Source organism: Chenopodium album, chromosome 2 (genome assembly GCF_948465745.1).
Source record: "Chenopodium album chromosome 2, dcCheAlbu1.1, whole genome shotgun sequence".
NCBI lineage: Eukaryota > Viridiplantae > Streptophyta > Magnoliopsida > Caryophyllales > Amaranthaceae > Chenopodium > Chenopodium album.
The window spans coordinates 57,191,005-57,263,093 of record NC_137835.1 but is presented as its reverse complement, the minus strand read 5'-3'; the positions used below and the strand labels follow the sequence as shown (position 1 = coordinate 57,263,093).

General features: G+C 36.9%; 1 protein-coding gene, 1 long non-coding RNA gene and 1 other non-coding gene across 3 annotated transcripts; 1 reads left to right on the top strand and 2 right to left on the bottom strand.

Annotated features, from left to right (window-relative positions):
- The first annotated feature begins 4,303 nt into the window (after positions 1 to 4,303).
- LOC145607133 (small nucleolar RNA R71) lies at positions 4,304 to 4,410 on the top strand. The gene has a single exon (XR_014105508.1). It is a non-coding gene; the product is annotated as a small nucleolar RNA R71 (small nucleolar RNA).
- Positions 4,411 to 14,385: 9,975 nt separating this feature from the next.
- Positions 14,386 to 40,184, bottom strand: LOC145598736 (DENN domain and WD repeat-containing protein SCD1-like). Its single transcript, XM_081655125.1, has 24 exons — positions 39,840 to 40,184; positions 37,179 to 37,272; positions 36,708 to 36,909; positions 36,466 to 36,607; positions 36,252 to 36,352; positions 35,792 to 35,855; positions 35,208 to 35,321; positions 34,230 to 34,450; positions 30,292 to 30,346; positions 30,110 to 30,193; positions 28,864 to 29,050; positions 28,598 to 28,761; positions 28,094 to 28,138; positions 27,220 to 27,295; positions 27,058 to 27,131; positions 26,896 to 26,946; positions 25,466 to 25,623; positions 21,782 to 21,829; positions 21,263 to 21,320; positions 21,100 to 21,183; positions 20,278 to 20,524; positions 19,990 to 20,180; positions 19,115 to 19,179; positions 14,386 to 15,920 (listed from the first exon to the last, which is right to left on the bottom strand). Exons 1-24 carry the CDS (start codon positions 40,011 to 40,013, stop codon positions 15,035 to 15,037), a joined length of 3,585 nt encoding a protein of 1,194 aa, XP_081511251.1. The 5' UTR covers positions 40,014 to 40,184; the 3' UTR covers positions 14,386 to 15,034.
- A 23,852-nt stretch (positions 40,185 to 64,036) lies between these two features.
- LOC145586023 (uncharacterized) lies at positions 64,037 to 65,450 on the bottom strand. The gene is made up of 2 exons (XR_014100781.1): positions 65,327 to 65,450; positions 64,037 to 64,297 (listed from the first exon to the last, which is right to left on the bottom strand). It is a non-coding gene; the product is annotated as an uncharacterized LOC145586023 (long non-coding RNA).
- Between the last annotated feature and the right edge of the window lie 6,639 nt (positions 65,451 to 72,089).

Genomic DNA, 72,089 nt, shown 5'->3' with positions numbered 1-72,089 from the left:
AGAAATTATCATGCAATATCAATAATCAATAATAACAAACTATCCCTTCATATTAATTATGGATCCCCATAAACCCTAGAATGAAACTACTCACGCATCATCATAACTAAACTAATCAAATAATCAAATAAAGACATAATCAAAGAAGCAAGTAAAATAGCTGAAATTAAAAGGTAAGAAATTGTTACCAAAAAGAAATCTGGAATTAATGGAATAATTAAGAACAAAAGTTGAGAGAGAATTTTAAGAGAGAGAAAAATTCTAAGTAGAGAGAGAAAGTCTAAGAAAGAAGGTAATCTGAAAATCCGTACAAAATCGTACTTAAAACGTTTTCTAAAACAAAAATTAAGGCTAAACTAATCAGGTCTCTTAAAAACGCACGCCCGATCGGGCGAAGGGCCGCCCGATCGGGCGCGCCTTTTTTCTTCGCGTTCCTTCCCATCAGCGTCGCCCGATCGTGTTAGAGGCTCACACGATCGGGCGCGCTATAGCACGCTCAGCAACAAAGCCTTGCCGCGCCCGATCGTGCTAGAGGTTGCCCGATCGGGCGATTGCTTCACTTTAAGGCTTGGACTTCGATTGGGCTTGATTTCTCGGCCCAATCCGGATTTCCTCCTCGGGTCTTGAATACTTGGTCCAAATGCCTCGGGATCCCAATTCCTGAGCCCTTAATCACCGGCTCTCACCGATCCTGGGCTCCAAAAGATGGTCGTGCTCCTCTAATTTCCGAAGTCGCTCCATGAAAACCCGGGAAAATGCTCCAAGAGTGCAATTTCCTGTTAAATACTACTAAAACTACGAAAACACTAGAACACACAAATTAGTAATAAAAGTGGCCCGAAAGAGCCAAAAACACTACTAATAACGACCAAGGGACGGGGGTAAAACACTATATAAAATGGACATGTCAATAGTCACAAACCAATACTCAAATTCATTGACATACTAGGAACTAACACACATTCCTCACCAAATCAACTAGTCAAGCACTATATTCACAAGCAGTTGGGCAAAATTGACGCATGTTAAGGCATCCAAGCAATCAAATATCAAATCATGGCTAACTTATCCACAATACTCATCATCATATACCAAGAATCAAAAAACAATTTTTAAGTATGGGGCTAGAGAAGCATGATTTATCACTCATTGGGATAATAAAACCCTCCCCCACACTTAAAATTTGCAATGTCCACAGTGCAATAATATGTCATAAATAAATAAAATAGGGTAAAGAGTACTCACAAAGCATTATGGCGGAGGTAGATGAGGAGGGCTCGAGTAATTAATAAAAGAATGCATCGAAACAAATTCACGCCAAAATCTCAATTCAAAATTTACAACCATGTTTTTTCCAAAATATCACAAGTCTTCAAACCAAACCGCCTAAATCCCGGCCAAGGCCCTTCGAGAAGCAATAGAACAGTAGTCGTACGATAATATCTCAATTAAACCCCAAAAACCCACTCAATCATTTGCATCCTTCTCCAACCCGTATCAATGTAGCAATAAGCCACTAGTCCACTACCCACACAAATTCAGATATAATATTGCAGCCAAGAAAATTAGAGATCATGGTCACAAATACCCAGAAACTTCCAGCCAAAATACCAGCGTATTCAAGAAATAATGTTTGAATTTTATTCGATAAAAAACAGAGGATAGAATTCCTTGTACTTGTAGTGATTATCACCTCTAATTCGCGTCAAAATCGAACAAGAAAATCAGCACTGGCTCGCCTAGAATATGATATGAATGAGGAGGGCGAGTTGAATCGGGAAGTGCCACAATTTACAGCCAGAATCGCTAAAATTTTCGAACCCAGTAGTTCGATTTCCAATCAAGAACAGGGCAGAGGTCGAAGGGATTCGCTGACCTGTAAGTTTCCTTTCTTTGCCTTGCGATTATACTTCTTCTCCCTTTTCTTTTATCTGTTCTTTTTTTTTTAATAAAAAAAATATATAAGAATGCTGATTGTAGGGAGTGTCGCGGCCTAGGTGTGGCATTTGGGTTTTAGTCGCAACCGGGTTGCGGACTAAACTGATTTGCTCAAATTTATAATGCACAATAAGAGTGTCGCTGCAACTAGGCTGCGTAGGAAACGAATTTACCGCAACCTGCTTGCGGAGTATGCTGTAATGTTAAAATTTTTGCCTCCATTATGCATTCTTCCTCCTTCAATTACACACCATTAGAGAAGAAAACAAAGAAAACTAAGAAAAAGAAGTTAAAAGAATTAATTAAAAAAATAAAAATAAAAAGGTGAAAAGGCTAAACTAGGCTACTGACAAGAAAACAATAAGAAAAACACTACTCCGCTAATCTACTGCACAAAACGTGAGTAAATAAAAAAGTCATAAGCTCATAAAAATAAAATAAAATAAAATAATTATAATAGATAAAAAGAACTAACTAAGGAAAGAAAGCTAAATTAAGAGTAAATAAAATAATAATTGGGTTGCCTCCCAAGAAGCGCTTGTTTTTAAGGTCATAAGCTCGACCTCCTTTAGTAGCTCAACCTGGGTCACCACACGGAGAAGGTACTCCGTGGTATTTCTCATTAATATATCCACCTTCAAACGACTTCTTCAAATTAGATGTGATGTGCTTTGTAACCGAGCTTATTTTGCTGTAGCTAAACCCATCATGCGGTGGAATATTGTCATTTTTGCTCACAAGATATCTATTAAAAATACACTTATCAACCAAAGGGTTAGTAACATCAATTCTCAAACAAGTACCACCATCAAAAGTAAAATTATGGTCATTGAAAAGCTTAAACACAACTTGTTTATCCTGAGCTCTAATGGTCACTTGTCCTTTAGGAACATCTATTAAAGCTTGACTTGTAGCAAGAAAAGGGCGACCAAAGATAAGTGGGATCTTATGGTCTTCTTTCATATCCACTACAACAAAGTCAACAGGAAAAACAAGTTCACAAATCCCAACTAATACATCTTCAACTACACCCTTAGGGAGTCTAACAATTCTATCAGCCATATGAAGAGATATAGGAGAGGGTTTAAGATTTTTCAAACCTAATTTGTCATACACTGAAGAAGGCATTAAGTTAACACTAGCACCCAGATCACACAAGACCCTATCAAAATATGTTTTGTTTATCATACAAGGGATAGTAAAACTACCAAGATCATGCGATTTAGGTGGTAAGCTATCATGTAAAAGATCAAGACATTTCTCCTTTACTACCAAACTTTCTAATTTCTTATCATTATGATCGTGATCTAGAATTCCTTTCACGAAATTTGCAAATTGAGGCATTTGAATTACAAGATCGGAAAAAGGAATGAAAGCATATACCTTCTTAAGAGTCTCAGATTACTTCCCAAAATGCTTATCAAGCGCGACTTTTGATAACCTTTGCGGGAAGGGCATCGGTTCCTCATAGGCTTGTGGGGCAACATATTTGAGACCTTCATTCACATGTATTTCTGTTTTCAACTCCAGATTGCACACTTTCTCTTTTAATCCTCCCGTAGTCAATTCATCTCTCTTCACAAAAATTGCATTGCATTGTTTGGGTTGGACTTTCGCTTGATCTTGAAGAGTTGTTAGATGACTCACTTGTTGTGAAAGTTGAGAAAGATGAGTTTCTATCCTCTTATTTTGAGCAACAAGCAATTGAATCGAGTTTTCAAAATATTCATTTTGTTTTGCTTGTAGCTCAAATTGCTTTGATATAAGCTCTTGTTGTTGACATTGGGAGGTAGAAAAAGTCTCCATAATGGATTCAATATTTGAAGATTGAGGTAGTGGTTGGTGCATGGATTGATGATTAATAGGTGCCCTTGCTTGAAAAACGGGTGGTGGTGGAGGATTCACTTGAGCCTGATTGTTCATATATGAGAAACCTTGATGATTTTGCTACCCTTCATCAAATGGCCTTGTGGAGGTTGTGGTATAAAAAGCATTAGCTTGCTCAATCGTCATTCCATCATAATTGGGTTGACACTCTCACGCAGTATGGCCTTGCAATCCACACATCTGACATGTTTCCATCGAGGGTCGAGGGGACTCAGCTTGGAGTTGATTGACTTTATGAGTTAGTGCCTGCACATAACTAGTTAACATGGTTAGAGCATCAACATCATGTTTATTACCTATGTTGATAGCATTTCGTCCCCTTGGATGGTAATTATCATTAGCCGCCATCTTCTCAATCAGATCTTTCGCATCAGTTGGGTTCTTAGTCATGATAAAACCTCCGGACGCAGCATCAACGTATATGCAAAACTCATGGGTCAAACCATTATAGAACGTTTGGATCAACATCCACTCTGGAATGCCATGATGAGGGCATTGTCTCTGCAATCGCTTAAACCTTCTCCATTCCTCGTATAAAGACTCATCATCAGATTGATGAAAGGTGGATAGCTCGTTCCTTAATTTTGCGGTTTTCTCTTGCCCCAAGAATTTGACTAAGAAGGCCTTGGAAAGCTTTTCCCACGTATCAAAGGAACCGACACCTTCATCTCGTAACCACTCCCTTGCTCTATCACGTAGTGAAAAAGGGAAAAGGCGTAGTCTAATAGCATCATCAGTGACACCATTGAGCTTCATAGTGTCACACTTCTCCAAAAAACTATCAATGTGAGTCACAAGGCAATCATTCGGTGAACCCGCAAAAGAATCATTGGAGATGAACTGTATGAATTGAAGTTTCAACTCAAAACTCTAAGCAGTGAAAGGTGGTCTAACAATACTAGAGAGGAATCCGGTTGTTGTATCTGGAATACCATACTCTAAAAGAGATTTTGTTCCTGGGTCGACCATGTTTCTTGTATTTTGATTTTTCCTCCTTCTACCTCTTTATCTTCTTGCAGTAGCTTCGATCTCAGAATCAAAAGGTGTTAAATCATCTGAACCTGAACTTCGAGTTTTCATGCAACAAAGAAACTAAACGGGAGATCGAAGATACAAGGAACAATAGCCGAAGCAACAAAATTTATGCTTAGTAAAAACGAATCACGAATAACTAGAATGAAACCGTTAGTCCCCGGCAACGGCGCCAAAATTTGATAGGCGTGTCGCGTACCTAACAAAAATAACCGAACTAACTCTACTATGTAGTTGAGCAAGTAGGGGTCGAATCCCAAGAGACTAAGGACTACTAATTAAACAGACTCAAATCAATACTAAGCAAGTAACCAATCAATATCGAGAAATCTATTCTAGAAAAATTACGAACTATCAAGCAAAGAAAATTATAATAATGAATTAATCAAGAACTAAAGACATCTAAGATTAAGTATCCCCACTAATATGAATCAATGCAATAGAACAATCCCTTTCCCTCAATTAAATCAATAAATATTCCACATGACGGATGCTTCCTAAAACAATACTAAGAGTTTCTTTCGATCAACTAATAGCTTCCCTAACATGAAATCATACCTATTTTCATGGAATCATACATATTAAAGACATTGAGAACGAAATCCTATAAGCCCTAGCAAGAACAATTAGCTATTTTCATGCATAAAAGCTCTTACTTTTAATTAGGGTTCTAAATTCAATTAAGAATCAACTTTCGTTGTAAACCTAATCACATTCAATAATACTATTTCTAGTTTATCATTGATAATAAAACCAACCCTAACAAAGAGAAATTATGAATTAATTAAATTGGGAATTGGGAATCAAATAACACATCAATCCATATTAGGGTTCAACCTAACCCTAGATTATGAAACTACTCACACATAATAATAGAAATAACCAGACAATTAATCAAAGAAAACATAATAACAATAAAAATTAAAGAGAATAAGGAAGAGAAATCAATACTTGCAATTGGAATATGAAAACTTGAATCTTGAAAGTAATAATGAAGAACGTAATACCAAAAGCTCTAAAATAATGTATGTAAAAGTGATAGATAAAAGACTATATAAAACCTATTTATATGCTAGGAAAATAGTAGTAGTCTTTTCTTAGGATTAGGACTCCTAAAATCCCTAAAATAGGGATAATTTCGTTGGTAATGAAGAGGCCGCAACTGGGCTGCGGTACACGGTCGTGAGCTGCAGTGAGGCTGCGATGTAGGCTGCCAATCTTGAATTCTTGCTCCTTTGTGAAGTGCGCCGCATGTAAGCTGCGGTAGGTCATAGTAAACCGCAATCAAGCTGCGGACTAGGCTCCCATGATGCTTCGTGGATGCTAAAAACGCTCCATATGAAGAATATCTTGCGTACAAGTTGAATTCCACGCAAATCGATCCATATTCCTATAAAAACAAAAACAAACAAACCGAGAAGAGCAATATCGAAATAGGAAGAATAATAGCTCTAAAAGAGTAGGAAAATGAAGAAAACACAATAAAATATGACCAAATATCACATATAAATCATGTATAACATCGTGTTATCAGTTTGTGGGGATCCAAATATAATATAAAGGGGTAATTTATTATTGTTGAATGTCAATGCTTGATTAATTTCCTATTGATTGATTTAATGCTATGCATCTAGATTTGGCAAAATTTAATTTGTATGAGTTTAGCAATATTGATTCGAGATTCGAGAGATGAGAATTGATGTTTAGGCTTAATTTCAATAGGCAGACTAATTTATAAATGGTTAAGTTGAGATTCGAGAGATGAGATTTAATACTGGTAGTATAACTTTATGATTGTAATACGTAGCGAAAGCCCTTTATGATCTGATTTAGTGCATTGATGATTGATTATTATGTTTTACCCTGGAATATTATTTATTGGTCAACCTATGCCCTAGGCTTTTTATTAATTGATTTCTCCTTACTTTTATTCTTCCCTACTCTTATTCTTCCCAGCTTTTATTCTCCTTAGTTTAATTCCTTTTACAGTAATAAATTTGGTTACTTGATAATCTAGATTATATTAATTAATTAGGAATATAAAGACTCGTTTCCCTGTGGATTCGACCCTACTTCCCTATCTATTATTAGTTAGTGGTTTTAGGAATTACTTTTGATTAGGTGATACGACTTTAGCCTGTCAGCGTACGGTTTAAAATCTTTCTTCTTTTTCTGGGAAGGCTGATCAGATTCATTGACCTCCCATACCTATTTCCTCTTTTTGCTCTGTTCATCCTTGGGAGCCGGTTGAGCAGATCGACTCTCTTTGTTTTTGTCAGATTTCTTGGATTTAGACTGTTTGCTGGACGTGCAGAGGTCAATTTCTTGTATAAAGCTTTCCGACTCCATCAATACCTCTTGGAGGGTGAATACCCACTTTCTAATGAGGTCAACCTTAAAGGTTGACCCGTCCTTTAGACCCTTGAAGAAGTCTGTGTAGGAAACTTTGTCAGACAATTCTTGAATCTGGATTCTAACCAGATTGAACCGCATTACGTAGGAGCGGAGACCTTCTCTCTCCCCCTGTCGGATGGTGCTCAAGTCGAGACTTGTTTTCTTGGCAGGGATGTTCATCGAGAAGTTGGAAGCAAACAAGAAGGTAAGCCTCTTGAAGCTATCAATACATCTGGCTGGTAAATTGTCAAACCATGGTTGGGCAATGCCCTTCAAGGTAGCCAGGAAGCATGTGCACCACATGGCATCATCCAACCCCTACATGTGTATTAGGTTGGTGTAGGGCATGAGATGATCCTCAGGGTTGGTGGTACCATCGTAGGCACCAATCAAGACATTCTTAACCTTGGACGGTTGTGTCGCCTCGATTAATTCCCTGGTGAACCCAGAGGTTTGTTCACCAAGTTTAAGCAACCGGAGCTTCCAGTCCAGGAGGGGCTGGACATTGTATGTCGCCTGTCCTCCAAAGAGGGTCGGCTGCATGAACGGTGGGACATATTGCCCGTATGGCATCTGAGGCACATACAGGGCAGACCTGATCATTTGAGGGCTAGAGTGGACGGTATTGCCGCCTTTATGGCTTTCGTGCAAGGATTGAGAATTACTTGCGGAAGTGTTTTTAAAGTTATTTGGGAAGCTCGACGTAGATGACGACTCAGACAGCTGCTGGTTTCTCTTCTTGTCGATGATGTGTTGAGCGTTAGAGAATGATTTTTTGCAGCCATCCAGCTGAACCTGCCGGATGACCTTTCTTGTTCCCTTCTGGGGCAACAGAAGTTTTGACCAGTCAATTGCAGGCGTGGACTTCTCCTTTGGATGTGGAGTAGGCTGCCTATCCCTGCCCGGCTTCCTCCTTTGAGCCTGAGGAGTCTTCTTGGCCGATTGACCCTTGCTTGAGCCAGCCTTCCTTTTGTTGATCAGGTCCTTGATTTCACCCTTGAAAATTTTTATGAATTTCATAAGTTTGACTCGGGTGACTGGATCCTGACCCCTTGCCGTATGGGTTTCCCCAAGCGGTGGTCTAGTAGATTTAATGGGACCAGCTTCATTGTTGCCCCATTCTTGTTATCTCTAGAACGAATGTGCTTGGAGAGGAGTGACCCATCAGGGCCCACTCGGGTTTCGACTTCACAGTCGTTGTCCGTATCATGGTCTGAATAGACCACCCCATCGGCTTTAAGCCAGTTGGGTTCAGGCGGCGGTACAGACTCTTGAACCATCTTAGAGGTACTCTCCCCACATACGGCTGTAGACACCTAATTGTGTCTCCCCAAAAACCAAACCCAGTGATGAGTGATTTTCACGTCACTTGATTATCGAACGAGGTGAAAGTGTGAAAGGTCTTATGATGCGGTCGTTTTAATAAAAATATTTCTTTTTATTTTCAAAAATCTACATTATTTATGAAAATAGCCGGTCCAATTCATCTTGTTCCATGACAAGGGTCCAATAATAGTGTATTTTGGTCGGGCTCGCAAAGAGCTTTCCAACGATATATTATTGGACCACTTTCGATGAATCATGAAGAAGTTATGGCCAAAATACTAAATTGGGCCTGAAATGGTTTTATGGCCCGATGATCTAGTGGATGGCCCATTAATTATTATTCCTAAAATTATTAGGATTGATCCTAATCTTCTAGAATAATTTAGAAGGTTGTTTTGAATTCTAATGAAGTTATGATTGATAATTGTCTTTTTAGAGAATAAGAATTTGGTTTGAAATAAAACAAGTGTTTTATTATGATAAAATCTGATTTAAAATTGATAAACACAGGGTCTAATTACTTGATTATATTAGGAAAAGGATTCCATACAAAAGCGGGTTTTATATTTTAATTAGCGCCAAATGACAAGTCTGTTGCCATACGTGATGCTTGTCGTTTCGCGTTGGGTCATGTCGCTGGCAACAGGAGCTAGTTTTATTCCAATTCCAATTCTGATTCTTTTCTATCTTTTCCGGACTATTTTCTTTATAAATAGGGTCGTATTTCCCCTTTTTTATTCATCAACAATCATCATTAATACTCTCAAGTAATAGCTTATTATTCTCCCTTTTTCTAAACCTTTCCCTTTTACAAAATTCCGCATTCACAAGTTATAGACACACCTAGCCAAGTTCGAAGTTGTCTTCACCCTCGACGTGAAAGGTTAATAATTTCTGAGGGTTTGGTCCCAAATCTATGTTTCAATTATTTAAATTAATTGTTTGATTTAATATTTTCCTTGAAGTTACTAACGCGTGTATTTTGTTAATAGAAAGAGATACTAGGCATTGAAGTAAGTAATTTAATTATTCTTTTGATATAGAAAGCATGTTTAGATTATTTAAATTCCTAGTGTCATGTTAGGATGTTATATATTACTTTCGAGTATCATGTTTAGGTTGCTTTCTATGTTTTTCTATCATGTTAGTATCATGTTAGGAATAAAGCTTTGATCTTTATGCTTAGTGACATGCTAGGATTTGTTATTAATCTTGTTAGTATCATGCCTAGGATCTTGCTAATATTATTATGTTTTATTGAGGATGTTATTGTGATGATGATGATTGTCATTACGTTGCTTGATATGATATTATTGTTAATGCTTGATCACGCCCAATCTTGCAGGATTTAAGGGAATTTGTACTTGTAATCACGCTTAATACGATAATTAATAATCATGTTTAGGCTAATATGATTATAATTCAGGTGATCGCCAATAATAGATTTGTTTATGCATTAATATTCAACCAATATAGATTAAACAGGTTTAGGGTTAATATATTAATTGTATGTTAGTCAGAACGCGCACATGAATATGAGAAGAATAAAGTAGAGGTCTTTTTTAGGGCAGGTTCAATTTCTTTTAGGTTGGATTTGTACCTTCATCCCCGAATATCCAGTCATGGTTCAGGACCACTATGGAGTTAGCGATCTCATGGATCGTGAAGGGGTGTAACCTTCACCCTGTGAACGGTTTAGAAGTTCCTAAAACTTGTTAGCGACTCTTTTACTCTAGCTTCCTTCCCTTTGGACGCCACCATGCTTAAGTGTATGATCACAGTGGGGCTCAAGTGTGGGATGCTTGATATATTACCTACAACGGCGCCAAATATTTTTGGTGTTTTCTGGTCCCTAGGGAGAGTTACGTCACCAAGACTGGTCCCATGGGGCCTGTACCTGCAAAACACGAAGACTCCGGTTGGTAGGAGCCCCGCCTCCAACAATAAAGTTAGTATTGGTCGTAGAAAATGAAAAGGTGCGGAAAAGGTAAAAGTGAGATCTTCTTGGATTCCGAGATCAGGTGTTTTCTTTGATGTGAGAGTATGTAGGCTGTTGTAATAATTGAATGTGTCCTCAAAATGGGGGAAATCTCCCTATTTATAGGATCGTTGGAAAATGTGCCTTTCATTAGGTCATGATGACCTAATGGGCTGCGCCGTTTTGCGGCGTTCTTAGGAATTGGGCCTTGAAGGCCGTCATTTCCTGAGGTTATCTGAGGTGACACGTGTCAAATGGAGAGTTGTCCATGTTGGGCCTCTCCATGAATGACACGTGTCTCTCTCTGATTGGGCCACATCTTTAGGGTATTTTTACCCAAAACAATTATTATTAGTATTATTATTATTATTATTATTTCTCAAAAACAAAAGTCATACAACGTACAATAAATTAGTGGGTATTATTATTATTATTATTATTATTATTATTATTATTATTATTATTATTATTATTAGGGGTCGTTTGGTTCGCACGGGGTAATCGGAATGGAATGAATAAAGGGAAAGACAAGGAATGGAATGAAAATACCTAAAATTTGGGGTGTTGTTTGTTTAAAAATCAAAGGGAATGAGACCCACTAGTCCCACCACCACACCACCACCAATCAAACCACCACCAAACCACTCTCCATCGTTTCCACCACCAAACCACTTGCCGAACCTCCCTCAACATTCGCCTCCCTTCTCCGGCCATCCCCACCCCTCGCAATCAGCCTCGAAAAAACCCTAGATCGAATTGAACTTCATCGCTCAATCGAAACAGGGGCGGTGATGAATGTTTTCGAGGGATGGGGGAAGTGTGACAGCCTCCGACGAGGGTTAAGAGAGTTCCGACGAGGGTTGAGCTAGTTCCGACGAGTGGCGGAAGATGTTTTTGCGGCTAGGGGAATGTTTTTGCGGGGGAGGGGATAGGCGGCGAGGGTCGTGGAAGGTCCGACGAGAGTCGGGGAGGGGCGGCGAGGGTCAGGTGGTGATGTGGTGGTTGGGTTTTCCGGGGGTGTAGGTAGGTAGGAAGGTGGTGGTGTGGTGGTGGTAGGGAATGGGAATGGAAATACCTAGGGGGGTGGGGAATGAACTTAGAAGGATTTGGGGGAATGAAGGGGGTAAAGGGAATGAAAGAAAGTGCTTAACAAACAACAACTAAGGGAATCGGGACAATGGATTCCCATTCCCTTTCCTGATTACCCCCAACCAAACGGCCCCTTATTATTATTATTATTATTATTATTATTATTATTATTATTATTATTATTATTATTATTATTATTATTATTATTATTATTATTATTATTATTATTATTATTATTATTATTATTATTATTATTATTACTACTACTACTACTACTACTATTAATATTTTTATAAAAAAACCTACAAAGTCAATCAATTTACAAGAAATTGGTGGGGAGCCGAGATATAATCTAGGCCCCCACCCCTCTAGCTATAGCGAACCCGATCTTGCTGAATATGTGTGCAGCTGCACGAGCACCAGTATCCTGAGTCTTAGCGAACGCTTGAACCCGTTTCAGCAACGCAATATCATCCTTCTCTGATTCCCTCAATGAACAAAAGGAGAAAGGAAGAAAACTATAGCCAATAGCCCTGCAACGCATCCCATACTTGTCCCGCTTCCGCTGAGCCGCCGCAGACACAACACGACCAGGAACAAAGTCAGACAACCCCGAGTACAGCTGCACGAGCACTAATGTCCCGAGTCTTAGCGAACGCCTGAACCCGCTTCTGCAACGCAATAGCATCCTTCTCTAATTCCCCCAACGAAGAAAAGGAGAAAGGAAGAAAACCATAGCCAGTAGCCCTGCAACGCACCCCATACTTGTCCCGCTTCTGCTGAGCCGCCGCAGACACAACACGACCAGGAACAAAGTCAAACAACCCCGATTGTGTCAAAGGTGAAGACCCCATCAAGTCAACACATACATCAAGACCTCTATCCTAGGAATAAAGCAACACATCTGCTGGTCGTAGAGCCCCGTCGTTTCCTCCCGTCAACCCAACGTTAACTTCCTTTCGAGCAGAAATCTCATACCGAAAACAAATATCAACAAGGGTGTCACGAACAAAAACCCTGCATGATCCCCATAAATATCCCCAACAAAAACCCTTGAGCAAGCAGGACACGGTGTTATTATTATTATTATTATTAGTAGTAGTAGTAGTAGTAGTATTACTATTACTATTACTATTACTATTAATACTACTATTATTACAACTATTAATACACTATTACTATTAATATTACTATTATTACTAAGTAAGGGGCCCATTATTATTAAAGGATAGTTAAGGAAAGAAACCCGTTCAATGCATAATCTAAAGCTATTTATTAATAATTAATATTGCTACTTATAAGTCAAAGGTAATTAAGCTGACTTGTGAACCGTATGAAGTGCATGTTTTATTAATTATTGCTAGGACTATCATTTTAGTGTATGTGGTGCATATGTACTCGGCTTTTGTTGATTCGTACTTTTGTGTTTGTGTTTGGCTTTCCTTTGGATTGACCCTACTATGACCTATTTATATGGTGAGTAGAGGGGTTGAAATAAAGAGAAAGTGATGGGTACTTGAATCATGAAGGGAACGAGAGTGTAGAGAGTTATCTATTATGATTTCTTAGGGCTTGTTTGGCATTGTTTTTTGTTTTCAGTTTTCAATTTTTTTGAAAACAAAAAAACCAAAAACAGGAAACAAAAAAAAAGGTGTTTTCACTTTTCAGTTGTCAGTTTTCAAAATTAGCATGATTTTAATAAGTTTGACTAATTTTTAATTCATTATTTGACATATATCATACACTTTTGAAATGCAAAAAACCAAAAAACTGAAAACCGCAACAATGCCAAACGAACCCTTAGTTTTGTATTTTGATTTGTTTGATTATGATTTATGGACTAACTTTATTTTGCTTTATTTTAAATTGGTTTTTGGAAGGGCCATGTTTATATTGGTTTCAACTTGTGAAAATTTTAATTTACTTATGTTTTGAGGTTGTGAACTCTAGTTATTTATTTTTGAAAAATTGGTTTTTAGTTTTAGACTTTTGTTATGTGACATTGTACATGGCCTTAGCCGTTGTCACGGCGGCGGTAATATTTTGAGTATTTTCTAAAATTGTATGATTGAACAGTATGAACACCAAACTTAAATTTTTTTGCGAAGAACTGTATACTTAAATTTGAAAAAGAATTTTCTTTATTAAGTTATGACCCGAATACCTTGCATGATGTTTGAATTACCTAGTAGATTCACTGATATGGGCACTTTAGTGAAGAAAGACTATGAGAGTGTGTAGGATTATATTCAAATGATACGTTTTTACTGTTCTTATAGATATGATGTTTTTAGAGGGTATCATCTAGATCAAACTAGTTATGTTTCAGCTATGATTGTTCATTGCTTACCTAATTATCCACACTATGAAGCTATTAAGAGTCGCTTTCGTGATTTTCATTTGACTAATGGTGTATTGGTGTTGCTAATTACACCAAATATAAAGACTAATGGTTAGTGGGGAGCGGAGGAAATACTTTACCGTTACGTCTCTCATAAGAAGTTCATCTATCTTAATCCTTGATCAATATGCCGATTATCCTCCACCATACAATAATTTTGGCTATTACCAAGTTCCTCAGCAAAATGCTTCACAAGCTCCACAGCAAAATGCCTATCATTCTCCAAATAATCATGACCCTATGTCTAAGTTAGAACCTGAGCAAACCTATGAGAGTCAAGGGGATCCAATATAGCAAGACGTTGAGTTGGGAGACACCTCGTGCCGAGAAGTTCCTAATCCAAATCCTCCTCCAGTAACTATTGATGTGGAATCTAAAGAGTCTGAGGAATAACCTGAAGACGAAATAGATCATGAGGAAGATGATGATGATAATGATGGCAATGATGGGAGTGATCCTGAGTATAATCCAAAGAAGTAAAAGGAGATGAAAGACAAGATTGACAATGTTAACTTGCACAACCTGATAAGTTTAAAGAGTGGTCAGCACACAAGCACATATCTCATGTGTAGCCTAGCCAATCCGCTTAGCATTGTGAGCAAAAATGTGGCAAGCCTACACACGTCAAATGGTGTGGGTGGAGACGTGGATTGGATTTGGATTGAGGGTAAATCTTGAATTGGATTTGATTTGGATTTCCATATATTCGGATCCGATTGAACCATGAATGAAAGAGGAGGAGCCGAGAGGGTTAAAGGACATTGCACAACTTCTCAACAATAAGTCAGTCTATATAAAGTCATATTAGGAAAGTTTTAATTATCACTGTATTAAAATCATTTACTTCAGTCATTATACATTCTTTTGCTAAGTGACCCAAATTTGGGTTTTTCTATGAAAGCCAATGTACAACAAAAGGGATTTACAATAACCATAATGTGTTCATGTAAAACTGACAGAATAACTTGCCAAGCATAACAAGTAGAAGCTCAGATGTTTATAGTAACATCCCACAATCGAAGAAATCCATTACGGCCACCACTACATATTCTTTTCCTTTCTAGATCGGAAGCCACACATCTTACAACAGCAGCAGACTTTTGAGGTGTTCGGTAAAGCTGCCATCCGGATACTTTAGAGCCAGAGCTAGAGAAGCCACCAAGTCTTTCTTGAGGGCGATTAAAAAGAGACATAGAGTTATCTGCCGCACCGATCCCCAGCCAGTGTTCACCAGCATTGATGGATAATATAGGAGCAGAATGTACGGTGACATTCTTCACACATCTTATACCCCCATCAGCATTTTCCCAAAATCGAAGCATCCCATCTGTTGAGCCACTAATAATTCCTTTCTCCAACGGTGAATACTCAACACACTGGACAGGACCTGCATGACAAGCCAAGACAGCATCACATGTGCCTCGAGAAACTGACCACATCCTAGCTGTCCAATCATCACTACCAGTAATCAGAGTATCTCCCACCATTCTGATTGATCTGATCCATTTTGTGTGCCCCAAGAGCTTATGCATCTGTCTACCAGCACGTATGTCCCATAAGTACGCAACTGAATCTCTACCTGCAGCAGCCAAAACCCCAGTAGAATCATCATAATCCATACAGAGAACTGCACTGGAGCATCGCCCAACGGTTGCCACACAAGTATCAGTTCTCACATCCCACATCTTAAGTGTTCCATCAAGAGAAGAAGTAAGGACACGCTCTCCTGAAAGCATGCGCACAGTGCTGATCGGTGCAGTATGCCCTTTGAGCTCTTCTAGAACTTGGTGTGTTTGCTTATCCCATACCAAGAGAGATTGATCGTCTGATCCTGATACTATCTTTCCTCGGTCGGAGCTTATAGCACGCACAGCTCTGGAAGACAGCAATACTTAAGAATATACATCAATAAATGTGTAGAAGACAAAGAGGGAAAGGAAAATAAGAAATAAGTCAAGACAGTACAAGCCAAAAGGGCAAACCACACAATTCATTATTGGGGTCTAAATGAATGTCACAAGTACTGGACGAACAAAATATGCCCCAACATCAAGAGGATCACATGTCTTCGGGAAAATAAAAGCTAATAACTTTAGTCGCAGCACATTCTTTATTTGGTAAAAATGTCTACACAAGTGTTGGCCAAATAAATAGTTTTTGTGATACCGGATCAACTTTACTAGGAATCAGCTGAGGTCTCAAATTCTGGTTATTTATTTTTATATTTTCAGTAAGATGCCATCAATATAAATTCACTTCTTCATCAGACCAAATTCAGTTACCTCAATCAACAAATTTTCAGTAGGATCAAAATAGAATTTCCAGAACCCCAATTCCAATTACATGTATTGTTTCAAAGTTACATCTGTAAGATGATACCATAAAACATGCCAAGGGGAAAAAAGTTCTGAGGGAACCAAGTATATGGAGCATGAGCCAACTCAAATACTATAGAGCTGAACTAAGTGCGACCCAAATCGTCGCGATCCAAAGCAAATTGAAACTGATTACTGATGTAATACTCTAACATTTGATCAATACTCTATCTATATATTTATAAAAAAAAATTTGGTTTAGTTTTTACTTTCTCTTATATTTACAAGATATTTTTATTTTCTACTTTAAGTTTCGGGAAAGTTTCGGGACGAAACTTGTTTTAAGGAGGGTAGATTGTAATACCCTAAAATTTTCTAATTTAAGTTTCGGGGACGAAACTTGTTTTAAGGAGGGTAGATTGTAATACCCGAATATTTTATGATTTAATATATTATATTTTATAAAAAAAAAATAGTTATTTTTAGTTATTAAATAACTTTCCTAATTTCATGTTTATATTTTTTTTTAGAGTTCGAAAAGGTTTAAAACCCTATTGTATTTTAAATTTTAAAGATATTTTAAACCCTAAAACTATCTTTTGATATATATATATTTGCTGTGCAATTTCAAAATCTATAAAAACGTTGCCTTCGTTTTTATTTCGTTCATGAACTATGTGATGTTGTGAGGTTACCCTTGTTCCTTGATTTATGAGCCTTTAATTCTTCCTTATTATCACCAAGTTAATTAGTCATCTATAGCCTCATTCGAATTGATCAGCTTATACCAAATACTTTTGGATCATTTAACATCATAATCATCATTATCTTCCTTCCTTTTCTTTTTCAATTTTTACGAGTGGGTATTAATATAACTCCATCTATAAAATCCTCCTCCAATCAAAATTACCCAATGACATAGTATGTACATGCTCGTGATTGCACACCCTTCCGTTTATCTACCAAGTCTTGTTGTTTCCGAAAGGTAATCACACAAATTTAATCTTTGGAGTTGTATGTCTATAATTTATTATTTCGTAATCACACTATCAACCCTTAATTAGATCGTTTGTTTATAATTTGATTGTATTATTTATTTTATGTAATCACACTTTATCAATTTGGAGATGTTTGATTGTATTATTTATTATGTGTAATCACACGAACCTATTTGGAGATGTTTGTATTACTAGCATATGTAATCACACTACCTTAATTAATTTTTTTTTTGACTTGTTTGATTATAAATTGTTAGTATTAATTGTACTCCGTATTGTTATGTGTAAATTTTATAATTTGTGAATTATATATGATCATGATTTATATGTATATGATTAGTGTGTGGTATTATATGATTCTAATTGCCGTATTATTTTTGTGGTATTGATTGATTGTGTTATTTTTCTAGGGTTTTTAATGTTGTTTCTATAGGGAGTATTGTTTTATCAAGGTTTTAGGGTTGTTATTAATGCAGAGTATTATTTTTGGGTTGAGATATGATTATATTTGGGTTATTAGTACGTGTTTTAAGAGTTGAGATATTATGAATCGAATTGTCATGTTAATTGGGAACATGTGCCATTAGTGAGATACTATTTATTGTTTATGAATAATTATTTGATCGATGTATGAGATCAAAAGGTTTGAGGATTATTTATTTTGTTCTTGGTTTGAGGCTCGGCGTTATATACCTTAGTCCTTGGCATGTTGGTAAGGAGATGGTAATCATGAGTTAAGAATGAGGTACAATCTTTATTTATTTTTCTATGGTCCCCTACAGTGGGAACTGGCCCGTATGTGGTCTGGTTCAAGGTGTTTTCTAGTTATTGGGAGTATTCAAGTTTTTATACTTGTTGGTTTTATTTGAATTACCCATGTCCAAGGCTAGGTATAAAACAAAGAGCATGGCACACTTATTGGTTATGAGTTGAGTAAAGGTTCGTATTATTATTCGAGGTTGAGTTGTTAAAGGTTATTTTCAGAGTACAATGTGTAATGTAGTTTCGAACTACATTGTTTAATTGATCTAGTAATGTTAATTATTATATTATACTCTATATTCTGATATGTAGTGATTACTCAACTTTTGCTGACGTGTGTGTGTTGTTTTGTTGTGCTACTTGTGTTTGCGGCCATGTCTTTTTCTCATGGTGGCCCTGCGACGATCTATTTTGGATTTTGTCCTTAATGGTGAGCAGTCAAGTTTGTCTAAGCAGGTTGATCAAGTGGTCGTAGCTAAAGGAGCTCAAGTGTTTCGATTAGTTTGTTATAACAAGTTTGTAAAGTTGTATAAATAGCTCACTTAGATTTATTGGGTTGTAATTATTGGGATTTTTGTAAGCCTTAACACTTGACAGGTTGTTAAGTATGGCGGTAATACCTCCGATTTAGGTGTATGCTTCCGCAATTTTATTTAAATGTTGTCTATTTTTCATTTATTTATTGTTTATTATTAGCTAGTAAATCAGGGGTGTTACAATTGAGCATACCTGATTTGACCTGACACAAACAACTCATTTTCAGACAATGTAACATAGGCATGACAAATATATCTCTAGACTTCCTTTTAAATGAGTGTCAGTCACCAACTAGTACTCCTTTTAATACTATAATCCTTCATTACTTTTTCTCCTTAGTAACCAAGGATACAGAGGTACGACCAATAGAAGTGATCCTACACAAGTGTGGTCATATAATCCTTCAATACTTGTCCCCAAAAGAAAACAAGAAATAATGATTAGATATAAAAGTTACCCGGTATGGCCTTGCAAAGTGGCCCGAAGCTCAGAACCACGAAGACTTGGATCCCATATCTTAACCTGGAAGATTTTGAAGTGAATGAAAGGTTAAATCAGTTTCAAAATATTAACAATCATTAATATATCCTCGTTAAGATGTAAATGCACATAAATAAACGCTCCTAGACAATTAGTGCTTCCAAGAGCTCAACAGGCAACATTCAACATGTCTTTAACTTCAGTTGATAAGCTACACCTGAGCAACACAAACTTATATTTTGGTGGTGGGGCGGGGAGGAATTTTTGAAATGGCAAAACATTCATAACTAAATTCTGCTAAATTGTATATTTTTTAAAAAATGCTCCTTCATCTATTTTAGGCAGGTAATAGATTCTATTTTACACAACTTAACAACATACTTAAGATCAGAATAATTGAGAAAACTACACTCATATTGATTTAAGAATCTAGTAGATATAATTTTTAGATAAATTAGAGTACTAAGTTAATAATAACAATAAACACTCTTAGTTGTAAATCTTGTAATACATGTATAGGTGTAGGTGAAAAAAATAAACAAGGACATAAGAAAAACTATAACCAAAACTATGAAGTGTAAAATGCTTCTCTCTAAGTAAAAACTTAAAAAAGAAATAAAAATACAGTTTCACATAAGGTTTGATCCTGTGATCTTCGTATATATGTTTTGACACTGGATGCTTTTCAAGGAACAAGATTAACCAGCCCAGCTAAAGTTTTCTTTAGCATCAACCATTATAGCCAACATTTAAAAATTTCCCCCCACCCCCAAAATATTGCCCCTCATAACGCCCCCAATATAAGGTACCAGTACCAAATGTTGACATGATTAGGAAAAAAAGTTCACATACCAGGCAATCAGTGCTTCCACTAATAAAGAAGCCTGCATCCTCACGGTCACCAACAAGATCCCACACCTCCTTTCTTGTGACACAATGCAAAGCAGTGATTGCACCATTATGGCCCCTAAGTACACGCACATTTGTTTGAGGCTTCTTTTGACCCACAGCATTTGCCGGATCCAATTTACCCTCATTTGCATCTGAATCCAACAGAATATGCAATTAGTGATAAACAACCATATCAACCTGAACTTATAAATAAGGTATTGCAAGTCCTTACACACAATTAGGAACTACCTGATACTCCACTACGTACACGAGTAAAAGAATGTGCCCTTAATGATGTATCTCTGCTAAACATGCTTTGTACCCAGCTCCTCCCAACACTAGACGCCTCAACAAACTGTTGATTGTCATGTGCAGCATCTTGTGGACGTGGAGATTGAACTCCATAAGCGGACAATGATTGTACTTTTGTAGCAGCTATTCCCCAGTAAGCAAAGCGAAGTTGGTGGATATGTGACAGAAACCCTCTTAATTGAATCTGGGACCAAAAAAAATTAATGATTAAAAAAAATTGTTAACAATCAATAAAAGACATCATAAATCTATCAACTGCAACAAATAAAAAGAAATTCTGGGTGAAGAGACCCAAGTATGCATAGCACAAGGTGTACCCAGGAGGCCAGGATTCTGGGAACACCTAGAAACCCAAGTATGCATAGCACAAGGTGTACCCAGGATTCTGGGAACACCTAGAAAATTTATTTACCAGTATATTGCATGAGATAAAGACTAATTTAATAGTAAATAACTAATGTAGTTAACTGTCTCAAAGTGATTCTGCAAACACATAATGCCCACTTGCCCAGGCAGCCCAGCAATAGCAAAAAATACTTCTTAGAGACTCCTCACACTGACACCAACAAGAAATTCATTTTGGACTCTTAACATGGAATGGAAGGAGAACCGTTTCATTAAGGGGGAGATTTGGTCCTCTCATATCTGGACAGAGCAGGTAGTAGTATAGTACTATCATCTTCAATAAAACTTGACAGACAAAGGTTTAGGAAGAAGGAACATGGGTAAAATAAGTAAAGAAAGCTAATAAATACTCACAAATTGCTTAAACCCAATGTTGTTTTTCTCTGCTATGGTCTCAATAATGTTCCAAGCATCAGTATCGGGTAGTCCCAGTCCAGCCTTTATAAAGTAAATAATCAAAATTCAGTAAATCAGCAGCAGTGTATCATGTGGTTAAAAATAAGAGAGTAGAGTGTACCATATGTGAAGCTACTACAATAAGCTGTGTCAAAACCAGAGTGGCGTAATTGGATGACCTGAAGAGACCAAAAGAATCAGAAGTGATGCAAAACCTGATGAAATAACACTCAAAAAGTACATCACAGAATCCTCAGCTTATTACAAAAAGTTCTAGCGTAAGAATAAGTTCCAAATAGTTAAGTACATTACTTTTTGAGGACTGTGACAGGAAGAAAAGTTAAGTTCAACAAATAACTTATATATAAAGTGTTCCTTTATTCTATTGTGGCAAGTATAGGTAAAGCATAATAATCACACTTTTCTAAAACATCATATTATTATAATTTGTACGTGTTTACAACATTATTCAAAGCTATTTAAGAAAAATTGTCATTAATCTGAATTTAAGATGAGGGCCCTGGATAAATAATGTACCACACAATAACAATTGTCCCACTTGGCAGGAAAATTAGACAAACACAGATGCAATATTTCAGCATGCTTTAAAGTAAAAAAGAGACCAACTACAGATCCTTACTTGTTGGAAGCTTGATCCATCAGATACTCAAAATATCCTTCCCAAAACCTTGAGTAAAAACAAGAAAGAACAATGGAGTCACTTGAAGGTGAAAGAATAAAATTCAGATAACTAGAGAGTAATAACACAAATTAAATCTCAAAAAAGACGGATTGTCAACGAGAAGCATCCAACTAAATTCACTAGAATCACTACATAGGAAATTCACACTCTCTACATTTTCAGTTGTTATAGAATATGCAATAGTGGCTGTTTCATCTACATTAACAGATACTTTCACTTAAGTATTAATATATTTAAACTCCGTATTGTAGATGCCCAAAAAATGTTCTTTTGGTTTTAGTTGGCTACATAGTTTAAATTGATTCCTAATAATAAGATTAAGGAAACTATGCCTAGTAAAGGATTGAATGAGCAGTGATACTCTTACTACATTTGTTGCTTACTTTAACTTTATGCAAAATCTTTTCAGAGATAAATGTCAACTTTGAAACATCCCCCATCCAATCTCTCAATTGTTTTGCTTCAAACAAGATGGAATTAGCAATATTAATGCTAAAAAATGGCCATAAAAATAGGTAGACATAGGGTAAAACAACAGAAATCTCCAAAAAGATAAAAGATACCCATCCACCAAAGCACTCTCTCGTATCTCTCCCCCTCTGCTTCCATGCTATATAATAACTGAAATGTTCGTCCAGCCCCAAACACAATAGCACAAGCAAGTAAGCAGCAGAGGTGAAAAGAGACAATTCTCAGATAATAGAAATAAAATGTAGGTATTGAAGAGTGAGAGATTAACCACTAACCCAAATCAAACATTAAAGCATGCATATGTATGATAACCACCAAGGTAAAGCGACATCAAACTCCTTTTCCCACATAATATCTGGTTCCCTTCACATGTTTTCTCACACTAAAGTAATCCTTCTTTCATTTATCAAGGAAAAAGAAAAGGGGAAAAAAAAAAAAAAAAAAAAAAAAAAAAAGGAGTTCCATTGAGACCTTCAATTATGATAATTCAAATTCCCTCACTCCCAGTCCCATTCCATCTGAGACCACACTTGGTAATCATGGAGATAATCCGAAACCACCAATAAAAAGAATTTTACTCCACTTACTTAATAAATATATTCTAAATAATAAAATGGCCTATCCAAATCCAACCCATGTTAAGTGAATATCTTTGTTAGCTTTGGTCCCAATTAATTGATTGGAGATTCAACAAAAGTAAGATTACCCCAGGACAAATAAGCTCAATTTAGCACAAAAATAAATAAATAAATAAATAAAAATAACAATAGAAAAAGTTGACCTAAAACAAGTTCAGCAACACTTTCATAAGTTCATAACACTAATGTTTAAGAAAGGACCGACACAGTCCTTTGATTTCATAAAGTATAAGATCTCTTTTTCTTTTAAGTGGCAAAATACAGATAAATCCCCTTCATGTTTTCTTTTATTCTCACCCATCCCTCGGAATTCAGTAAGACTCAAGACTACAACAAAAATTTTGTTCAATTTTCATTTTCTTTTTACTTATTTATTTTACTTTTAGATAATTTTGTTAATTTCCTTATTTATACTTCCCTTGGTGATATAATCAAAAGAAAAATATGATTCTTTATTGCATTTTGTATAATATTACTATGTTAGGCATATTAATAATATCTATATTACTCACACTCTTCATTTCACCTTAAGTACTCGTGTCGGACACTCGGACATGGGTAAGACACTAGATACTTTAATTTAGTTCAAAATCATGGAAAGCTTTCAGAAAATAACCAAGTCGGACACTTAGACACATACCCATGTTGGACATACATACTAGAAAGTAACATAGAATAGTTTAGTCAATTATATTAAAGCACTGATGGTTTTAAGATGAGAATAGTGCAAACAAGTGCACCTTGTGCCTTTTAACAATAACATTTCTACTTCAAAGATATATGTTGTACTAGCACACGATTTCTTTAACACTTTCCGGCCAAGGAGCATAGCACAACATTATATTTGCATCTACAATGATGATACCCTACCAAGTTTCTTAATAAGTATCAAGCAACGCCATCAATGCTATTGCAAGACTCACCGGAATCAAACACATAATTGTTTTAGGTTAAAATATTATTTGTTTTACAAAATTTATTACTCTATAGGTTCCATTTTCTTAGAGTTCCAAAGATGTATTGTATTCATAGGATGCAAACTTAAACAAGCTGAAAATCAAGAGTTAAGAAAATGATAACACTACTCCCTCTGTTCCATAATGATGTTTCTATTTGGAATCTTTGACTTTTTTAAAAAATGAGAGAATCTTCTAAATTTCTCTTAATCTATAAGAACAAATATAGTCACGTGGGATCTAGTTTGATTCGTCTTGATGAGCAAATTATTAGTATCTAACTTTTATAATTTTTGCTAGTATGAGATTAAAGATATTTGCGGTCAAAGATGGGTAAAAACTTGCATCGATTTACGAAACAGGAACATCATTCTAAAACGGAGGGAGTACATTGGATGAGCCGATAGTCTGATACAATAGTTATAACGAAAAGAAAAAGTTAAAAGGTGGGAATGAGGCCCTTAGGGTTAAGTGGAGGTCATTAGAAAGGAAGGAAGGCTTTAAACCTAATTAAAAGTAGTGTATAATTATAGAATATCGAGACAGTATTAAATAGCGGAACTTGAATGTTTTAGAGTAGGCAAGGTTGAGAATTGCAAGATATTAATCTTGATTGATAAAAAAGAGGATCCACATCCCTTTTGGGGCACATGCAACCCATGTTACTGGACTCGTCCAACTCGGCTATTTTGTGAAAAAAATTCATGATTTTGAACTAAAAGTGAAGTGTCCGGGTGTCATACCCATGTCTTGAGTGTCGAGGGTCCGTTAGTCCGACACGGGTACGTGAGGTGAAATGAAGAGTCCAAGTAACATAGCATGCAACTCATTGATCTCAGTACCCTATATCACAGTACTAATGTGGGTTGGAGCATGTGAACACTTAGAGTGCATGTAACAGGTCATAAGCGGGTGGGACTTTGAGAAGAGTGTGACACTCTTGCCTATTGGCGATAAAGTGAAAACTTCACGTGGCCACGGGAATGACCAGGCAGTAGGTGCAAAAGGGACCAAGTCAGGAAACAACAATCTAAAAGAAAAAATTAAACTGCCACCAGAGACAACACGATTGTTAAGTTGGAATGCTCACAAGTTTTAAAGAGCAAGAGGCAAGTGGAAGACTCATTCACCAATGCTGCACAAATAGGCTTAAGTACAAGATGAAGACAGTAGATATTTATAATGAAAACTGGAACATCAGAAAAATAATAACCATAGAATCCAAACACAAGTCCTAGAAGTATACAATAAAGGTAGGATGGACCTGCACCCATAATCAAGGGCTGACAAAGATCTTTAATCATTAAAGGCTTAAGGCAACCTAAAGTCCTAAACCTACCTGAGATAAAACCATATTTAATAGCAAATAAAAGAAACAATCATGTCCTCAGACATTTGGGCCATCATATCAACATAAAAACATAGAAACATCAGGAAGGTAAGTCATACACTTGAAACCAAAAGAAATTACCATCAATGTTCAGCAGAAACCTTACATCCAAATCATAAGAGAAGTGGAGATATGTAATTCAATGTAAGAGGTGTTCGAAGCTTACCGAAGTTCTTCCCAAATTGACAGTGAAATCAGATGACGTTGAACACAATCAGAAACATTATTGGCATCCTTCTTATAGATTTCAGCAGACACTTCCAGTGCATCTCTAACTGTCAGCATGTCATTGCGAGAAGTTGCAAGAGTAATTGCAGTTTTCAGCTGAAGTTACAACAAATACGCATCAAAGAGAGGCAAAATCTCAGACGGCAAGGTGCAAATACAGACAGAGAAACAGTAGAGGAAACAAGAAAATATCTAAGGATAACATCTTAGGTGGTAAGACTGGTAACTAAAGTAATTTGTCTGTAACAACCATTCATGGGTAGGTTGTACAAAAATTTTATACTAAATTCATACTATTATTTGGTGCAAGAGGCAAGATTACATACTCATAGACTACTTCTGAATTTGAACATTAAGTGATTTAAAAGGTTATTGAAACATAATTAAAAGATATTGGCTGCATGAACTTTTTAAGCAGCTTCATCCACACCCTTAAGGTGAACAATCCTCTGTAAGTCTGTTTAGGTACTTAGTCTGTTTGTCCCATTTGAGCGGTAAAATTCATCCACTTTTCTTCTACCAAGGAAATTATGATTTTCCAAGAGTTTAACATTTTAGGCCTTCAACCAGAAAAATATAAAGCTACCATTTCACATCTATAAACTTTTATCTAGTACTCAGTGTTTGGACAGCTCAATGGAAACTAACACTTGGAAAGACTTATTATATGCATTGCAGATTCGTTTACCTTCCAACATACTTCCACAGTTCTAAATCAGATGACACGTTACTTTTATCATGTTTGCCAATGCATAAATTCAACTATAAATGTCTCTAATAATAAAGTTGATATTTAGAATATACACATTGAGAGGATTTCAACAAAATCTCATATGACTATTTTCTTGGCCTTGTTTGGCAAATGGCTGTTGGCGGTTGGCTGGTTCACTTGGCTTGTTTGACCAGCTGGAATGTTTGGCTGTTTATAATTGCTTTTGAAATTGGTTGTTTAAGCTGGCTGTTTATAAAAGTGTTTGGTAAATTAATTGTTGGTTGTTGGCTGTTTATTAAATAATTTGTGGGCCAACAAGCCAAAAGCCAACAAAAAAGCTACTCAAAGCAGCTTTTTCATTTTGGCTTAAAAGCCAGCTTTTTCGCTGACTAAAAAGCCAATTACCAAACACATTTTTTGGCTGTTTGACCACCTAAAAAAGCCAAAAGCCAAAAGCTAACCAAAAAGCCATTGAAAAGCCAATTACCAAACATGGCCCTTATCTATAAATCACAAAAGCTAGTCAAATTAGAGTTTGAAAATAGTGACAAAAGTCAAAATGTGTAATCTAATTTGGAATGGAGGAAGTAATAAACACTGAGTTTAAATAGCGGAAGCAGTACAACCATAACTTTTAAATTTAAAAACAGCTGTACCAGTTCTTTGACAGCAATAAATTGCTCTTCAGTCAATTGACAGCTCCACCCCTGCATGAAAATAACCAGATATAAAACACGGAATTCCAGATATAATTTTTATAAGTACATATAAAATAAAAATTAAAAAAATCCTCTTTCACAAGTCACAACTAAACATACAGTATGTATGTGTTCCCTTATACATTCAACAAACCCGCTTCCACCAATACCATCTGCATCAGATTCAATGAGAGCTGCAAAAGAAGTCAGCAAAAATTTAACTTCAATCAACAATCTAATTACCTACCTAAAAAGTAAAACAGAGTTTTCAAACAAATTTACCAACAATAGTTCCATATTCGAACGAGGACAAAGGATCATCAGTGGCCCCTAACTTCAGAAGACGTAGCCACAGCCCCTGCTCATTAAAAAATGTCATATAACTTCACACTTCAAATGCTTAGCATAAGATCATCTAAGATTACAATAACAAGGGACAAGGCGAGGTCATAAGTCCATCCATCCATTCACCTCAGTAAAGGTAATGTTCAATAACAACAAATCCACAAATTTCAAAGCTATAATCACCAGAGCATATCCTATCTCAATTGAAATAGCATACTTGAATCATAAACACTTAATTTGCATTATACAACCCAACAAAGACAAAATCTTAGAGGCCAGATAAGCTTCTGCAACTTACATCCGATCCTCAACCTAGGTCAAGTCTGACTACAGATACAAAATATACAATGCAAAATCAACGAACAGCAAACAATAAAGCTATATACTATTCTACATTTCTACATATAGACCAAATTCCAAACCAAATCAACCCTGTTTATCTTTTCCACCTACAGAAATTATCTTCAAAATCATTATTCTCATTTTCACAGTACTTTCATTTGGTCCTGCAGAAATTTTTTCTCTTACCTATTCACTGTGCTTATTTCTTTCCACTGTCCTATACTCTTTCCTTCATCAAAAGATAATTAAAAACAGAAAGCTACACCAAATGCTAATAAATAATTGCAATAATGATTTTAGTTGCCATAAACGATAAATTCATGATATGCTTTGCTGCAATGTTCTTACTTAATGCAAAAATAGATTTACAACACAGAAAATATGACAACCAATAGAAACAGCACCCTACTTGCAGATACCAAGATCGATTAATAAAAAATTCAAGGTGTATTTTAATTTGAATATTTACCTGCAACTTCACTTTTATGTCCAAGACCATGCGCTCCCGCTCAGCCTGTAAAAAGAAGAATACATCTAAGTGTTCCACAGCTTAATTCAGTTGAGGGCTTTTTGAAAAGACAAATCTTTATACCATTCCCACGATTTGGTTATCAGTCATTATAAGCAAAGTTAATACAAAAAAAAAGACAATGCATACTTCTAACTCCCTTCGCAAGAAGCATACTAATATTTTTCCTGTTATAATTTTCAAGAATTACAACAATCTATTAAACTTGAACTTTGCACAAGCTCCTAACAGGTAGTTAATCAACTAATACTTAATGGCCTCATAAGTAGCATAATATGTGCAAAGAGGGTGAACTAGGAGAAACCACCTTATCTGGATGATGACAACCATACCAAGACCTTAAGTGACTCTCAATAACTTAATAAGATAGCTAGTTAATGAATGAAATAGCAACCAATCATTAAAATAATTGTATCTACAAGGAAAACTGAAAAAAGGACCCACAGCTCTCTCCCTTGGACTGAGACTTTCAGCATGATCAAGATTATGTTTAGCATCAGTATCAAGTGATCCACCAACTGCAGCAAGAATCTGCTTCCTCTTTTCCTCCTGCTCTTCTGTTCTAATATTTGAGGGGAATCGGTCATACACATAGGGAGAACCACTAGCTGTGAATCAGGGAAACATCTTTGTAAGAAATTTAAACAAGTAAGCTTAATAAGGTATGAACTCATGAGAGCATATAATTGACAACTAAATAATAACTCTACCAGGTACACTGCCATCAAGATCAGATATTGTAATAATTTCAGGTTCTGACACAGGTGATGGCAATATTGACATAGGATCCTGTCCTCTCCCAATGGCATCTTGCAACTTGTGAAGAAGATTGTTATTAAAGCCTATGCCTCTTTCAAGGAAGTCCAAAAAACCTTGTGTCTCGAAAAATTGTATAATCTGTGAGCAAAAGCAGTGTATTGATATACTGTAAACAAACAACAAGAAAAATATAGAAGACAAACAGACAGCACAAAATAACAGTGCTTTCACAGATCTCATGAAGCTCGTGCAAAGAAAATTATGAAATCAGATTATGATTATTAGCAGAGGTGTTCAACTACGCTAATGATCTTGTCCCAAAGGGAGTGAGATAGTACTCATCATCTACCTTCAAGTAGTTGATATGAAAGCTAATGTTTTCCTAAATTTTTTTTTGGATATTAAATATCTCAGAGAAATGGAATCGTAAAATAACAACCATGAAACACCCATTGTTAATACACCCTACTAACATGTTTCAATGACACCTTGAATTGGGATGCATACAACCTCATCAAGCCATGATTATGGAAATGTAACAGACATTTTACAGAAATGGGAATATTCACCAAAATAGCAACCATGAACCACCCATTGTTAATCTATCTTTTTCTTTTTATTTTTATTTTTATTTGTGTGTGGTGCAAGTGTTCCCCTATGTTCCCTGATTACTTTGGTATTTGTGCTGCATTTGTGGCAGGAGCAAGTTTTTAGTGTGAAAGGTACAAACTACAAAGCCCCTTGACTCCACCTTCACAAGGAATCAAGTGAGCCAAGCATTTCCAATCATTTCTTAGACCTTTACAAAATAAATGTGTTAGTGTTCCCTTATTTCCAGTTTTCTGGTTTCCATTTTTGTTTCTGTGCAGCGTTGGTGGAAGAAGCAAGTTATTAGGACGAAAGGTACAAAACCCCTTTACCTCAACTCTACCTTCACAAAGAATCGAGAAAGGAAGTGAGCCAAGCATCTCAAACACAGTACAACTTCAGGTCTGTGTTAATAATAATATAATAAAATAAAATAAAAAAACCAGCTTGGTTCAGACTGCTTAGCAAACAAGCATGAGATCTTAGACTTGATTGTTCATGAACTTAAGAAAGAGTTCTTATTGATCCTTTTAAAATTCAATGTACATGAAATGATTATAACAGACCAAAAAGGCAATAAAAATAACCAAAAACCATACTGAAGCTCACCATGGGATCTAGGGGTTGATTAGTCAATCGAGAGCGCTTCTTCAAGAATGCTTGGGTATTGAAGACATTGGTTGCAGAATTTTCCTGGGTAATAAAAATAGTTTCTCATTGCAGTTTTGACATGATACAAGTATATGAATCAAACAAATTAATTAAATAGCCAAAAAGAAGTAGAGACATACAATAAAATTCCGGTAACCAGATAAAATTGATGCAAAGAACTTCAGAAATATCATCCTGCACAAACAGAATGGGACTGCTTAAAATGTTGCAGGTTACCTTACTTCAGAGACACGATACATTATCCAAATGAATCAAAATAAGCTTATGTGACATCTAAGAAAAGAAACATCAAATTTGAAAAGAGAGCCACGCAGGAACCATGGATAATTAAGGTAACCCTCAACACGAAAATACAACATGACAAAAGACAATCACACAAATTATTACTTCCTCCGTTACACATTATGTGCAACAAACCTTGCTGCACGTTTCCCAAGACAAAATTTGCTAATGGTTGATTAACAAAGTGAAGGGTGTGTGATTAAGGGTAGGAGAGAGAAAGGAGGATAATAAATTAATGGCCACCACTACCAACTGCCATGGCCTCCCTGACACCACCTACCAGCAGCAACATCCACCACCACCCACATTCAACCACTCCCCGCTACCCCGTAACCACCACCATGATTCGAAACCCCACCAGCCAAATCGCAGAACCCCACATCCCCACCAGCCAAATTGCGGAACCCCACCACCTAATGAGCGATATCCCGGAACCCCACCGCCAGCATAACACCGAAACCCCAACGACCACCACCTGAAACACCTTAAACTCCACCACTTGAAACTTTACCCTCTTAGCAGCAAATCGAAAGTCACCCCGCGAAAGGAACCCAAATCGACCAGACCTACAACCGCCCAAAACCGACCACACAACCACCCAAACTGACCGGACCCACAATCACCCAAAACCGACCACAACCATCCAAAACCGACCAGACCCACAACCACCAAGCCCAAAACCCGCAACCTCGGAAACCCACAACCACCGACCTCCCTCCCCTATCCCCGAAATCACCACCAACCACCCTAAAAATATGAAAGAAAAAAAAAAAAAAACCTTTAATTTGAAAAGTATTACCTCCTCATCACTAATTTGGGGTTAATTTGGTCAAATTTGACCATGAAAACTCTAGATCTAGAGTTTTCATGGTTAAATTTGACCATAAAACCTCAACTTTAAGCTTTAATGGAAGAGGAAGTGGCGGCGACGACTTTAATGAAGGAGGAAGTGGCGGCGACGACTATAATGGAGGAAGTGGTGGCAACCCGATCTTATGGTGGTGGTGGTGTGGTTGTTGTGAGAGAAGAGAGAGAAGATTGGTGGTGAGGGTGGCTTGTTAGAGAGGAGAGAGAAAATAGGGTGGTGGTTGTTAGAGAAAAGAGAGTGGAGATGAGGGTGGCGTAAGAGAGGAGAGAGAAAATATGGTGGCGTGGGTGGTGGAACTGTTTGTGAGGGAGGAGAGAGAATGTGTGTTAGTGTTATTATTGAGGGTTAATTAAGTTGGGTTAATAACTTAATAACATGTAGTTAATGTGTTAATTGGATTGAAGTAAGGGTCTTTTAGTAAATTTACTCAAAAAATTTTACCATATAAGGAAACTTTTTTTGTTGCACATAACTTGTAAAATCCCAAAATGGCAAATGTTGCACATAATACGTAACGGAGGAAGTTTTTTTTTTTTTTTTGGGGGGGGGGGGGGGGGGGGGAGAGGAGGGGTGAGGGAAGGATTAAAATATCATAATCTTCCACTGTATATATGATTGGAAAAGCTAGTCACATATCTACATTTCGAAATCATATCAACAAGAATACATACTGACAAAAAAAGGAACCAGATCAGAATGGAGGGCTGTTTACAGGTACTGATGTCTTGTGATTATAATGGTAATTAAAACAAACTGAAATAAATTTACAAACTGAAAAATGGGTATGAAGAAGGAAATTGAAGTAATTCAAACAGAGGTCAAATGACCTCATTACAAATTAGAGGCACAAGACAAAACTCTATCATTCAATAGACGTCCTGTGCACAATTGTCAGCTTGCTTGCTCCCAAACCAATCCAATGAAGTAGATATAGCCTCAGTGCACCTAATTTTGAATAGCACAACACTCCCACAATCTCACACATTGATCAATTGCATCTTGAGCTCATAGAACATAGATGAAAGACACAAGCATTTTTTGCTGATAAATGATCATTTGCAACATTACAAACAGCATGTGTGCTTAACTTAGTTGCATAAGATTACAGAGCTTTTGAAATTGTATTAAGCAAATTCTAATCCAAATTCATGCTATGTGGCTCAGATGATGGAGCACAACATGTGGCATGGGTCATATTTATGAAGTTCAACTCATTGGTGTCTTTAAAATAAATAGCATTGGTAAACCCTCATATCCATGATGTATTCACAAATAGATGGATTTGTTTTAATCACAAAGTTCTTTTAAAAATAGTCCCCTCACTTCATTTTCATGGATTGACATTCTGAAAGATATCACAAGATGGTGCAGAGAAACTCAGCTCACTCATATTAAGAGTCACAAGCTCTTCATGCCACACACTACATTTTCCTTACTACTCAAGAAATGACTGCTACATTCACAGTCAACATTCATCCACATTTTAACACATAAATATAATTCTTTTCACATATTTGTGTCCCTCCCTTCTCTCTTCTTCATTTTTGCCTTTTCTTGACTTTGATCTGCACACCTATAATCTTCTTTTTATCTCTAATTTCATATTTGCATCTATTTCAAATCTCTGCACCCTCTTTCCATCCCTCCCACGGTCCCACCCTCATTTCATCCCTCCAAGGCTCCTACCCTTCCCTCATTATATATTACTCTCATCAATATACCACAAAGACATTCAGTGTACACATGCCAATTACATATCAATAACTCCCGCATCAAAAGTTATAACTAATCACATTGGAACTACTATTGACAAGTAAAACTAATTTAGTAACCTGAAGTAACAAATGATGTGGAATAAGAAAAGGGGATTAAGCAGGTAAATAACAAGAAATAATGGAAGTGTATAGATCTCTGCTTAAGTTCACATACTTTCCATTGGGTGTAAAAACCAATAGCCAAACAATAATAAACAATCACATACAAAAAGCCAATTATGTGGATGAACTACATGAAAATAGCAAAGCACATTTTATAACTTTCTTCATGCCGTCCAAGTAATAGCCTGAATTAAATCACAAACGCCAAATGGTACTTCAGTCAAAGGTGCTACCATCTCCAACACTCTCCATCTCTCTTCAACACCTAAATTACCTCCCCACCACCCAATGCCGATGCAAGCCAAAACCAAAATTAAAGTCCCCTTCCAGGTTAGAGCCAAGTCTCCTCCCCTTCCATGCCCCCATCAATGCGGACAGGCCTAATCATGATATATGCACTTTCTATACCCACCGCTGAAAAGATAATTAAACAAAGGAGAAAGTTGAGTCTCATGATTAATTCCTTTCTATTACAGTCCTCCTTTATTCATAGTTTTTCTCTAACAGACATTATTTTTTCTGTTTTATTCAGCCAAGATAGAACCTAAAGAAATAGACACAGTGAGAGAGCAGATGTTGCATATTATGTAGATGATAGCATGTTACCAAATTTAGGCAACTACAATATGTAAAGATGTAGGTACAAAAGATCATAGTAGAATATCCATTAGAGAATGTCATTAATGTTGTTAAAGAGCACTTCTCATACATATTATTAGATAACATCTTAATGGTACATTTTTAATTATGCACTCCGCACAGTGCTACTTGAACTTTGCTTGTATCATCGCATGACAACTTGGTAGGAAGGGCTTAAGCCTTAAGATTATGTAATAGGAATACCGAGTCTAATAGAGTGAAACTGAGTCTAATACAGTTACACTGATGTTTTATAATAATGATTGTAAAACTTATTAATAGATTGGGGCTGGGAACAAGAAATTGAGCATGTATTCACTCACAAATTCAACTATGTATGCACCCATACATTATATAAGCGCAAAAACATTTCAAGAAGTGATAAATTTACCTTAGTTGAATATTATGCTCATCTGACCATGGTTTGTTAGCAACCCTATGATAAAGCTCACGTGATTCGCCAAGGCCAACCTTTATCAGATCTATATCCACCACATTAGGATATAGTAATTTCAATATCTCACCACGTAAAGAGCTTAATTCTGGCTCTGGTATAGGAGGTATTTCCTCTGAAGTAATGATACGGTTAGACTCAAGGTCCACAATTACTACCTACATCAGAAAATAAGGTAGAAATAGAAAGTCAAACTTAAACTCCAGCATAGAAAAGAAAAGGACAAGACAAAGGGGGGAAAAAGCAAAAAACATTAGGAAGATCCACAATATAGAACACTACCTACTTCGATAAACCCTAGAAAACTCAAAAAGAATTTTCTTTCCTTAATTCAGAATCCCAAAGCTAACATAGCTATAGGGAAAGTCCACTGCACCCTACAATCCCAATAGTTGATTCAACTAGGGCGAAGCTATCACACAATGAAGAAATTGGCTGGCCCCCAATCACTACTTTGAAGTTTTTTTCCCGAATAAGGCATGTATGTAGAAGAATTATATCTCACTCTAAAAATAAAGGTAATAAACTAAATTTCTCCTTCGCTACACACCAAAGTCAATAAAACTTAGTGTTTAAAAGACTAGAAATGAGATTAAAAAATAGTATGATACATTGAACGATTCCCTCCCCCTTTTTTTTTTTATATATATATATCCTATAATTCTATTTTCGTCAAGCTTGAAAAATGAAGAGAAATGATGAAGGATGACAAGATTATAAATTTAACAACTGCTAGATTCAGTCCAGACACAGAAGTTGAAATTGAACCAACTAGGATGCCACGAAAAAACAGAAATATAAACGGAAATGACGCCAAACAACATACAATGATAAGTAGTACAAAAAAAAGGATAAGATAAAATTAGTTTAATGCACAAGCAAGGCAACAAGACAGAAATTAGGGAGGTAGCTTACACCATCCATTGAAAGGCCAGTGGTATCAACTCCAGAATGAAGACCCATCATGTATGGTGTTGGAGCATCAATATAATCCACTCCGCTGAAAAATAGTAATGGAATGTAGACATGCTTCATCAGACAAAAAAGAAAAGGAAAAATCAGAGACAGAAAGAAAAGAAAATATTTGACAGAATTATAAAAATAAAATTAAAAAATTAAAAAATCAAAAATAGAGAAGGAAGAAAATTTTTACATTATAGAAATTATCAAAGCAATTACATTACAAAAATGTTAACAGTAAGGTCAGAACTTGAAAGAGTAAGGTGTAAACAACCAACATTGACATTGCCTCAATATATACTACCTCCGTTTCTACAAGTTTGACTCACTATTTAACCAACTATTATGATTTATACAAAAGAAAAAAATTACCATGGGAGTTCTTATTAGAATTGGCTTGGTTTATGTTATTCAAATATTAACTTTTTATTATTTTCAATGATACATAACCAAAGATATTAATCGTCAAAGATGCACATTGAATACTGCGCAAATGCAAAGTGAGTCGAACTTTCGGGAACGGAGGGAGTATGTATTACCTGCCATCGAAATGGGTAGATGAGATGACAAATTGCCTCAGAAACAAGAGTCAAAAGTGAATACCTGTCATTAAAAATAGTTAAATTTATACGATTCAAAAACAATTTACTCCCACATATACACTAAATTTATCAAATTTGTTCCAAATCAGTTTTTCATCAAAAATAAAATAAAAATTTACATCTAGTGGTACACATTCAGCATCATACACCCCGGAAGATATCCTAAAATGCTACACAAAAAGCAAAAAGGAAGGAGTAAAAACCTACTATAGCATATAAGCACCAATATGTCAAATTGAATACATCAAATCAAACATAGCATACAATAACGAAATCCTATAAGGTTGATCAATTATAAAAACAAATTGGAAGTCTGGAAACATAGCATTAGTTAGAAGACCTGGCTAGTTTCTTTCATTAAGGGATAAAATCAAAGTTTGTAAAAATGGATACTTGCTTGTTTGACCGAAGTAAGATTCTTCTTTCAAGCAATACAGCTGTGAAGAGTTTGAGCAAGTTGTCGACATCCAAACACTGTACCAATGGCTGAAAGGATACCTGCAATTCATCAAAGCAAAAAAGGTAAACCTACACTAACAACCTGCATTAACTTGTACAAGCAAGTCGAGAAAGACACAATCAGATAGACAATGATAACAAATTCAGCTTACATCAGCATGAGGTAAACCATCTTTTGGTGGAGCCTCGACAGACAATAGGCAATTCTCAATAGCAAACAACACCCGATCTTTCCCAGGCGTAGGCAAAGGTACATTGGACACCATACAGGCAATAATATCCCACAACGGCTTGCTAGAAAAAAGAAGTGTTATGAGTTGTGTTATATATTATAATAGAGACTTGATCAGAAAGCTCCAACAAGTGAAGCTAAATTAATGACATGACAGCTCACCGGCTTCCTTTTGGTGAAAAACAAAGAGCAAAGATCTCCTCCAGAGCGGTACGAAGTACATGAAAACTTGGCAAACGTGAAACAAGACAGATGCACTTGTCTGCAAATGAATTCACGGGGATACGATGTGCTTGAACAATATCTTCATCAACTAGGTCCCGAAAAGCAATACAAGTGACATAAATTTTGGAGCCATCACCCTCTGCAAATGACCAAATAAAAATAGAAAGTTACCATAAAGATATCATGGGTATAAAATAATAGCATTTAAGCTACAATCACTAATGTGATGTAAGAATTCAATGCCTACAGATATTAAAAATGATATTACATTTTTTTTTTTTTTTACATAGAAAAATGATATTACATATTAAAGCATAACTACCAAGAAAAAAGGGTTGCAAGACTTGCAGCAGCCATCAATTTTGTTTCAATAATTTCATCTAACTCAGCTTACAAATACAAACGTACCAGTTAAGACAATAGGATAAGTGCGAGGATACGTTGAGGGATCATTGCCATCAAGTCCTGAAGCATAGAACTCCACTCCAGCAGGCAAAACACACTACATTAACAAGGTACAATATAAAGATCAGGTCACCACCCAAAAATAGAAAAAAGAAAAGAAAAAGAAGTTAAACCACTTCACAAAGACCTCCACTATACAAAAGGAAAACTTGAAAAAAAATTGGGGAAAACCAAATGGATAAAAGAACAATCAATATGGTACACAATAAGGTACTATCTCCTTTTTTCACTTGCAATGTTTTGACTATTGCATTATTCACAAACTAAACTTTAACTATGTTCGGTAAATTATACTTTAAGAATGACAGAGTGAAGAGAGATCTTGTTAGGTTTGTCTAAATACAAAAATTCAAAACATCGACATTATTAAAATTTACTTATTGGTAAATATTAAAGATATTATTGGTCAAAATTATGCGTTGATAAGCAAAAATCAAGCAAAAAAAGATGAAGTAGCTGTAGGCACCAAAAAATCATTTATTAGTGGTGTCACTTTCATCTAAATAATATCATAACTTGTGTAACAATATTTAGGAGTTTAGGAGATATGATTATCTTATCTTGCTCTACAGGACAACTCAATATAATGACGATATCATAAGGTTTCAAGAGGCTCACATTGAACAAGGATATAATATCTTGATTATATACCTTGTACAGTTTAGTGATACACTAAATGTAGAAACAGTTATAAAACAAGAGGTGCACATGTTAAAGGTAGTACAAGACTAATAGGAGATTAGAAACACAAGAAAAAAAGACCAACTTAATCTCTCCACATATTTCCATCACAGCCCTTTGAAAATGTGTGAGCTAACATAATTGGCATTGAACGCTTAAAAAAAACAAGCTTCCATCTTTCACTATTGTGAATAGAAAATTATTAAAAACAACAGATAGATAAGGAGAAACTAGACACTGCAAACCAAAGGCTACCAAGAGCACCCACCTTATATGTATTTCTTTTGTCCCAATTAAAATGCAACACTTTCTTTTGCAATATTCTTATACTACTTGCAAATTTATTTATTTTAATCTATTTTTTGTTCTACTTGCTTTCTGTTCATTTCTTTTCTTTTCTTTTTTTTTTTCTTTTTTTTTTTTTTGTGTGTGTGTGTGTTCTACTCACTTTACATTATTACACCCACTCATCTTTTTCAAGGTTTTCTTAATTTACAAATCTACTGTAAATGAGCCAAACCAACAATTTTAAGAAAAATTAAAATAAAATATAAATAAAAACTGAAGTAATATTCTATTTGCCAACAAACTTTTACCAAATTTATATATAAACAAATGTTATTATGTAAAATGATGCTAGATTAATTTTAATGTATATTTTCAAAATACTACCTCTGTTACAGGTTATGTGCAACGATTTGACATAAAGCAGAGAGGAAAAATGTCTAATCGTTGCACATAACCTGTAACGGAGGTAGTACTAAATTTATACTTTTTTAATTTTTACTAATAGAAAATTATACTTCCTCCACTCCAATTTACCTACAACAAAGAGTCTCACGCTTGCCAACACACAATTTAAACTAGATTTTTTAATGTACAAATCAAGACAAATCCAACAAGATCCTACATTGCCAACGCACAATTTAAACTAGATTTTTTTAATGTACAAATCAAGACAAATCCAACAAGATCCTACATGACCATTTTTTTTCTTTCATATAAATCACAATATGAGTAATAAAAGATAGTATGAATGGAGTCAAAATCCTAATGTTGCAAGTAAAATGGAAGGAGGGGAAGTATATGCTAATGGTCAATATAATACATTAACAAGTGCGAATGTCAAGCTATGGCATTTAATTTTCAAGTAGTGGAAGCATATCAAATCCACGAACTACATACTGAAATCCGTTATCATCATCTTTTCAATCAACTACTCGTACATGCCTATCCATAAAAGTGCCTCCTATTATAAGACCATTGGACAATGAAGTGCTGCAAGAGGATAAATATTTGTAATTGCATTCACAAATTAAGAAAAGAGAAGCTATCAAGTTTCATTTGGAAAAAGTAAGTATAAATGCTTCACCGTTAGATGAGAACAAGACATCCGCTAAAAATATTCATCGCTTATACTTTACACTAATGAAATGCACCATAATGCTCTATGTAGCCTCAATTACTTTTGAAATAACTCAAAATATCCATATGCTCTATGTTCTAATCCGTAAAAATTTATCTCTTATTGTATATTATTAATGCATTCCTTGTTCCATTACATAATTGTGCATTTCTCAACCTCTTCCCTTAATCTTATCAAACACTCTACCCTAGAAAATTCCATTAATCTATTTTCCTCATTAGACTAAACAATGCTATTTCATGGCACTTCCATTCACACAAAACCCCTCAAAATTAAGTGTTTCAAGCACCCAAAATCCCCAACCTGTATATCATCATCATAAATCCGCATTTCCATCAAATATAAGCAAAACCCATCATCAATGTTACTACAATCATTCATTCAATCATAAACAAAACCCGCAAAGCTAGGCGAAAGTACAACATCATAGAAAACATACCCAGAAAATGGCAACACTTAAAAAGCAATAAAAGCACAAATTAGAAGAGAGAAAGTACCATGGGAAGCTGGGGAGGAGGAGGAGGGTAAAGGGTATGATTGAGAGGAGGATACTGATCAAGAAGCGAAGGCAAATATCTGTAATTGGTGCCATAAAATCCTTTATTCTCATCTAATGTTCGAATCTCAGGTCCAATTCCACACACTATGAAATACTCGAAGATCGGCGCCATTTTCGAACCTCGAGTTTTGACACACTCTTGGTAAAGTATTGAATTGAGGAATGAGAATTTTGTGAAATGAGAATCAGATCTGTTTGAAAGCTTGCTGCAATTTCAGATGAATTTTCATGGCGGTTCCACCTTTTTTTGTTTGTTTTCTTTAGAGTGCCGCGTTTGGTTGTAGAGGAGGAGAATGGAGTGGTGAATAGGAGAAAGTATTGTCCACTACCAGGTAGGGACTAGGAAGATCCATACCACCGTTGAAAAAAAAAATTTCGCTAAGTGTGGAAAAAAAGTTATTTCCTATTTTAATACTATTATTTTAAGTTCTAGCCTGTTAAAATAAAATTTAATACTGTTATATGTTTCTACAATATTATTTTCGAGGTGTTATTTTGATCTTTTCATTAGTACTTATATATTAAAAGGATAAGTATTTGTGTTAAAAATTAAGTATTATGTTTGACTACAGTTATTATACAAGTGAAATCTGTTATTAAGGAAGACAATACAGTTATTATAAATGAGATTCTGTTAAGTTGCGTGATTTGGTATCAGAGTCATACGGTTAAAAGATTAATTAAGTTGATTTAATAATTAGGTAAAACTGGAGAACACTAGACCTTCTAATAAGTGTAAGAAACCTGATTTTAAGCATTATTATCATATTCCTGAAAATACTAGTAATTTTGGCCCAGTCCTTAATTATATCGTAGATCAAATTGGTGAGTTAAGATCGGAAATTGATAACATACATGCTCGTTGTATTAATATCGAGAATAAAATATCAATAACCACAACCGATATTAATAAAAAGGTAAGCGATCTAAACGAACAGGTTAAACAAGTTCAACTTGCTTTAACAAACGAAGTTATGCATCAATTTGGAAAAGAAGTATCGTCTAATAAAGAGAAAATTGTCCCATATAAATATAAATGTCCTTTTCAAAATCTAGATAAAAATAAAAAGTTTACTGTAACACTCCCTAAAAGACCAACTAGTAACCAAGAAAAGAATAAAGAGACTAAAGATGAACCCTCATCTTCAGGAGAAAACACTTAACGAATTACAAGTCCTATTTGATGAAGAAGAAGACCCTAATAAGCTTAACGAAATCATGAACTTAATTGCTAACAAAGGGATTGCTTCTGATGATGAAATAAAGGAAAATAATTATGCTACTTTAGAGGAAGATTTATATCAACAAATGGGATTAATGAAGTTAAATGATCTAGACTTTCTGCCCATAGAAGTTGTTCAACAAAAGATTGAAAACAAACTAGGAAAAAGAGTAATGAATAATAATGATGTTGGAGAAGAAATTATTAATGAAAACATTAACGTAAATAATGTCATCCAAAGACCTAGGCATCACGGAGAAGGAAGTTGCACAAGACCAAGGTACATACCAGGGAAGACTACCCGGTTTAGTGTCAAGGTTATGCCTAATCATATACCTAAACAAGAAGAAGTGACTCTTGAACCTATAAGTCAAACTGGTTATAAACTTAAGCTAGACGGTGTAAGAGATAGACAAGATGTTTTAGATCAATGGAAGAAGAGTATGAGTAGTGTACTTAATTTAAACACTGACTGAACTTCAGAAAATTTCTTAAACTATATCGAACATAGTCTTTATGGATGTGTAGAAGACTGGTACGATGGAATAGAGGAAGAAGTCAAAACTGCATTAAGAGCTAGTGAATCACCTACTAGAATGTTCAGACAATTATGTCAATACATTGAGATAGAATTCATTGGTCCTAGAGCCGATTCTAATGAAAAACGAATGGAATATCAAAGGAAGTTAAGTAATTTGTCCATCAGTAATATGAAATATGTTGATGATTACATTATGGAATTTGAAACATACTATTATAAAATTGGTGAAAATGAAACAAATCTTAGAATGTTCTATGACAAATTACCCAGTCCTCTTAATGAAGAAATTAGTGAAAAATATCAAGAATGGAGAGAGATATTTTTAGCTAGGGATGCCCTAGGTAACAGAATTGCTTTCCTTAGAAAATGGATTGAAAAGAAATGTAGAGAGGTTGCAGGAACTCAACAAATGAAGAAACAATTTCTCACTTGTTGGGATTTCCCAAATAATTATGGATGTGAAAGAAAAAATTATAATAAAAGAAGGAACTATAAGAAAAATAAATTTGACCGATCAAGAGGAGAAACCTATAAGAAGAAGTATTATAAACATAGATATAGAAAGCCAAGTAGGTTTTTCAGAAAGGCAACATATTGTCCCGAGAAAAAGAAAACATGCAAGTGTTGGTCTTGTGGAGAACTAGGACATTATGCTAATGAATGTAAGAAAGCTAATCATAAACTAATGGAAGCCTTAGGAAGTTGGGATTACATAGAAATACCAGAAGACAAGGCTTTAGAATTGGCTTTAAGTAACAATAAAGGAATAGTAGAGATCATAGAAGAGGAAAATGAGTATAATGAAGAACCTGAAGTTAGTGATGAGTATGAAGATGAAAATTATGAAGAAATAAATAACATGATGGAAAGAAAAGAATTAGAAAGTTCAGAATCAGATGACAATGAGGAAGATAAAAGCAAAATGAAAATAGGTCAACTAAAAAGAGCTAAGTATTCATTTGAAGATAATGACCTAGATCAAGTAGACAAAGAAAGCTGGAATTTTCCCCAAATTACTAAAGATAAAATACTTAAAACTTCTTTCTTTAAAACTAGAACTAAATATGTATGTGAAGAAATGGAAGGAAGCATAGTAATCAAAGATTGTGAACAAAAGGCAGCCGAAATTAATATTGTAGGGAATAGTTTCAAGCCTTTAAAATCCCACTAGCTTGAACCCCACTGTGATCATACACTAAAGTACGGTGGCGTCCAAAAGGGAAGAAGATAGAGCAAAAGAGTCGCCAACAAGTTTTTAAGGAACTTGTAAACCGTTCACGAGGTGAAGGTTACACCCCTTAACGATCCAAGAGATCGTCAACTCCATAAGGTCATGAACCAAATAAGGGTTCGGGGATGAAGGTACAAATCCAACCTAAAAGAGATTGAATCTGCCCTAATAATAGGCCTCTACTTTATTCTGCTCGTATTCATGTGCGCTTTCCGATTAACATGCAATCAATAGGTTTAACCCTAAACCTGTTTAACCTATGTTGGTTGAATATTAATGCACAAATAAACCTATTATTGGCGATCACTTGAATTATAATCACAATTAACCCTAACAAGATTATTAATTATCTTATTAAGCGTGATTACAAGTACAAATTCCCTTTAACATGCAATAAAGGTGATCAAGCAATAAAGAATAAGCATCAAGCAACATAATCAATAATAATGAATAATAAAATTATAATCATGTTCATGTTAATATTAAAGCATAATAAAAGTAAGATCCTAGGCATGATACTAACAAGATTAATAACAAACCCTAGCATGTCACTAAGCATTAAAAATCAAATCTTTAACCCTAACATGATACTAACAATCATAAATATTAGGAAGAGAATAAAAGGCATCATAGCAATCATATTTAATATTAAAGTTACCCTAGACATGATACTAAGAACATCATAACAACAATATAAACATGATATCTACATCATAAATCAATTAATCAATTAAAGTACTTACTTGGATGCCTCGTACCTCTTTCTAATTACAAAATACACACGTTAGTAACTTCAAGGAAAATAATAATCAAAACAATTAAATTAAATAATTGAAATAGAGATTTGGGACCAAACCCTCAGAAATTAAAACCTTTCACGTCTAGGACGAAGGCAACTTCGAATATGGCTAGGTGTTTCTAGATCTTGTGAATGCGGAATTTTGTATGAAAAAACAAGAAAGAATTGAAAAGAATGCTAAAAGAAAGAATGTTTTTAATTAAGAATCAAAGAAAACTTGTGAATGAAGAGAGTTGATGAAAGCTAATTAAAACTAATTGTTGATGAGAATTCGTGAATGAAAACGGAGTTTTTAATACGATATTTATAGAGAAAATCAGCCAAAAAAGATAATTTAACAAAACAGAGTCTGAAGATCGCAAAACAACATTGGCGCCAACCCTGGCTAATTAGCGCCAGCACCAGTGGCTAGCGCCAGGCGCCAATGGCTAGCGCTTGGCGCCAATCCTGGTTCCAGGCGCCAAGGCCTGGGGTTGGACGCCAAACTGTTTTTCAACGCGTTTTCGAAAATCTGATAAATTTACCGTACTGGAAGATAAAATAATATAATTCCTTTGAAAATGCTATTTGATCTTGATTAAAACTCTGAAAAGTCCTAATTGAATTAGGAATGATAAGAACCTTCTAGAATGTTCTAGAAGACTAAAACCATTCCTAATTGCATTAGGAATGATAAATTATATTAGGCCCTCCCCTAGATCATTGGGCCGTACATAAAGCTCAAACCGGACCCAGTTTAGTAAATTGACCATAATTTCCTCAATATTCACCGGAATTGGGCTTATAATATATCGTTGGAAAGGTCTTTGCAAGCCCTATCCAACTACACCACTATTGGACCCATATCATGGACCAACCAAACTGGATTGGCTGTTTTCTTAAAATAAAGTTTTCAAAAACAGGGAGAAGAGAAAAGAAATAAAACTTTCCGCAACACTAGACCTTTCCACACTTTCGTTTCATTCGATTATGATTCGACGTGAAAGGCACTCATCACTGGGTTTGGTTTCGGGGAGACACAAATGGGTGTCTACAGAAGCCCCCACTTTGACTGAGTTTGGAGAAACGCAAGTTTCGAAAACGAAAGTCAAAGTATCGATAGGGACGGAGAATGATTCAGAACGTTCTGCGATCCTAAATCAATCTTGTAACGCCGATACCTGCAAAACTAGCATTAGTTAAACAGATAGAAGAGTTAAGAAACGCGTATCTTGCACCGTCGAGCACACGTCTCTGAAAGTAACCGATTTGCTGCTTTACTGTTGTTTTGATGACCTCCTGCAAGCTAGAGAATGCCATCCCGCTTGAAAACCGCTACGCCTTGTAACTGCTTCCAAATTAGAAGATTGCTTCGCCTGAAACTATCCTCCCCGCTGTGATAATATTCCACGTCCAAGGGAATCCTATCGAAGATTATTTCTCTCGAAATAATTCTCACCCGCATTGATAATATTCCACGTCCAAGGGAATATCATCAAAAATTATTTCTCTCGAAATAATTCTCATCCGCATTATGATCATCTTCCATGCCTAAGGGACTATGATCGAAGACAACTTCGCCCGAAATTACCTTCAATTGTTCATGACAACTTTTCGCAAGCCAGGGAATGATGTCGAAGACATCTTCTCTTGAAGTCATCCTCATTTGATGCGATAATCTCCCAAGGAAATTACCGAAGATCCACGCCTGTCGATCTTTAAAAGTTCGCCTGAACTTTGCCCTTGCTATGCCTGTTCGTCGGCGCTCTTTTGCTTTGAACCTGTATGTCGGTGCCCCTTTGCTCTTGAACCTATATGTCGGTGCCTTTTGCTCTTGAACCTATATGTCAGTGCCTTTCGCTAATGAGCCAATGCTTAGGCGCTTTAAGCTAAGTGAGACGATCTTTTCATCAGGTCGATCACTTTATGTAATCAAACCGATTACTTAATCATGCCAAATTGCTTAGAGGGGCTAACTGGCGTACCAAGGAACCCAAAAATATGTTGCAGAAAGCTAGCTCAACCTCACCAGGTGGCTGGCTGCTTTGGCGTCGTTGAAAATCCATCAGCGCCAGAATAATGGCATTAGCGCCAGGCGCTGGCGTTGGCGTCAGACGCCAAGCCAGAAAGTGACGCCAATTCCTAGGGACTGGCGCCAGCACGGGAATCTCTTTAAATTCCCGTTTTCGTTCATTTCTTGCTCTGTTCGTCGCGAAACTGCTCGAGAGAAGTCCGAAAACTTCAATTGATCGTTGCTCACTCGTTTCTCAACCGAATTCGCTCAAATTTTTTGCAAATCAAAGCTCTTTTCATCTATATTCCCGATCTATGTAAGTTTTCCTCTAACCTACACTGGTTTTTATGAATTCTTGGCATATTTATTCACGAATTTCATGAAAATTCGAAATTTATGATGCTCAATTTGCTTCGTTTATCAAGTTTTATGCCATGAAATTGCTTGATTATGTTTGTATATTGCCTTGAGAGTAATTTGAGACTTGTTTGACTCAATTTGGTGAAGAAATGAACAATCTGCCATTGTTGGACCTCTCAAGGTCGTGAAGAACAATGTGGTTTGTTTTTGACATTTTTGCTAGCAATTCTTGTTCAATTTGTCACAATAATCACTATAGTGTTGCAAGAAATTGTTTGATTGCTTGAAAAATATCATCATGCTCAATTTGAATTTGTGCTCTGTTTTAGTACTACGTACTCTGTTTTTGCGAACATAGTATCATGCGGCTAGGCGAACCTTAGATACTATAGAACCTTAATTTATGATGATTCTACACAATGTAGCATTGCTAGACAACGAGGCTCAGGTTCACGGTCCCGAAACACTAGACGGGAGCATGAGCCCGTGGAGAACGACACCACACCGTCCACTTCGCTTGGTCGGCTCCCAGAGTGGGATGAGCAGACTTTGTTCTTTGCCCCTGTCCACCACATTTCTGAGAGGGTGAGACGGGGAACTGAGCCCGGGAGGACACGGCATCACGGCTCTGGCTGCGATGGTCTAGGCGATTTGTATAGGATGCACATCGTCAGAGATCGTGAAACGAGACTCCTATGGGAGTCCTGCGGACTAGTTGCTCTGTTCGAGACCTCCGAGGCTATGATCGCCTCCAGCGGGGGTCACCACGTAGTGCGCGCTTTGGTGGAGTTCTTCTGGGACACCACCAACACCTTTCATTTTCCCTGGGGCGAGATGATGGTCACCCCTACAGACTTCAGTCTCATCACAGGACTGAAGTTCACTTCTGTGCCGCTGTCGTTCGACGGCGGGATCGACGTCTTTTCTCTAGAGGTCGAGGAGTTGTTGGGGCCGATTGTTGTTTGGGCCCGAGCTGAGGTCGAGACGACTCAGTTCAGTGCTAGGGGGATTCGCCGCTCGACGCTGGCAGCGGCTCTCGATGATGATGCGACCACCCGAGAGCAGCGGGTGCGCATCTTCGTGCTGATGTTGTTGTCAGGGACATTCTCCCCTGACAGGGGTAGTAGGGCATTGCTTTACTACCTCCCTGCTGTCCGTGATCTTTAGCGGATCGGGACTTATGACTGGGCCAGCTTGGCCTACACTGATTTCGTTCGCGCGCTGAGGGACTCGTGTCGCCACCGGTCCTTTAGGACGAACGTCGCTTTGTCCGCTTTCTGGAAGGTCATAGAGGTAAACATTATTCCCTATAAAGTTTAGCCCTACATGTTAGTTAGCATTTATTCACGCGTTTAACTTTTTTGTAGATCTGGTTCTACGAGTACTTTCCTTCCGTTGCGCCGGCGAGACCATCGCCGAGGGGATATCCGGTGAGCGCCTCTTGGGGCGGCCACCATGTGGACATGTCTACTGCACGTGTCCGGAGTCGGATCATCTCAGTACGCTTTAGTGCTTGTCTTGCTCTTCTGTGGTATTTTAGACATGTTCTTGCCTAATTGGTGCTTTTTATAGGGACCCGAGGTAGTATACCGACCGTGGGGCGGTTGGACAGTCCCTAGATTAGCCGCACATTATTCTGCTGAGCGTCGCTATTTTCTGGGGACCTACGGAGCGGTTGCGTATTTAGGGGAGAGAGTTGCTAGACAACACTCTTCCGATGTTTTCGTCGTTCCTGCCCCTCCGCCGCGTCATATGTTCGACGAGAGACAGTTGTCGAGCATGGCTGAGGGATCTGGCTCCCTCTGGCGGTCCCATGTGATCCTTGGGCGGTGTTACGCTGAGGAGCTACTTCCTTTGTTAGCTCCAGCCCCTGTACCGGCTGAGGATGTGAGGGTAAGATTCTTCGCTTTTTATTTTTCGCTAAGTAGCCCCCAAGTGATACCTTATTGATTTCTTTCTGTTTTATCAGGATGGTCCCACTGAGTTTGTGCCGCCCCATATGTCCATTCACTACCAGGGGATCTATGGGCCAATCGAGGAGATGATTTCTCCGGCTCCCGAGGGCGAGCGCTTCGTGGAGCGGTCGATTCCTCGCCACCAGACTAGGATAAGCCTAGTTTCAATTCAGAATTTTATATTCAGTTATGTATTTCCACTGACTTATTTTTCTGACAGTTCTCACGCGAGGTGGTTTCGGCTATGGCACGATGCATAGATGCCTTTCGGAGCTAGCTCGTCCGGATGAGGAACGCGGCTACCTGTCGTCGGGACGACGTTGTCCGAGAGGTAACTTTTCTTCACTTATTATTTTTGCATTATGGCCTCAGTTTTTCTTGTTTCTGATTTAATTCTTTTTGCAGGGTCAACCGATCGCTTCTCACACCCGTACGAGGCCTGAGGGGCGGAGAGATCCGGCGAGGTCTAGCTCTAGACGTCGTCGTACTTCGTCAGGAGGTAGAGGTGGTCGTTCCGAGGCTGCTCGAGCCGACGTTGCTGAGGGATCGGGATCTTCTTCTGAGGGTGTTCCTGCTGCACCGGTAGGAGAGGCTACCTCAGCTTTCAGAGGTGGTGGGATGTACGAGGTTGGCTCGTCATCGCAGCAGCCTCCGCGGTCTCAGCCTCAGGTTGACCTTGGCTGGAGCGGTCCTGTCTTGAGTTTTCCTCCTCCTACGGAGACTGGAGATGGCGCTGAGGCCGGAGCTGGTGGAGAGGTGACTCCTCGTACGACGCAGTTTTATGGCATGATGGGCCTACGTCCTCCGGCGCCGTAGTCTGTTCCTGTATATGTATTTTATTTTGACTTTTTATAGAACTTTTGCCTTTGACTCATTATTTAGACACTTTGTATTTATCTATGTTATTGTAAATTTATTATTATGTTAGTGCATGTTAGTGTGTGCAAAAGAAATGTGACAACAATTTTGCGCAAAAATTCCGTCATTTTTTATTATTGATGGAGGGTATTATCCGACTCTCTCCCCCCAAAAAAAAAAAAAACGGAGAAAAAGCTGGTTTTTTTTTGAAAATTAATATAAAATCCCAAAAGAGAAATAAAATTAACTAAAAATGATTGCTATATTTAATTAATTAATGAAAAAGGATAGGAAAGATATTTAGAAAAAATTGAAACGGGGCCATAAAGTCATTAACCGACTCAAGTTTAATATCAAAACGCAAACTAAGCACGCGCGGCTTCGCTGCTGACTTGGCGCCAGCTGGCGCCAGCTTGTGGCGCGTGGCGCCAGGCGCTACACCTAGCGTGTGGCGCCAAGCACTGATGGGTGGCGCCAATGTCGGGGCTGTGACGCCAATTGACGCTGACTCCGTATTTAAGTCAGATTGAAATTCCTCGCAATTTGTACATAAATAGCCCCCTGTTCAGCCGATTCTTCTCATAATTCCAGCGAAAAAATTATTCTCCTCCTTAGAGAAAAATAATAACCATGTCTTTAGTCACTAAAACCTTCACCCAATACTCTCATGAAGGGTGTCGATCTCTTAATGCTAGAGAAAGAAAAGAGTTGGATTTATTTCACTTGGGGGGAATTTATGGCATCAAAGGGGTAGATGTAGACATAGACTTCATACATACCGCTTTAGAATTTTGGAATACCGATACACATTGTTTCAGAATAGGGTATGATGAAATTAGCCCTTTGCCAGAGGAATTTGGTGCTATCTTAGGCTTCCCTGCGATAGACCTGGTAGTAATCCCTAAAGTAGATGCATATTACTATAAGGATTTTGAGCGCTTCTTTAATTTGAAGGAAAGGGATTTATCAAAAATAGTAGATGGCAATGTAGTTAACTTGAAAGAATTTGCACGCTATTATTTTGATAAACCGCTTTCTGAATCTTTTCACATATATAGAAGAAGGGCGTTCTTATTCTGCATGCTTAATCAATATTGTCTTAGTAGTGGTAAAAGTAACGAGGGTCAATCAATTATAACCACTGTGCTAGAACAAATTGAATCAGGGAGAAATCCAATGCCATTGATAGTTGGAGAGACTATGATTAGTCTAGATGAATTGAAAAGGGACCCAAAAGCACCTCTTCGCGGCTCTCCAATTTTATTACAGGTAGAAAAATAATATTTTTAATTGGAGAAATCAAAAAATATATTTTTTTATTGTAATAATAATTTATTTGCATTGCAATGTTTTTACAGATGTGGCTAATGGAGAGGCTAGGATTAATTAGTCCTCCGGACGACATTGAAAATTATACTCCCACGTGCTTCGTGAGGAGGAAGAAGCGCATCCCTGAAATTGGGCGCCATGGGTGGAGAAAAGTCTTTGAATCACGTGATTTTACTATCAAGTGGGTCATCCCATGGTGGAAAATAAAAAGGATGGCTGGTGTTAACAAGCAACCTTTCTGCCGTCTTCCAAGCTTGTCTCGTGTAACATATTATTATCCCTGCAGGGTAAAAAGACAATATGGCTTGCTTCAAAATATTCCTTCTGGAGATCTTCGTCCTCCCTATGAGTACCCCGTTTCTCAAGAAGTAGATAGATTTGACACTTACTGGAGCGCTAGACATTTATGGGAAGTGATTACCCGAAAGGTTCCTCCTTCTTTACCTAATGATGTAAAGAAGTGGTTGTTGAAGAAGTCTTCAATTGATCAGGGTAGAACCGATGTGAAGAATCGTCTAGGTGACAGGGTGACACCGGCCAAAGAACGCTTAGGTGCAAGGATTGAATTCAAAACACCTACAATACCTAAGAAGAAGAATTCTACTAAAGACAAGGGGAAAAGGAAAGCTACCACCACAGACAAAAAGGTTTGGGTGGAAAAGAAGCATGGGGTGCTAGCTGAAGGGGAAACAATCTATTCTAAAATTGAATGTAGGTCCTCTAAAGGATGCCTACTAGCTAAAGTAATGGATGAAGAGGAGGAAACAGAAAAGAATTGGAAAAGAGTAAAGAAGGAAAAGAAAGATTAAAACATTGCTTAGCTTTAGATTTATTAGATTGTTTATTTAAAGTTAATTTATGTCAGCCTTATTTAAATTCCATTAACAATGTAATTTTATTTTATTAATGAAATTTCAGCTTTCAATTAAATTGTTACTTTAAATTTATTTTATTAAAGCAATGAAAATCAGAAAAAATTGATTTTCCAGAAATTTTTCGAGTACGAAAGTTGAAAATTTTCCGAAAAACACCGAAATTTGCCCAGATTTTATTACTGAATTGGCGCCAGTGATTGCAGTTTGGCGCCAGCTATTGAGGTCTGGCGCCAGGCGCCAATACCATCGTCTGGCGCTAATGGCTTATGACTGGCGCCAGACTCTGTTCTGCGACGCCAATAGTTTTCTGACTTTTTGTTGACTTCTAGTTGATTCTGGAACGCGGAGATGTCGAAAAATAAAGTGGCCGCACCCGTAAAGGGTTGCCTACGTATCCTTTCCTAAGGAATCAGGCCGAACGTAGCTCTCTTGAGTGTCCTACTCGAGTAATTATGGGTAGTATTTTTTAAGTTGGTCAAGATTGGTCATGTTTGAGAATTCATTGCCATCCATATCAGTTAATTTTGCTGCACCACCTGACAGGATTGTTTTGACAATGTAGGGGCCAGACCAATTAGGTCTAAACTTTCCCCTTGGATCTAAAACATTTTTCCTTAATGCTTTTAATACCAAATCTCCTACTTTGATATTTCTTGTCTTGACCTTCTTATTAAAATGTCTAGCCATACGAGTTTGATAGCACTGAGTGTGATGTAGAGCTTCTAGTCGTTTTTCATCGAGTAGGATCAATTCTTCGTATCGTGCCCTAGTCCATTCGACTTCACCAAGTTTATTCTCTAGCGCAATGCGTAGAGATGGTATTTCTAGCTCGACAGGTTGTACGGAATCCATTCCATATACCAAAGAAAATGGTGTATTTCCTGTTGACGTACGGATTGACGTGCGATAACCCCACAGTCAAAGTGGAGCTTGTCAGGCCAATCCTTATAATTTTCTGTCATTTTCTCGATGATAGTCTTTAAATTCTTATTAGCTGCCTCAACTGCTCCGTTTGCTTGAGGTCTATAAGGGGACGAATGATGATGTTGGATACCATGTTTATGTAGCAATTCTTCACATTCGGCTTGAAAGTGAGTTCCATTGTCACTTATCATTTCATGTGGGACTCCATATCGACAAATGATATTTCTCTCGATAAAGAGTGCTACATGTTTTGCAGTGAGTTTAGCATATGATTGCGCTTCAACCCACTTTGTAAAGTAATCAATTGCTACTAGAATAAATTTGTGGCCTCCTGTCCCTGGAGGAGTGATCTTGCCGATTATGTCAATTCCCCATGTAGAGAATGGCCATGGTGATGTGTAGGTGTAGAGCAAAGATGGAGGAACATGTTGTAAATTGGCGTAAATTTCACACTTAGGGCATCTTTTCACATATTGATGGCAGTCCCTATTCATGGTAGTCCAATAATACCCTTCTCGCATTATTTTCTGGACTAACATTTTGCCATTTACATGAGTTCCACAGATTCCTTCGTGGACCATTCTCATTATTCTTTGTGCATCCACCTTTCCTACACATAGGAGAGCTCGACCTTTAGGTACCCTTTTATGTAGCTCGTTGTCTATGAGTACATATTGAGAAGCCAAAAGTCTCAATGCTCGTTTTGCTCTCTTGTCAGCATGAGGAGGGTATTCTCCATTGGTGACATAGTTGAGAATGTCTGTGTACCATGGTTCTTCTTCTTGTTCTTCTCCTTCGTCTTGGACTGAGTCGTCGTCTTCTATAGCCTGTATATACGGTGGTTTGTGCCTTTTTTCGATAGTTAGAGGCATTTGCTCGATTTCCGTGGGAATCCTAACCATTGAGGCTAATCTTGCCAAGGCATCAGCAAATTGGTTTTCTTCTCTAGGTAGATATGTATATTCTACCTTCTCTAACTGATCGGTAAGAGTTTCTAGATAGGTTTGGTAAGGGGCTAGGCTTTCGCTCCTTACTTTCCACCTTTTAGATATTTGATTGATAATCAGAGATGAATCTCCAAATATCCTTAACTTCTTTACTCCCAATGCCAGGGCTGTTTCAAGGCCTACCACACATGCTTCATATTCAGCAGCGTTGTTGGTAACGTCGAAATCAAGCTTTATTGAGATTGGGACATGTTCTTCTTTAGGTGACACTAGTAGCACTCCGACGCCACATCCCTTTTGGTTTGAGGCTCCGTCGAAATACAAGGTCCAAGTATCATCTTCGGTGACCATCAAATCTTCGTCTGGAAACTCATTGTCCTGTATTGGTGTCGAGTCTTCTATTGGAAAGTCTGCCAGAAAGTCTGACACCACAGATCCTTTAATAGCTTTTTGTGGCATAAACCGCACATCAAACTGAGCTAGGTTGACTATCCACCTTGAAATACGTCCATTGAGTGTTGATTTCTCGAACAAATATTTGAGTGGATCCAATCGGGATACTACGAAAACGGTATGTACCAACATGTAATGTCTCAACTTCGTTGTGGCCCACACCAAAGCGAGGCACAATTTCTCGAGTGGTGTATAGCGTGTTTCGTATTCGAGCATCTTCTTACTTAAGTAATAGATTGCATTCTCTTTGTTTTCTACTTCTTGTGCTAACATGGCTCCCATTGTCTCTTTGGTAACCGTCAAGTATAACCTAAGAGGTATTCCGGGAAGTGCTGGCGCTAATACGGGAGGGTTTGTGAGATAGGCTTTGATCCTATCAAAGGCTTTTTGACACTCATCATCCCATATTACTGGTACGTTCTTCTTGAGCTTCTTGAAGATTGGTTCACATATCGTTGTCAGTTTTGATATGAACCTACTTATGTATTGTAACCGGCCAATAAATCCTCGAATCTGTTTCTCGGTCTTGGGCGGTGGCATTGACATGATTGCTTTAATCTTGGTTGGATCTATCTCTATTCCTCTAGAGCTTATGACGTATCCCAAGAGCTTGCCTGAGGTGACTCCAAAAGCACATTTTGATGGATTCAACCTCATATTATATTTTCTTAGCCTTTCGAAAAATTTCCTTAAGGCTACTTGATGGCCTGGACGATCCTTTGATTTCACAATCATGTCATCAACATATACTTCAACTTCTTTGTGCATCATGTCATGGAGTAAGGCAGTTGCTGCACGTTGGTAAGTAGCACCTGCGTTTTTCAACCCAAATGGCATTACCGTGTAATAGTAAGTGCCCCACAGTGTGATAAAGGTCGTTTTCTCCATGTCTTCTTCTGCCATGAGAATCTGATTGTACCCTGCATATCCGTCCATGAATGAGAGAAGCGCGTGATTTGCCGTGTTGTCTACCAGAATATCGATGTGTGGCAAAGGGAAGTCGTCCTTTGGACTTGCCTTATTTAGATCTCGATAGTCGACACACATCCTTACCCTTTCGTCTTTCTTTGGAACTGGGACGACGTTGGCGACCTATTCGGGGTATTTGGATACCTTGATGAAACCTGCAGTTATTTGTTTTTGAACTTCTTCTTTTATTTTAAGTGCTACGTCGGGTTTCATTCGACGCAGCTTCTGTTTTACAGGTTTCATTCCTGGGATTAATGGTATAGTGTGTTGAGCTATCTCTCTGTTAATGCCTGGCATATCTTCATATGACCAAGCAAATACATCGATAAATTCTTTAAGTAAGTTAATTAAATCGGTTCTTTCTTGTTTATTCAACGTTAGTCCGATTTTAACTTCTCTTTTATGAGTTGAATCATTTGAGATGTCAACTGTTTCAGTCTCTTCAATTACTGGTGTTTTCTTTTCAAGTGTTTCCATTGCCTTAATAATTTCTTTATCTTTTTCATCGTTAGCTAAGCAATATTCGTCATCTTGGGTTAGGGAAGAACACGAGAAATAAGGAGAATGAGAAATATTATTATACTCTGAGATCATTACATCAAAGAGTGATATGTCCTCAGGGACTGGATCACTAACTACCCTAGGAGAAGAAATAGGAAGGGGAGGCATTATTGCTAGAGACTTAGAGGATTCTAAAGGGAAAGACTCTGACTCAGACTCTGACTCCGATGACTCTTCGAACATCGGCCCTTGCCCTGTCGTGATCGATATCTTCCTTCCACTCGGAGTAGTCACCTTGATAGTCTTGCGCCACCCTTGCAGTGATCCTTCAGCTGGAGTAATTAGCTTCGAGGGGTCGAAGTTTTCGCTTTGTAGGACCGTTTGAATGAGTGAGGAGTTATCTTCCTCATAAGTTGGCTCATTCTTTTCTCGCCCAAATAGTAATCCCATGACGTTAAAGTCAAAGCATGGGGGTGCTTTCTCCTTATGGACGGGAGTTGGGATTTCGTCAGCGAAGTAGCAATCCAAGAAAATCTCGAATCCTGGTTGTCGTATGCCATTTACAACAAATGGCTCGGGAAATTCATGGCATGGATAGTCCTCTCCTTCTTTTATAAACTGACCATTAAGCGTAAGAGGGTACTGATCCATCGGAATTGCTTTCTTTTGAATGCGAGCGTCCCTACGTGCTTTCAACTTGTCCTGGGCTCGCTTGAGATCTTCCTGAGTCGGTTCGAAACCAAGTCCGAAAGTATATAGTTTAGGGAGGCCAGGTGACTCCATTGATTTTGCTATCCCCTTCTTCTTTCCTAAGGTCATCCCAGGGAAGTGTCCTTGTTTCTTCAGTATGGTGTTGATAATCATGTTGGAATGGGGGTCGTGGCAAAGAGATGTCCTTTCATCCTCTTGGATTAAGGAGACTTCTTCGTTAAAGCCCCATAGGTCTTCATCATCTTCGTCGTGTTCCACATTGATGATTGGGTTTTCTATTGATTTGATCCTCATCGACGAAGCGTCAATAGTGATTGGAATTCCTCCAACTATGGCTTTCACTTTTTGGTGGAGAGATGAAGGGACGACCTTTAGATCATGGAGCCAAGGGCGTCCTAACAATAGATTGAACGAGGCTTTGATATCTACCACTTGAAAAGTAGTAGCATGTTCTATTGCTCCTGCCGTCACATTTAGGGTTATTTTTCCAAGAGCTTGACGTCGAGTATTGTCTTAAGCTCTTATTCCTTGTGTGGACGGAGTTAAATCCTCATCCCTTATGCCGAGAATCCTCGCAGTCCTAAGTGGACAGACATTGATAGCCGATCCATTGTCTACAAGAGTCATGGGAACATTCATCCTTTTGCAGACTACCGTGAGGTTTAACGCCTTGTAGTGTTTGTCACCTTCTGGGGGTAGATCTTTATCAGAGAAGGTGATTAGATTAATCGGACTAGGGAGGTCACTTGTGAGGAAGTTAGCTAGTCCCTCAGGAGTGGTGTCAGAATCTATCCCGATTTTATCCAAGGCATTCATCACAGCCAACCTATGTTCTCGAGATGTTGCCAGGAGCTTCCATACATTCATCTCAACTTTTGTCTTCTTGAATTGTTTAACGATGTTATTGTCTTCGATGATAGGTATGGGAACTTGTTGTAGAGTAGGCATAGGTTGTGTCGAAACGGGAGGTTGCATTCTCCCGGATCTTGTGAGGACGTCTATTGATGAATCTTCCTCAGCCCAAATGTCGTCTGTGGTGTATGATACAGAAGGCGAAGGTCCTACTATGTCCTTTAGGTAGACATCTTCTTCATCACTGTCCCATACTCCATTAACAGTTATGTCCTCTTCTTGTTGAACTTGAACTAATTCCTTTTTATCAATCATTTTCTGCACCAAATCCTTGAATTTGAAGCAGTTTTCTAGGGTGTGCCCTCCTGACTGATGGTACTGACAGTAATATCTATCTGTCCTTTTTAATGATTCAAATGGTCTCGGTTCGAGAGGTTTGACCTTGCCACTCTCGGAGAGCATTTCAAACATTTGTGCATACGGGATCCCAATTGGAGTGTAGACTCGATTGCTCTTATTGGGCTTTTTGGTGACTTGTAAGGGAAAATACTTTGCCTCATAAGTCGTTTTTACTGGTGTGAATTCTCTTTTAGATTCTTCCTTTGGACATGGAAGTTCATCATATTTCTTGTGAAGTTCGTTCATGATTTTGAGAGTTTCACGTAACAGTTGCGATGTCTCCCTCATAAACAATGTGAGCAATTGTATGTCTTCCTCGTTTGCTGGTTCTGGAAGGTTATCTTTGACATCGAAAAAGATCTCTTCTTCTCCTTCTTCGACATTGGTTGCTTTGACAGGCTTAATGAGAGATGAGGGGTCAACTTCGCTTTCTTCATCGGAGATAGCCAAAGTATGAGCTAGAGGTGCACTGAAGCATTGTCAATTAGGTCTTGGATAGCTTCCTTGAGCTTCCAACAGCTTTCAGTAGAATGGCCCCTACCTTGGTGATATTTGCAATGTGCGTTGGGGTTCCGGTTAGGCGACCTCTTCTCAACTGGTGGATCTCCAAATGGTCCAATGGGAGTTATAAGACCTTTTGCATTCAATCGATCAAATGCGGTGTCATAACTCATGCCAATAGGAGTGAGGTTTCTCCTAAACGATTTCTTTTGTCCTTGGTTGTTCATGGCGAGGACTTCTCCTAGATTAAAGGTGCTAACATTATTTGAGTGGGCGGTTTTGGAAGAAGAAGGATTGTCGTTCTTCTTTCCTTTCCAGCCACTGTTGGAGCTATTGTTGGCAGCTTTAGATTTAGCCAAGTCATCTTCAATATTAATCCCAATATCATAAACAGCCTTAAAGGTATGAAGGTTATTTTGATATTTAAGATGTTTTGAATATTTTTCTTGGAGGTTTTTAATGAACAGTCTCACAGACTCTTTTTCATTTGGTACGTCGATCATTTTAGCTGAGGTTTCTCTCCACTTGTTAAAGAAAGCAGTGAAGCCTTCATTCTCCTTCTGTTTGAAGATTTCAAGTTCTCTATGGTCAGGTTCGACTTGAATGTTGCATTTGTACCTATCAACGAGAGCGTTTGCTATGGATTCCCAGGTAGAGGTCTTTTCTTTTTTAAGAGAAAAGAACCATTGTTGGCAAACGGTCTCGAGAGATAGTGAGAACAGAGAAGGGAAGACTTTCTTATCGATACCCTTGATACTCATTATTGTTTCAAATGCTCTTAAATGGAAGTAAGGGTTGTCGATTGCCCTGAATTTTGGGATGTCGTTGGCACTGAACTTCTGCGGAAGAAGATCTTTATCCACCGAGACCCCTTGGGATGTGAGTTCTTGAAACTTGTAGTCGCTGGACAACTTGCTTAGGCTCTCTTGCATGAGGTCCATTTGTTGTTGCTTCACGGGATCATCGATCTTAAGTGCGAGAAGCTTCAGTGTCTCAGTTACAGTAGCCAGTTGGTTTTTGAGATCATTGACTTCTTCTTGAGTTGCCATTATGACTCTTGCTTTCCTCTTACGGGCTATAGGTTTGTCGAAAAGTTGGACTTGTACGAAGAGGTTATCTTTGATTAATCGTCCTTCCTCTCTTGACCACGCGCTGTAAATTAAGCCAATTTGCGTTTTAATTTCTCGACTCGAATCAACTTGAATTTATGGTTTTTATTTAAAAAAAGATATATGCATATTTTTGGCAACAATAATGTACATATTTTTAGGGAACTAAGTATTATTATTTATTGGAGGATTAATATCCAACTTACCCCCCTAAAAAAAATGACGAAACAGGGCGCGCACACAAGACTCTCTTAATCATGGTCAAAACATGTGTATAGGTGTGTATTGAGTGTAAGTGACATGTTTGGACTTCTTGTGTAAGACCATGGGACTTAGTGCCTAAACTCGAACATTAATTCAATTAAGCATCATTGTCGGCAAAATTAACCGAATTAAACAGGAAACTGATTAATTAGACATTAGGTGATGACTAGACAAATAATCCGAATTGTCGGCCAAGCGACAGGACTGGCGTCGCAATATGATGATTGGTGCCAGACAATTTAGTTAATGTCTGGCGCTACACACTATACAGTGGCGCTACAGCTCAGACTTTGGCGCCAATATTGGGGCTTCGGTCTGGGACTGTTTTCGGTATTATTAGTCAACTGGGGTATGCCTAAAGTCGTACTAGGTCAATTCCGATTAAAAAAAAAACTTTATTGACTCAAATTAATTAATTAATTAATAAAATAGGCAAAAGTTCTTTAAGTCAATAATTTTAGTCTCAACACAAATCAACAAACGGTTAAGAGAAACATAGAATATATATGCACAACAAATAATGCACAATTAGTCAAGTAGGCACAATATGATGCAATGAGTTCGCAACCTAACCATGGCTCTAGTTCTCTAAAGTTTGGGATATGGTTTAGTCAAATAGGGTCCATGGTTAATTGTCCGGATGCACCGCGCAAAAGCCTAACCGTGAAGGGTTAGTGCGTGTGGATGGGACACCGCGAGTTTTAGAAAAAACTCACTTCCATGGTTTGGTGAATTCAACATCTCAGATGTACCCTTTGTTGCCAGGAGCGTTCAATCGGGTAGATAGAGCATGAATTCCCAGAAGGTTATGTCCATATGTAGAACAAATATGGGTTTCAGAAAAGTGAGAAAAAATTCAATCAGGAAGCAGGATCGAGCAAACAATGCGAAAAACCGGTTGAAATTAGAACACATATTTCTGGCTCAGTATTGGGGGAAATTGGCGCCAGCAAACAGAGACTGGCACCAACTTTTAACTATAGTGCCTGGCGCCAATAATGGCGTCTGGCGCTACGGCTAAAAGTTTGGCGCCAAGCTCTGGCCCCTGACGCTACTTCCCACATGCCTCAGCAGCTTTCTGTAATCAATAAAATCATCCAGTTTCGCGCGGTATTATTTCAGTCCTAGTTGTGAAAGACATTTCTCAAATTTCCTACGTGTAAAATCCTATATTTTTGACTCATTACGGATGGTCTTTCCAATGAGAACCTTTTTATGCAAATGACAATAATGTTAATCAAAATTACGCACATGAAATACTTAGAACTTTTCGAGTCTCATCCACTCATTCTAAATCATTGCCGAAACAAATTCAGGAATTAAAATAGAAATCCTCCCCAGTGGAGTCGCCAAAAACTGTAGGGAATAGTTTCAAGCCTTTAAAATCCCACTAGCTTGAACCCCACTGTGATCATACACTAAAGTACGGTGGCGTCCAAAAGGGAAGAAGATAGAGCAAAAGAGTCGCCAACAAGTTTTTAAGGAACTTGTAAACCGTTCACAAGGTGAAGGTTACACCCCTTAACGATCCAAGAGATCGTCAACTCCATAAGGTCATGAACCAAATAAGGGTTCGGGGATGAAGGTACAAATCCAACCTAAAAGAGATTGAATCTGCCCTAATAATAGGCCTCTACTTTATTCTGCTCGTATTCATGTGCGCTTTCCGATTAACATGCAATCAATAGGTTTAACCCTAAACCTGTTTAACCTATGTTGGTTGAATATTAATGCACAAATAAACCTATTATTGGCGATCACTTGAATTATAATCACAATTAACCCTAACAAGATTATTAATTATCTTATTAAGCGTGATTACAAGTACAAATTCCCTTTAACATGCAATAAAGGTGATCAAGCAATAAAGAATAAGCATCAAGCAACATAATCAATAATAATGAATAATAAAATTATAATCATGTTCATGTTAATATTAAAGCATAATAAAAGTAAGATCCTAGGCATGATACTAACAAGATTAATAACAAACCCTAGCATGTCACTAAGCATTAAAAATCAAATCTTTAACCCTAACATGATACTAACAATCATAAATATTAGGAAGAGAATAAAAGGCATCATAGCAATCATATTTAATATTAAAATTACCCTAGACATGATACTAGGAACATCATAACAACAATATAAACATGATATCTACATCATAAATCAATTAATCAATTAAAGTACTTACTTGGATGCCTCGTACCTCTTTCTAATTACAAAATACACACGTTAGTAACTTCAAGGAAAATAATAATCAAAACAATTAAATTAAATAATTGAAATAGAGATTTGGGACCAAACCCTCAGAAATTAAAACCTTTCACGTCTAGGACGAAGGCAACTTCGAATATGGCTAGGTGTTTCTAGATCTTGTGAATGCGGAATTTTGTATGAAAAAACAAGAAAGAATTGAAAAGAATGCTAAAAGAAAGAATGTTTTTAATTAAGAATCAAAGAAAACTTGTGAATGAAGAGAGTTGATGAAAGCTAATTAAAACTAATTGTTGATGAGAATTCGTGAATGAAAACGGAGTTTTTAATACGATATTTATAGAGAAAATCAGCCAAAAAAGATAATTTAACAAAACAGAGTCTGAAGATCGCAAAACAACATTGGCGCCAGCCCTGGCTAATTGGCGCCAGCACCAGTGGCTAGCGCCTGACGCCAATCCTGGTTCCAGGCGCCAAGGCCTGGGGTTGGACGCCAAACTGTTTTTCAACGCGTTTTCGAAAATCTGATAAATTTACCGTACTGGAAGATAAAATAATATAATTCCTTCGAAAATGCTATTTGATCTTGATTAAAACTCTGAAAAGTCCTAATTGAATTAGGAATGATAAGAACCTTCTAGAATGTTCTAGAAGACTAAAACCATTCCTAATTGCATTAGGAATGATAAATTATATTAGGCCCTCCCCTAGATCATTGGGCCGTACATAAAGCTCAAACCGGACCCAGTTTAGTAAATTGGCCATAATTTCCTCAATATTCACCGGAATTGGGCTTATAATATATCGTTGGAAAGGTCTTTGCAAGCCCTATCCAACTACACCACTATTGGACCCATATCATGGACCAACCAAACTGGATTGGCTGTTTTCTTAAAATAAAGCTTTCAAAAACAGGGAGAAGAGAAAAGAAATAAAACTTTCCGCAACACTAGACCTTTCCACACTTTCGTTTCATTCGATTATGATTCGACGTGAAAGGCACTCATCACTGGGTTTGGTTTCGGGGAGACACAAATGGTTGTCTACAAATATCATTAACTGGAAAAGTATTAAAAAAACATAAAGAAAAAGGAAATTATAGCTATATTTGTATTGGCGCAGTACAAGTATTCATAACCCCTTTGCAAGATTTTGGCAAGGATGTTAAATGCTTGAGTTTCATTTGTGATATTAGACATAAAGAATTTTATGATCAAATAATTAGTGGTATCACATGTAACTTAAGTCAAGGGACAGTAAGCTATATATGTGAACCTAGATATTATGTAAGCTTAGAGGATTCCTTTGCGTCAAAGTTCTTAGCTTGATACAGAAGGAGTGAAAATGCATAAAGGAACACGACCCATACAATTAAGATGAAAGGTGGTTTATAAGTTGGTAAACACTATACACTCATCTTTTAAGAAACAAATAGTCGATGCTCAATAATATGAGCAAGGAGGAGGTCCTAAGAAGAAAATTACACCTATAAAGGTAAATCCTAATGAAATTGAAATTGAAAAAACTTGGGAAGAATTCTTTATGAACCCTGCAGTTAGTAATAGATCAAGTAAGATGTTAATTGATGAACCAGGATTACTTCATATTGGAATGAATATAAAACCTAAAATATAGAGAAATCTGAGTCTAAGAACACCAAGTCTAAGTAGACAAAATTCAACAATAATAAGAATGAAAAAACAAGGTGATGAAAAGCCAGAGGAGGATGAAGAAGAAATATTAGTTCTACTAAAGAAACTAAATGAAAAATATGAAAGTAAAAAAGCCTTGAAACAACCAGCAAGGTGTAGCATTGATATGGGATCATGTTCTAATTTCGAGTTAAATGAAGATCCTATTGATAAAAGGAAGGTAATTTGATATAAAACCAAAACTGTGAGTGAACCAGTATATGAGGATGAAGTTAATATGCAAATGGAAGCTTGTAATGAAATATCCAGTACTAATCCTAATAGCATTTATATTCCAATTGATATATGCATTTAAGATTACAATAAATATAGATTATGTGCATATATTGATAGTGGTTGTTCTACATGGTTTGGAAAGAGATCATTATTTCCAGAATTCTTGTGGAAAAAGGCCAAAAATCCTATGCAAGTTAGAATTTCTAATAATAGTTTCATGATGCATACAAAGATAATTGAAGATTTAAAAATAGAAATTGAAGGAGTTCAATGTGTTATTCCTATTTTATGGGCAATTGATCAACCTAGTCATGATATGATAATAGGAAATAATTTTCAAAGGTTATACTCTCCATGCACTCAAACTATTGATCAGATAATCTTTACTATTAATGGCCATTCTGTTCTTATACAGAATATAACAAAGGCTTATACTCATCAGACAATGGAATTTACGCGCAGCCAGCGTGGTGATAGGGTTACTCCTACACAATGAGAGGTTGCACTTAGAATTTCTGAGTGTGATTCATCATTAATAAATCAGATAAATAAGCAACAAGAAAAACTATGCGAAAAACTATATTCAACAAATCCTTTAGAACATTGGGAAAAGGATAAAGCATTTGCTAAGATAACTCTAACAAATCCTAATAAGATTATTAGAGTAAGACAAATGGTTTATACCTACAAAGATATTCAGGAATTTGATGAACAAATAAAAGAATTGCTTAATAAAAAGCTAATTAGGAATAGCAAAAGTCCTCATAATAGTCCAGCATTCATGGTAAGAAATCATGCAGAAGAAAAGAGAGGTAAAGCTAGAATGGTCATTAATTATAAACAGCTAAATGACAATACTATTTTTGATGGCTATTACATTCCTAATAAAACTGTGATATTTAATAGAATACAAGGAGCCACATGGTTTTCTAAAATGGATTGCAAAAGTGGATACTGACAAATTAAAATGGAAGAAGAAAGCATTCCTTTAACTGCATTTAGTGCCCCTCAAGGGCATTATGAATGGCTAGTAATGCCTTTTTGTAACACCCCAATAATTCTCTCTTAAAAACCTGTGAGAAACCTGTATATAACCTGAACAATTTCAAGAGAATTACTGGTGTGCTACCGCCACGTGTTCAAACGTTAAGGCTATCTCAGAAATTTGCAGCGGAAAACCAAAACAGTTTTGAATAAACCTCAAAACAAAGGAATTAAATCAAAATAAGTATTACAAGTTGGAACCATTAAGGCCCTTATTTAAAACCCAATAAAAAGTAGTAAGTGATTAAATTCAATGTTCAAATAAACTCAAACCCAAAAGAATTAGTGTCAAATAAAATAGAATTAAAATAAATTCAAACTTGCAAAAGAAATGAAATGCAAACAACCAACTCTCTACTCAAGATCCCACAACCCTGATGAATGCTGCATGTGTAAGAACCTGTGGTTATTCTTCTCCCCAATATTACAAATGTAAAATTTGGATCGTCACAGGGTCATTGAAAGGCGAAGGCCATGACCAAAGAAAGACACACACAAAAGCACGCAGTCAGCAAAGCTGAGTACATACAAGCTGCGAAAACAAATTAAGAAAATACCTAACATGCTACTAATATTCAAGCACAAGCATCATTAAATATAGACTCAATTCATGACTCGATTATTAAATTTATTAAGACCTCACTAATTAATATTAACTGACTCATTTATTTATTTCATTGGATTTAGCAATAGACAAGAACATCAATAAAGAAAAACCCCATGCCTCCTTTCGGAAACATCAATAAACATCCAACGACCACGGGCGCGACTCCGTGACCGTAGTTAGTATGAGATCTCACCTAACTCCTAGTTTTAGAAAAATAATATTTGAAATAAGAGACTCGTAGATCAGACGGCCTCGATAAAAGTACACGGCTAATACCCCATGTACCCCAACCCCTGATTGTCATTACTCCAGATGTGCACCATTCCAGAGTTTTATTGCTCATCCATCTTGCACTTTACGTGATTTACAGGTTTAGACTTGGTGATGACTCAATACATATCAATACAAACATTCCAAAAGCAATTCAATCAAACATGACAAATTCTCAATTTAGATTTTTGATTTATTAGTGACAAACAACATTTATTAATTATTCCATTACTACCTCGGTGTATAAACACCTTGAGTGCATAAGGCACCCCAAAACCTTAACCTCGTCTTACAAGACTTGAATTTCTCCTTTACTCATCATGTTTACATAATCATGAACGAGTAATAATTTTATCTTTACACCAATCACATACCTTTGTCTTTAAGCGCACCTTGCATAATTAAAGCACAAATAATACTTGCATTATAAACTAGTGCACATCATTTGAAATTCACAATGTATAACCAGACAATTTAACCCAGTCAATCCTATACATGATACTAAGCTCTCGATCCGTCCTTAAACATGCACCTACAAGCAAGGTTTCGTATCTTGTACGTACCTTGTGTAAACAATCCGGTTGGCCACTTTAAAACTAGAAGTCGCCTTCTACAAAGTCCTCTCCTAAACCAAACAATTAGAAATAAATCAATACCAAAGCAATTAAAATTACATCAATACTAAACTACTTTAAAACCTCTTAAATCACCAAAATAAAGCATTTAAATTGTCCCCAAAAATCAAAGTTAGTAATATAACATCCCAACTTTAAGTTTATATGTTAGAATTATGAAAATATAGTGTTTTATATCAAATTACAACAACTTTAAAGTGGGTAAATAAATCTGAAAATTTGTTTTAAATATATAAAATAACCCCCTACGCATAATTACTTGAATTAGTCATTATATAGCAAGTTAGTGTGTTAAAAACCCAAGAATATATCAATTCAATGCAATTAGAGGCTTCAAAATAAAAGGTATGAAATCTGAAAATTATTTTTAAAGTTAGAATATAAAGTTTAAAGCTTTTTCAATCACAAAATACTCACAATAATTATTTTGTAGGTTTAGAAGCATAAAAACATGAAATTAACACTACTTGTTCATAAAAATTGAAATTTTAATAAATCTGAAAATTTATTTATGATTAAGATATTTATATTTTAATGTAATTTAAACATAGTATGATTAGATAATTTGATTAACACGTTATCAAGCCCTAAAACATGAAAAATCAATGCTTTAAACCCTAAAATATGCAAAATACATAATCTGAAATTTTCTTTAATAATTTAGACATACAAAACCCATAAATTTATAATCTTTTGTAATTTATACATACTATTAAAGCCTAATAACAATAATTTTATAATTGAAATCAAATAAAAATTGAATCTTTAATCAAAATAACAAGAAATAAAGAAAAGAGAAATAAGAGGAAGGAGAAGAGAGGAGAGCGAACTGCAGTGGTCAGGCGCGGCGGTCAGGCGGGCGCGGCGGCAGGGGCGGCAGCAGGGGAAGCTTCGGGGTTTTTTTTTTTTTTTTTTTTTCTCTGTTTGCTGCGTGAATGAAGGAGAAGGAGGAAGAAGTGAAGCTGCTCTTTTTTTTTTCACGTGAGAAGGGGGAGAAGGGTAAGGGTTTTTGAGGGTTTTATTTGGGCTTTGGGTTTCCTAATTAGATTAGGAGTAATATTAGGGTTTTGGGCTATAATGTTAAAATTGTTTGTAAATTAGTTAAAAACATATTAGCTTAGTTTACTTAAATCTTTTCATAAAAATTAACTTATTTAATGAAACTGACATAAAAATATTTGTAAGAATAATATATAAATAAATTATAATTAAGTTAAAAATATGGGGGATTACACTTTTGGATTAAAAAATGCCCCACAAATATTTCAGAGAAGAATGGGTAATATTTTTAGAGAGCTTAATCATTGTTGTTTGGTTTATATAGATGATATCCTGATATTCTCAAAAGATTTAGAACAACATAAGAATGATCTTAAAGCAGTAACTCAAAAATGTGCAGCGTATGGTATAATCCTTGGAAAAGATAAATGTGTTTATGCTAAACAAGAAATTGAGTTTCTTGGATTAGAAATTAAAGCAGGGCAAATAATATTGCAAAAACATATTTTAGAAAAGATTGAAAAGTTTCCTGATAAAATTGAAGAAAGAAAGCAACTAGAAAGATTTCTAGGATGTTTAACCTATGCTTCTGATTTCATAGAAAATCTTGCTCTATTAAGAAAACCATTACAGAAAAAACTCAAGAAAGAAATAACTTGGAATTGGAAGGAAAGTGATTCTAAAATTGTTCAAAATTTAAAAGCTATGTGTAAAGATCTTCCTGTACTAATACTACCTACTGGTGAAGATGATTTAATCCTTGAAACAGATGCTAGTAATGAGCACTGGAGTGCCGTGTTAAAAATAAAAGTAGGAGAAAGACTTTGTAGATATAGCAGTGGAAGTTTTAACAAAGCTGAGTTAAACTATCCTACAATGCAAAAGGAAATCCTTGCAGTTATTAGAGGGATCGAGAAGTTTTTAATCTTCTTAGCCCCTAAACAGTTCTTAATAAGAACAGATTGCAAAGGCATACTCGGTTTTGTTAAAAAGAATTTGTCTAATATGCAAGCGCAAGGGAGACTCTTGCGTTGGCAATTATGGCTTAACTAATTCTCTTTTACTGTTGAACATACACAGGGAACAAAGAATTCTTTGGAAGATAGCTTGACCCGAGAATTAGCTAATGTCGTCCAAGAAGCTCAAGACTACACAAAAACCTCCTGCATACCAATTCAACTTCAAAAGATGGATGTAGAGAGGAAAACTCTCATTAGTGAGACCAAAAAATCAATGGAGCGGGTTTCACCCTCCAGTTAGGCCTTAATGCAAGGCTTGATCATATCGGCAAAACAACGTTCGCGAGATGGTTTAATTAAGGGTTGCCATCGGGCAGTCCAAAGGTTTTTGATGTTCGAATAACAAATATGTTATTTCAGCTCATTCCTGATGTACGAGATACAATATTAAACAAAATAAGTGATATGTCTATTTTATATAGTGTTTTACCCCCGTCCCGTGGTCATTATAAGTAGTGTTTTTGGCTCTTTCGGGCCACTTTTATTACTAATTTGTGTGTTCTAGTGTTTTTGTAGTTTTAGTTGTATTTTACAGGAAATTGCACTCTTGGAGCATTTTCCCGGGCCTTATTGGATCGACTACGGAAGCTAGAAGGATACGACCACTTTTGGAGCCCAAGATCGGTGAGAGCCGGTGATTAAGGGCTCGGTAATTTGGATCGCGAGGCATTTGGACCATGTATTCGAGACCCGAGAGGAAATATGGATTGGGCCGAGAAATCTAGCCCAATCGAAGTCCAAGCCTCGAAGATGAAGACCGGGCCCGATCGGGCAAGCATACGCCCGATCGGGCGGCTGCGTGCATTGGTGCCCTCAAGGAAGAGGCGCGCCCGATCGGGTGAGCTAGGCTCGATCGGGCGCGGCATATCAGAAGAAGCATTGGAAAAAAGGCGGGCCCGATCGGGCGGCCCTTCGCCCGATCGGGCGCGTGTTTTCCTAGAGTCTGATTTAGTTTAGTTTAATTCGTGTTTTAGGAAAGGTTTAAAATACGTTTTTGTACGGAATAATTACTTACCTCTTTCTCTTAGACTTTCTCTCTCTACTTAGTCTTTTTCTCTCTCTTAAATTCTCTCTAAAGTCTTGTTCTTAATTCCTCCATTAATTCCAGATTTATTTTGGTACAATTTCTTCCCTTTTTAATTTCAGCTATTTTAATTGTTTTCTTGATTATGTTCTTATTTATTTATTTGATTGGTTTAGTTATGATGATTAGTGAGTAGTTTAATTCTAGGGTTTATGGGGATCCATAATTAATATGAAGGGATAGTTTGTTATTATTGATTGTTGATATTGCATGATAATTTCCTATTGAATTGTTTTAATTCTTTGCAATTAGGTTATGAATCGAGCAGATGTAATTTGATTGTGAATGTTTAGCAATATTGAATTGATGAATCGAGCAGATGTTGATTTAATATTAAAGGCTATTTTAAATAGGAACTTAGGTCTAATAAATTGCGAGAGCCTGTTAGATCTATGTTGATTAATAAATTGCGAGAACCTGTTAATCATGTTATCTATGCATTGTTAATTATTAATTACTTCGTTCTATCCCGGAATATTAATTATTGGTGAACCTGTGACCCTAGGTTTCCTTATTATTGATTCTTTTCTCCCTAAACTCATTCTTTGTAGTATAGAATTCACACTTAAAATATTGGTTACTTAGATAATTTAGAGTATAATAATTAATTAGAATTAAAAAGACTTGTTTCCCTGTGGAGTTCGACCCTACTTCCCTATCTACCTTAGTTAGTGATTTAGGTAATTATTTTTTATTAGGGGATACGACTTTACCCTGTCAAAATTTGGCGCCGTTGCCGGGGAAACGGTTTTATTTTTATTTTCTGATTATATTTCTGTAGTCTAGATTATCCCCCCTTTTGCCTTAGAGAACATTAGTTCTTTGAGGCAAATCTCATATTTGTCTTTAGTTCTTTGTTTATGCCCAGATGTTCTAGATCAGGTGACATCTCTTTTTATCCTGAGATCGAGCGTTCTTTTCATAGGCAAAGGAGACTCTATAGACAAATTCTGGCGGGTTCTGAGGAGGACAACGATCGAAGAGATCCTCCCCCTGATTCTAGTGATACAGATATTCCTTCAGATTCAGAATCAGAGATGACGAAACTCAGTGATTATTTGCAACCGAAGCTCACAGATTTCCCGCACCTTACTCCTACTCCGGCTCTAGATGGAGTTCAATTTGAGATCAAGCCCCAATTTATCACTATGATAGAGAGGAAGCAGTTCAGCGGAGCTAAGGGTGAAGATCCTAATCTTCACATCGCAGATTTCTGCCAATATTGTAACACCATTAGACAAGCCGGGGTCACGCAAAACCAAATCAGGGAGATTCTTTTTCCCTTTTCATTATGTGGCAAAGCAAAATTATGGTTTAATGGTTTGAATAGAATTGCACTTGGTATTACTGACTGGGAAACTCTTGCTTTGAATTTCTATAATAAATATTATCCTGCAGAGAGAACAGCGGTGCTAAGAAGTGCTATTCAGAACTTCGCTCAAGAGGCCGACGAAACATTATATGAGGCTTGGGAGAGGTTCAAGGATCTATAGAGAGAGTGCCCCCACCACAATCTAGCACAATGGCAATTGATCCAAGCATTCTATAATGGACTTGGAAATTCTTCTAGATCAGTACTAGATTCGGCAGCTAGTGGGAGGTTTATGAATTTAAATGTGGATGATGCAGGACAGGTTATCGAAGACATGGCAATACACAATTCCCAATATGGGAATCCGAGGGGGTTTGCAAATAAGGGAAAACATAATGTCGATTCCGTATCCTTTTTGCAAGCTCAATTAACATCTATTTGTCAAAAATTAGATAATCTTACTGCTGCTCTTAACTCTGTAGCTAATGTTTCTGCTGTTGCTAACCATGAAGCTTTTTGTGAAAATTGTGGAATTGTAGGTCATTGGGAGCAAGATTGTAGGAGCTCTATGGAACAAGTTAATGCCTTTCAAACCTATAGGCAAAATAACCCCTATTCCAATTCCTACAATGCCGGTTATAAAAACCATCCTTATCTTTCATACCGGAGTACCAATGTACAAAACCCTCCACCTCCACAACAACCACAACAGCAAACACCACCACAGCAAAAATATTATCATCCTAATGCCGGCCAGAAAAGCCAAGCATCACCCTCATCATCTTCCGACCCTGCCATGACAGAAATTAGAGCGATGCTAGCCAATATGCAAAAGCATATGGAGAGTAGGGATGCGCAAATTGGTTCTATTCTAGTCCATAATAAAATCATGGACAATCAAATTGCACAACTTTCATCTACCCTACAATCCCGTCAGCAGGGAGCTCTACCATCACAACCTATCCATCCTACAGATCATGCTAATGCAATCACTCTAAGGAGTGGTTCACATTATGATGGACCTCCTATGCCAAAGGAAGATGGATCAGTTCCTGATCTGGATTCCTCTATACCAAACGGTAATCCTGCTAGCCCTGCAGGGCTACAAATAGATACTAACCCTACTAATGTTTCTGTGCAGGGTAAATTGCAGGATAAGGGAGGAGATGTGCAGAGCCCAGTTATCAAGCTTCCATTCCCTAATCGACAACTGAAGAGTAAGCTTGATAAACAATTCGGTAAGTTTTTAGAGGTCGTGAAAAACCTGCAGGTAACAGTTCCTTTCACTGATTTAATCACTCAAGTACTTGCTTATGCTAAATTCATGAAAGACATTCTGACTAGGAAAAGGGCCTTTAATGAAGTAGAAACTGTAGCTTTCACAGAGGAGTGTAGCGCTTATTTGCAAAATAAATCCCCTCCTAAATTAAAGGATCCCGGTAGTTTTTCTATCCCTTGTCACATTGGGAATGTTTTTATTGATAAAGCTTTATGTGATTTGGGTGCTAGTGTCAGTGTCATGCCATCATCTATCTGCGCTAAATTAAATATGGGAGAATTAAAAATTACTAATATAACTTTACAAATGGCAGATCGTTCGGTAAAATATCCCTTAGGTATTTTAGAGGACGTCCCTGTCAGAGTTGGTAAATTTTTTATTCCGGTTGATTATGTTGTTTTAGATATGGCAGAGGATACACAAATACCCATTATATTAGGTAGGCCTTTCCTCCACACTGCAGGAGCTATTATTGATGTGAAAAATGGTAAACTAACCCTTTCTGTAGGTGACGATAATGTTACCTTTAATTTAGGGAAGGTTTTGAAAGGGCCTATGTTAGAGGAAAATTGTTGCTATATTGATACAATTGATATAATGGACGATATTTGTGTTGATAGCTTGCCACAGGTTCTTGCGAAGGATCCCTTAGAGGAAGTTCTCCGCAGGAATTTATCTAGCGACAATGCAAGCATTTGGGGTAATGAGATACAGGATATTGAAAAGGCTCTTTCCTTAGAAGAGTTAAGCCCCAAGGAGACAATGAAGGTAGTAAATTTAGTTCAGGAATCAAAACCTGCAGAGGTCAAGAAACCTGAGCTAAAACCTCTCCCTTCTCATTTGAAATATGTTTTTCTAGATGAATAGGAACTACACCCCGTGATCATCAGTACTGCACTCACTGACCTACAATCTTCCCAACTTCTAGGGGTCCTCAAAACCCATAAGAAGGCTATAGGGTACAGTATTGATGATCTCAAGGGTATTAGCCCTGATTA

Coding starts and splice junctions, on each gene's coding strand:
- LOC145598736 (XM_081655125.1), bottom strand. CDS start 40,013: ATGGCGCCGATCTTCGAGTATTTCATAGTGTGTGGAATTGGACCTGAG. Junction 36,910..37,178: donor TTATCCTATTGTCTTAACTG/GTACGTTTGTAT, acceptor GGTCATTTGCAG/AGGGTGATGGCTCCAAAATT. Junction 25,624..26,895: donor TTATTGCTGTCAAAGAACTG/GTACAGCTGTTT, acceptor TTGTAACTTCAG/CTGAAAACTGCAATTACTCT.